Genomic DNA, 72,089 nt, shown 5'->3' on the forward strand with positions numbered 1-72,089 from the left:
CAAACTCCTCCAACAGATAAGGTTATGCCATAATTTTGCAGCTGAAATGTTCAGAATCTTAATCTATTTTTGCGAAATAAAAGTGAAGTTGAGGGCTTCCCTGGTGGCGCAGTGGTTGAGAGTCCGCCTGCCGACGCAGGGCACACGGGTTCGTGCCCCGGTCCGGGAAGATCCCACATGCCGGGGAGCGGCTGGGCCCGTGAGCCATGGCCACTGAGCCTGCGCGTCTGGAGCCTGTGCTCCGCAACGGGAGAGGCCACAACAGTGAGAGGCCCGCGTACCGCAAAAAAAAAAAGTGAAGTTGAGGAAACAAAGTTTATTACTTTACAAAAGTAAAATCTTTACAAAAGTAAATCTTTCTATAAATTATGTTTAAAAGGCAAGAATACTTAAAAAATTTTTTTAATATTGGGAACAGATCCAGATGTCAATTTCCTAGATGATCTACAAACTTAAAATATTTGCGGACTTCCCTGGTGGTGCGGTGATTAAGAATCCGCCTGCGAATGCAGGGGATACGGGTTCAAGCCCTGGTCCGGGAAGATCCCACATTCCTCAGAGCAACTAAGCCAGTGCACCACAACTACCGATCCTGCACTCTAGAGCCTGCGAGCCACAACAACTGAAGCCCGTGTGCCTAGAACCCGTGCTCTGCAACAAGAGAAGCCACTGCAATAACAAGTTTGCACAAAACAGAGAGTAGTCCCCTGCTTGCTGCAACTAAAGAAAGCCCGCGCAGCAATGAAGACCCAACACAGACATAAATAAATAAATAAAAATCAAGTTCCCTTTTTTTTAAAAAAAAAGTTTGCAATACACTAAAATGCCACAGCTTCTATGTACAGGGAATGAGACTTATGGAGAGAATTTGGTAAATTTAGGAAAAATCAGACTGTCAGGCTAGAAAACTCACTCCTGGCCCCTAGCAGATGTGTGTCCCTTAACTGGGCCAAACACAAGCACATGTGTCTGCATATTCAAGCCCTCTTCCTTCAGGGTGCTGGAAAGCAAGGTATCTTTTTGTGTAGCTACAATTTTTATGGTTAGACAAGTGTTTTTTGATGGGGCATTTCTGAATGACTTGAAAACTTGAATTTAGAGCTATGATTCTCCTAAGAGATGAAGGAATATCAGAAATAGAATCTTCGAGCGGCTTTGTCAAAAGAAACACACTTTCACATGCCCCCTCCTCTTCCCAGTCGACAGTCCCGGTGTTGGGGGGAGGGGATCCTGATACTGAAGGGAGTGTGTAGCAGTCCCTCAGGGCTGCAAGAATCAGTGACACAGAAGAACAAATACGGAAAAATATTTTGTGGCAATAAGAAAGCAGTGTAAAAAAAATGCGAATTCTCATCTTGCTTTTTATTTCTTCTACTTTTACAAAACCATTGTTTCAAAACTTTCTTACAAAATTAAAAAAAAAAGACACATACATGTGACATGCAGGAGATGAGAATAATGTTCCTCTAATACAAAAGCATTAAACAATATTTCAGGTGCTACACAGCACGTCTGGCACATTTATTTATTAAGACCGGAATCCTCAGAGTTAACCACTGCGATATTTTCTAACGCAGTATTATCGGTTGTGGAAAGTAATTTGCCTGAAGTGCTCTCTTTTTCAGTCTCCTCCCAAGTAGTTGTCAGAGGCTTCCCGAGGGTTTCTGGAAGCATGAACGTTAGCACTCCACTCACGAAGGCCGAAGTCCCAACAAGCAACTAGAAGGAATTAAAAAAAGAATAAGTGACACATCGAGAAAGAAGGGTATCCTTCAGAGAATAGTCATTTCTGAACCTTTTTCAGAGGGCAACAGAATTGAATTTGACCTAACAGTTGTCGTTTATTCCTCAGTGAGACCTTTTGGTTACTTATGCTGGTCCAGGGGTTCTTTAATTTGTTGACTAGGCTTAATCTGATCACTCATTAACCACCTACTAAATAAATCCCAGTTATTACCTGCATTATTACTCATGTAGGCACTGTCCTAGGAGCTACACAGGGGGAAAAAAGTCCCTGCCCTGTCTTCCCAGACTCCAGAGTCTCATGGGGAAACCCAGAGTCTTGGATTTGGACTTGACGGCCAGGGACTGTCTTAGTTAACCCTGCCCCGGCCCCAAAAATTTACATGCTATCAGCATCCAATAAATGGTGGGGAATGAATGAATGCATGTATGCACAAATGAATGTTTCAATGAACCAAAACCTACAGAATTTAGGGGGAAACAAAACAGAGGCAATGGAAACTAGCTGCTACTGTGGGGGAGGGGTGGGTCCAAGTGATTTCCTGTAAAAATTCAGTATTCTTAACTTTCCAGGTTTTGACACATAAAAGGCAAACTTTTAGACTAGCACCAAGGTGTTTGCTTTTAAAAATGCAAATCGCATTAAAAACTAAAGTCTGCACATCTATTCTCTGTTGATCACTATGTAGATTTTGGGTGGATTTTAGAACTAAATCTCTTTATGGTCTGTAAAAACTTTGTCCTTATATAATTTAATCCCCTTTAGCAAAAAATACTGCCTGGGAAGACCCCATAAAAATAAATTAAGGCACGGTTTTTCTGATAAATCTGCATACTTGGTGCTTTTACAGCCTCTGAGACACAGTGCAACTGTGACGCGCTGTGAGGCCACATCACTAACAGACGTGACCCGGGAAGACGGTTCCTTACTTTGTTTGCAGAACGCTGACAACCTAAATCTAGAAATACATGAGTAAGCCTAGAAGCAGTAACAGAATCTAAAGTGACATTGCAAAGGACGTAGAAACCCCAGAAGAGCCCTTTGCCAGGGTCTGAAAAACACTGAATAAGTCTAAACAAGAAATAGAATCAAATGGAATACCCAAGACAAGACTGGATTTTCCTTTTTAACTTGGTGGTAAGAATAGTCAGGCACTAAACAAACTCAGAGCCCTCCATCTCCTCTCTCACTCACAGCAGAAGACCTGGTCCCCCACGGCCCTTGGCCAGCTCCCCCAACCCCACTACAAGCATCCCAAAAACCTCCCCCTCCCCCCACCCCCCGCCCCCCCCCCCCGCCCCCCCCACCCCCCCCCCCCCCCCCCCCCGCCCCCGCCTCCGGCAAGGAGGAGCCTTTGTCGCCTCTCACCTCCTCCTGCGGGTGGGAGGTGGAAGGGTGCCGGTGGGGTGGGGTCTTCCTCCATCAGTAGACCTCCCTTCTTACCCGCTGATTTGTTTTTTTGGAACGCATCAATTGGATCTAACTTTTTTAAAGATCTGTATTGGAGTATAGTTGCTTTACGATGTTGTGTTGGTTTCTGCTGCACAGCAAAGTGGATCAGTTATACCTATACATATATCCCCTCTTTTTTAGATTCTTTTCGCATATGGGTCATTACAGAGTATTGAGAAGAGTTCCCTGTGCTATACAATAGGTCCTTGTTGATTATCTACTTTATATATAGTAGTCTCTATATGTCAATCCCAATTCTCACTGATGTTTGATCCTTTCCTTTCCACTGGCTAGCTTCCCTCGGTAAAAATAGAAGTTCTTGAGCCTCTTATAATTTCTGTACCCACTCTGCCCAGGAACTTGTATTTGCGACCTGTATGACCCTGGGCAAGTGACTTAACTTTCCTGCTCCTCAGTTTCCTTATCTGTAAAATGGAAATAATACTACTACCTGCCCCCAAAGGACTGTTGGAAGGATAAAATTAAGTAACACATTTAGGGCACTCAAAACAGGGACTGGCTTATGTTAAGGAGTCAATAAATGGTAGCTATCATTACTACTCTCGAGTCTTTTGAAACAAGCAAAAGAGGCCCTCTGCCTCAGCCCACACCCACTGCAGCCCCCAGCCCATCCTCTCCACAGCGCTCACTGCTTCTCCTTCCATCCTGCTTTTCACAGCATGGCCCACTCCCACCACCCACAGAAGCTGCTCTTCCCAGGCCACAGATTCCTAGCTGCCAAACCTGATGCACGTTTTCCTGTTCTGCTCTTTCTTAGCCGCTATCCTGTCCTACCTTCCTCACCTGTCCTCCTCCTTTGGGGTTCTGGTCACCTCCCTGGCTCCCCAGCTGCTGCATCTCAGTCTCTGCCCTGGACCCCTCTTCCCATCAGGCTTTAAACGCCACCGTTCCCAGGGTTCTGCTCTTCAGTCTCCCTCACCTCTTCATAAGCTGACTCCCAAATCTGTACCTCCCATGGGGGTGTCCCCTGAGCTCCAGACCTGCCTCCTGGATGCCTCCCCCAGCCTCCGCCGTCAAGCAGGTACCTCACATTCATCACCCACAATTCAAGTGCACTGTCCTTCCCAACCTCAACCTTGTTCCCCCTCCGGGTTCCCTCCAGCCCCGAGAACAACCTTCCCATCCTTCCAGCTGCCCCCCTCCACCATATGCAAACTCATCATGGGTCCTGTGGATACAACTTTTCCATCCTGTCCTCTCCAACCCACCTTTAGGTCTGAATGTTCTTCTGTTCTGCTCTCCTTTGAGATCCTGCCCATCTTTTCACCCATATCTCCTGGCTCCCTCAACCCACCCTGGGTATTAGCAGTAATGCTTGCATCCAAACTCAAACTGGTCAAGTTCCTTTTCCCTCTAAGTTTTTGCCTTCCTGTTTCCTCGGCGTGGAACTCCCTTCTCTCCCCCTCCACCTTGCTGACTCTCACTGGCTCCTCCAGACACAGATTAAAGCCCCCTCCTCTGGGAAACCTCCCCTCTGGCCCTAGGCTCGGTTGGTAGCCCTCGCCTACCACCCCATAACCCCAGCATTTCCCTACCACAGCCCTCTTCTCTGGGGCTTCTGCCTTCTGCACCAGACTGGACATCTCTCAGGACAAATGCTGTTTCTTTCATCTCTGCTGCTTATCACCTAGCAGGGAGGCTAATTCAAAATCAACACTCAACCTTTGCCAAATGAGTTCATGAATACAAACAGGATATGAATTAGGTGTCCACTTTTTTTCCTTAGATTACTAAAAAAATGATGGTTGATAATAAAAGCAACAGAAGGAGTGATTTTCATGTGCTTCTTTTTGAAAGAGAAAATATAAGCTTATCTTCTAGATTACCATTCCTATTCCTCAAAATGAAAATACTGGCTCCCTAGGCAGTTTGACACCCATAAATAAGCTTAATGAGAAATTTAATAATTTATTTTTTACTCATTAAAAATAACAAGTAACATCTACTACATCCAAAGGAAGTACCTTCACAGAATACTTTTGCAAATATACACAAGACCCTGCTGACAGAGGTTGTCCTGGGGAAGGGGGGACCAGGGTCAGGGTGGAGGAAAAACTTATTTCTCTGCATCCCTTTTAGGACTGTTTATTTGTTTGACCTATGCAAAAGGCATGGTATTTGGGTTTGAACTCAAGTTCTGTCACTTAAATAGGGATAACAAAAACAGTACCTGCATTCTGTGAAGACTACTTCTTGTAAAGCACTTAAAATAGAGCTTGTGGGCTTCCCTGGTGGCACAGTGGTTGAGAGTCCGCCTGCCGATGCAGGGGACGCGGGTTCGTGCCCCGGTCCGGAAAGATCCCACATGACGCGGAGTGGCTGGGCCCGTGAGCCATGGCCGCTGGGCCTGCGCGTCTGGAGCCTGTGCTCCACAACGGGAGAGGCCACAACAGTGAGAGGCCCGCGTACCGCAAAAAAAAAAACAACAAAAAAAATAGAGCTTGTTACATAACAAGCATTATTTAAGTACCTGTTAAATAAAATTAAAAAACCCCTTTTAACTCTGTAGTCCATAATGGACCGTTATGGATGTTCTTTAAAAAAAATCTTTTTTTGGTTTTAGTGATTTTATAGCAGTTTGCTTTTATAGATTTGTCTATCTTCTTCTGTGTGTCTTAGCTTATTTTTAAAAACATCTTTTCCATTTTTATCTTTTATTTATTTAACAAAGAACATAAAGTGCTAGCACAAAGGAGATGCTTCTGGAAAAGTCCGTGACCTAAAAAGAGTGGTGGATTCTCCAAAACTCCTTCCTGTGTAGGCCAGACCCAACGCCCCCAATTAAGCAAACTTGACTGAGTGCCTGTTACTGGGACACAAGAGAGAACCCTGCTGAGCCAATGATTCCCAAAGAGCAGACGCATACCACCTGTGTATGCCAGGTGATTTTTTTTTTTTTTTTTTTTTTTTTTTTTTTAAGGACGTCTCAAACAATTTGTTTTACTACTTATGAGATTGTTAGTGAATTTTAGAAAAACATGTAACTAGTATAACACCCATGATTTCACTGTTATTGTTGTTTAGGGCAAAGCTAAATTTTAAAAGCCATTCTATTTGATTTAAAATATTAAGTAAATTATAGCATGAATGGCACGCAAGGTGAGAGAAATGCTCCGGTGGACTCAGTTGTGGGTACACAAAATGCCCTATCCTGCAAGAGTTCAACAATTTAACTGGGGGACAAAGACATACATGTGAATAATACAGCCAGACTGTGACAGCGGGCTGCAGAAGGGGTACACACGAAGTGCTATGCAGACCTGGGAAAGGGAGAGGTTGCATCACTGGATCTGGGTGGGCTTCTTAAAGAAGTGGGGTTTGCTCTGGTCTTAAAAGAGGTTTAGCTGCCTCATCTAAACCCCTAGAGCTTTGGGCTTTCCACTAGTTGTCCGGCAGAGGCAGTGCAGGAGGACGAACTAGGAATGAGGCAAGTGGGTCCAGCTCTGGTCTCATTTCCCCAGCCATGCAAGTCACAGCCACTAAAGCTCCAGGACACCCTCATCCAGAAGAACCTGGTGAGGCCGTTGCTCTCCACGAAGTCCAGGAAGACCCTGTGAAAGGGACTTCATAGACATACTGGGAAGAAATCACTGCCTTAACGCATCTTACAGTCCTGGGAGCCCTCAGGGCTCTGACCCAGATAGAGTGCAAGCTTCTGAGGCAGCCTGGATCCTAAAAGTTCTTGGATTTACCTCTCAAAAAGGAAAAAAAAAAAAAAAAAAGGTCTATATCTATCTACCTATCTACCGTAAAATATGATATAATTTTTTAAATGCATAAAATAAATGCACAGTTTAAGAAATACTTATAAAGCAAACACATCATGGTCTTGATCACCCACAAGAAAACACTGCTTGCACCCCAGAAGCCTCCCCTTCTCTCCTCCACAGGTGGTCCTGGTTTAGTCAATTAGCCTTATCTGCTTTTCTGGTTTTAACATTACTTTCATGGCTACAGAATGTATAAAACTGGTCCCATTCTCTTAAAAAAAAAAAAAAGATACATGAAGTTTGTGGGGGGAGGAGCATTCTCCGCAGAGGGGATGTTGGGGCAGAGGACGCCGGTGGGGAAGAATGAGAACAGGGTGTGGAGAGGAGGGGGAAGTGTGTGAGGAAACAAAATAGGGAACATGGGCAGGGGGGTCAGTCTGGAAAGGCCATGAGTATCAGGCAGAGTTTGGGTTTTGCTCTGAAGGTGAGGGGCAGTTGGACCAGAGCTCCGGTTCAGCAAACTACTCTGATGGGGCCGGGGGCGTGTGCAGGGAAGGAACCAGAGAGGCAGGCGGTGATGAGGGGCTGGACTGGAGTAGGTAAGTAGGCTGGTTGTGAGAGAGAAGGAGAGGACTCGGTGTCGTGGGTTGGAGGGGGTGGGAGAATAAAAAGTTGGTGCTCGAGTGTCACGCTGCAGGCCACGGACTCCTACCGCAGAGCGGAGACGGGTGGAGGAAGTGCAAGTCACCGGCCGGCTGGGTTTGGGAAGCGGTGAAGCTGTTTAGTCACCCAGGGAGACTATCCATGGGGCTAGTGGGTCTGCTGCTTGGAAGAGAAGTCAGAATGAGGAGAGGTCACCCGCGCGCAGGGACTGACAAAGACAGCCAGAATGGCTCTTGGAGAATGAAGCAATCAGAAGACAGGAGCACAGGAGGAGCCCCAGAGGGAACAGCCTAGAGAGAATGAGGACAAAGAAGTCCCGGAGAGGGAGCCTGGAGGGGGAGGGAGGGCCGGCCCACCCAGGGCTCTCCCCTTGGTGGTGCAGCCCCTCAGGCCACCCCCCACATTCCGCACTGTCCGCATCTCCCTGCCCCCTCCCCGCCCCTACCCCCATCCTCTTCCTGACCCGGGTGTGTAACAGTGGTCCGCGTGGTTTCCCAGACTCTCAGCCCGGCCACGAGGACACGTGCAAACTGCACAGAACCCCTCGCACACTTCATAACCGGGAGGACGGCTCACACTGCCGGAGCCAGGAGGAAGCACGCAGGCAGCCTTGCCTGTGAAGAGCCCCTCAAGTTTCGGGGAAGCTGGAAACCACAGATCCCTACACCTCTCCGCCAGACACCACTGGGTCCTTCCGGGAGCAGCAGCCTCCAGAACTGGCCTTGACCAGCCGTCACACGGTGGGAACACAGAGGCAAGGGCTGGGGGTGGGAGGCAGCCTGCGGATCCAGACAGAGGGGCGCCGGCTGAGAGACCAGAGACCAGAGCTCTCCCTGCGCAGTCCCGGCTTCACGATGTGCTGAGCAGAGGCCCTGCTCTGGCTGGCAGAGCTGCGATTAACAGCTCACAGCTGGAGGCGGGGCGGGATGGGGAAGAGGGGGAGAAGGCAATCAACGAACAAGAAAAACAGCAACCCACCACCCTACTTACCAGCTGGTGAGCTGTTAATTAGGTTTCTATAAACCCCCATAACCGAATTATAAATTGGCTTCCAATAAATAAAAATATAGAAGGCAGTCAGCTCTTCTGCCTCACTGCTATCTCAGTAAAGTTCTATCAACTGATGAACACCTGTGGCATGAAGATCCAAACGCTGGAGAGGTAAATGCAGAATGGGGCCGCGATGCTCCCCACACGGCCCACCGTGCTGCCACTCCCCACAGCCAGCGACCTGGAAACGTGGAGAGGATTAATACAGCAGCAAGAACAGAAGACAAGAAAGGCACAGGTTGCAGAGAGTGAGGGAACAGCTGCCCAGAGCCCCTGTCCACCCTTCCAGCAGAGAATAAATAGTAAAACTTAGCTTAATATACTTGGAAATAATTTTACTTTAATTTTTTAAGAATCGTTCATGATTTATATTCTCATTCTGTGAAACAGCAGTGTAAACAAACATGCAGATAATTCAAGACAATTCAAGACCAAAAAAGCAGGGAAACCAATCAGCATCAGCTATGCAGATGAGGCCCTTACATACACGCTCATTGAGTCTAATATTGCGGATAACATCAGTCTTGTAGAGCAGGAGTTTATTTGGGGTATGGAGTGGGGATTTGGGAAACCGAAAGATTTATATCTATGGAACATCCTATTTCAATTTTTTAAAGTCAAGCAATATCTTAACGTGCTTTCCTTTAAAAGTTATTTAAACCTTATAGAATGTCTAGTAGGAAGCAAAGAATGTGCCTTCAACATGAATAAGTATCTCTTATTAAGCTGAGGAGAAAGGCCCCAGGAGAAACCACACCTGCCACACAGCTTGATCTCAGCCTTCTAGCCTCCACAACTGTGAGAAAATTCACTTCTGTTGTTTGAGCCCCTCAGTCTGTGGTACTTTGTTATGGCAGCCCTGACAAACTAACACAACTGACATCAGGACATCAAGAGATACAACCTAAGAAAATTAGCCTTAAGTCGATGTAAGTCGACTGTGTTTGAGACTTAAAATGGTTTTAGGATAATAAGAGTGTTATTTCAAAACAAGTTCTCTAATATCCTTGCTAATGACGTATAGACAAAGCCTCAGATTCAGAATTAGCGTCATCATGTAACCCCCCCATAGCTCGGAGCTCCAGTAACTTCTACGGAAAGAAAGCATTTATACTCAAAGGCCAGATGTAATCAAATGACACATAAGTGAAAGATAACAAGAAAACAACAGAAAAATAAGTAACTCTTACCTTACAATGGTTGGATACATCTCTGCTGTATAAAGGTATATAAGGCCAAACGCTGCCCCTATGGAAAATTTTCCAGCCATAGTTGCCACCACACACCAAACATGGTAATCCTGAAAAAATATATATTAGCAAAATAGACCATCATTTTGTCATCAAGTAATATTTTTAAAAGAAAAATAGAAAATCCTTAAAATTATTACTTAAAACTTTCTAATTCTCCAGTATTTTTCAGAACAATGAAGAGTTTTATTTTGTAAACTCGACACATGGTCTGCAAAAGCTTTCCATCTTTATGAAATTTAGAGGAAAGTTTTATTGTGCCTCCCTGCAGCCTTGGAGATTTCAAATTACTAAATAAGAAAAGCTATTTGGGGAGAGACACTTTGGAATGAGACCCTCCCAGATGGTTTCTGCTGTTGTCCCTGACATGTTCTATTTCCTGCAGTGGTTCTCAGAGACCTCCCACAGTCGATCTTTTCTCTCCTCCTCTGTCTGCCAGCTGGGTGTTGAGACCCAGGTGACCTTGGAGCTCATGTGTGAGGAGTGGCAGCACCTCTGTCAACCCGAGTCCCTGAATGATTCCATGGAGCCAAACACCCCCTTCACCACTCCCACAGCCACCAACGAGGTACACCCACATCGAACTTTCTATGAGCAAGAAATAAATGTCTATGATGTGAAGTTACTGAGATTTGGTGGTGCCTCTACTAAGGCAACCAGTGTCACCTTGTCACCTTAATTACTATTGTAGACGATATTTGTTGAATGAATTAATGGGACTTAAAAATTTTGTATTGTGTTGACATTACCATTTGGAGAGAAGTTTTATTAGAGGGGAAAAATTTGTGGCTAAGGGTTAGTACTCTATTTCTAGAAATCCCCATCAGCCACTTTCCTGTCTTCCACATTGCCGCTGGGGCTTAACCACCGTAGAACCTGAAGGTTCTAGGGTTTCCCTAAATCTTCACCGCTCAAAGACAGCTGCCATTAACTCAACAAATATAACTGCAAGCTACTTAAAAACACAAACAAAAAGGGTGTGGATGAAGCTCCCTCAAATTGGCAGAGACCTCCTTGTCTTAAGCACTTTTAACTGATGTGTATCAGTTGTATATATCAATCACCTGGAAACGTCAATACATAAAACATTTGATTCACCAAACCTGATAATTAAGTGAAGCGTTACTATAAAAGGAAGTCACTGGTTAGCTTAAGTTAAATTTCAAACAGTATGCAAAACTTAAAATGCCTTGATCTAAATGTTGAGATACTATTGCTTAATAATTATTAAATCGATTTAAAACAAAGTATTTTAAAGTATTGTTATAGTGACCATATTTTCCATATTGAGAATGAAAATACAGGTTTTCCATTTTGGGGGGAAAGAGAAGAGCACTTCTGGGTGCAAGAGGTATGCTAGGGGATGGAGTTTGCCAAAATACAGGAATGTGAAAGTCGTTTCAGCAGTTTATGGCACTGTTTCTCACTAAGAAATTGAATTTTAAAAACAAGCCCCTCGGGGGATTTATGCACACTAGAAATTGGAAACTACTAACCTACCACAGTGGAGAAAAAGAAAACACAAGCCTACTTCAACTGGAACAATCCTGAACATAAGACATATCATATCTTTCAGCTGTCTCCATGGCTCCCTCCCTCCTTCAGGTTTCTGATCAAACATCACCTTCTCTGAGAGGCACACCATCCTCAATCACCTTAGATAAAATAAAATAGTTCACATGTACCTTCCCCCTCCATACACAGTCATTCTCCATCCCTCGTCCTATTTTGTTTTTCTTTATTATACTCAGAGAAACTTGGCTTACTGCACATCCTCAGCACCTAGAAAAGAACCTGGCACATACTAGATGCTGGATAGATCTCTCGTGAACGAATAAAAGTTTAAGATGACGATAATTACTGGAAGGTGCAATCTACTCTTCTCACTCAGGATGATCACGTTGGCAAAACACAACCGTGGCCATCTCTCGGAAGTGGGATTATAGGCTTTTCCCCCTACCCCGGCCCCACATTTCTTTTTTTCCTTAAATTTTCAACTATCTGTGTAACAGAGAAAGAATCACTTTTAAAGAAAACATTTAAAATACTATGTACAGCATATACTCTATCCATATGTCTTAATTCATCTTCATATTCATAAGCTGAAAATGCTCCCATCACACTGTCATAGTATAACTAACCATTCCCTAAATAAAATATAAAGTAACTCACCTTGGGGATCACCAGAATCACACCATTGGTCACTGCACTTGAGAGAAGGGAGAAAACCAGAATGCTTCTTCTCCCCACGTGGTCCATCCCGAAGCACACAAAGATGTAGGCAGGAATTTCCACTGCACCTGTCATGGAGCAGAATGATACATCTCAATAGCCACGGTGTCCAACTGAACAAGGGGACCCTGCCTTCTAAAGAGCTTCCCTATGCCACCCAAAAGGAATGGTCAGCCCTCTCTCTGCTGCCAGGGGCTTCTAAGAACTATCTAACAACTGCCTGAGAGGCAGCAAGCCCCACGACTTTTAAACTCACTGGAGTGGGCAGGATGTTTGCTGTGACGTGCACTAATGCTCACATAATCTGCCTAGCACTTATCACCTGTCTTCGGAATCTTATCCTGGACTAGGCAGGAAGCTCCCCAGGACACAACACAGTGACTGGAGCATGGGCTGGTTGAATGAATAAATATGTAAATTAATAGGCAACATTGATCTTTTTTGACCTTTGGCTTCTTCTGCTTGGCAGAACTATGGGGAAATGTTTGTACTGTAACTTCGAACATAGCAATTAAAGTAGAAAATTCAGTGCCAGCTTTTCATCTATCAGCCAGAATGCATCAGGGAGCAAGCAAGAAGTTCTCTCAGCAAAACTGACCAAACCCAATAATAGCCTTTGAGAAACTGTCACTGTTTACTAGCCTAGCTTGTCCACGTAATTCGAAGGTCTGTTCTTTCGACCCTCCGGAGCTTGCCTAACCCCAGGACACTACCCACCACTGCCTTTTAGGACTGATGTGCATTTTCCCATTCAACTACAGAATGCTGCAAGCACCTGGACCGGCAGGTCTGGGTCTACATGTCTCTTACAATTTTGGGAACATATCTCTGCAGATGGACACATATTTTCTGAGTTAATATTCTTAGCAGTACATCAGAAATTAAACTCAGTTGCAGCTGCTCAGAAAAAAAAAAAAAAAAATGGCTGGGCAAAGACAAAAAAATAACATTCTGAGCCCCATTGGAGAGACAGCCTCCCTCCTTTTCATTAACATGGAAAATAAACAACTCCAGAGAAAAGGCCTCCCTTTCACAGACCCTGCTGTAGGGTCCATGCCTCCAGGCCCGAACAGTAGGTACATCTATTACTCTACTCTTTATTTTGCTTGTTTGTTTATCAAACACTTTTCAAGGTCAAATAAATCAATGATTCCCATGAGAACCTCATGGGAATAGGCCTGGATTATTACCCCCACTTTCCAACTCAGATTAAATGACTTGAGCCCAGTGAGTAAGTGACAGCTCAGGGACTGGTCTTTGGGAGCCAAGGCCCCTTTCCTGCAACCTCCCTCCCTCATGTCTGGTTCCCTCCACGTCTGACTCAGGGCTCCCCTCTCTACAGCACTGTGTGCAAGGCCAGCAACCGACTTCCTGGAGTCTAGCAAAGCTGCACAGCAACTGGGAAACAGCTGAAGAGACCTTTTAAAGTATATTCCACCTTGATGTTTCTTGAGTTGTTGTATAGATGCTGCATCTAAATTTTGACTTGACTATGTCTGGGATAGAAATGGTGCAACCAATGAGGCCCAATCTGTCTGGGATTAGGACCATGTGCCCTTATCTTCTTTACTTTATAATGTATAACCCCATTCTGCTCCTGTCTCCACATAACCTCAAAGATATGTCTTCAGGCTACTGTAGCGCTTATCACCTGCAAGTAGCACAAAACCTAAGCTGAAATTCCCACCAGCACCAAACCATCTCAGGAGATGAAAACTTGTGCAAAAATTTCACAGCACGGAAGTGTTGACTAGAATCACCTCTCAGGCAGAGGGCTGCTGGCAAGGATAATGACATGAAAAATCAAAGGCAGTGGAGACTATAAAACCATGGTATTTTTCTTGGAAAGATTTTTATATTTACGAGATTGCCCGGTTTCTTGAGAATTTACATCTCCATCAAAATTAAGACTATAGCATAGAGATCTAAAACTCCAGCACTCCTAAGCTTCCCCATGCCACACCCCACCCTACTTCATTCTCCTATCATTTGCTGCTCTGTTCTACGAATACTGCATCCTTTCTCCAATTGACACATAGAACGTGTTTGAAGTCAAGATAGGCTCTTTTTACAAACTTGTTGGTCTGCCCAAAGAAAGAGTAAAGTTTTTTTCTTAAAATTACTTCTCTCATAATTTCTGCTGAGCTATAATAAACAAAAACAGTGTCTCATTAGAGCACTTTAATGAGAAGGGATGTTAGCTATGTATAAAAATTTTAAAGCAAACTTCTCTGGGGATAATATCAAATACAAGCAGCCTACACGGAAGTAACCAGCTGGACAAATGCATTTCTGATAATTCTCTCGTGTCTGGTGTGAATTTGGTTTACCCTAGGAGTCACGCCTCAAGCTATCACAGCAGTATCTGAAGCTATTTTAACCTGCTACTGAATTAAAAGAAGCATGACAACATAAATTACAGTTGCATGTATTTAGGTTATTTTACTGACTAAAATTCCTAAATTAAGGACATTTGAAGGTAGAAAGATACCAGAAGATCTCCAAGACATGTTAAATATTAAAAGGAATGCAACTTGCAAAGAACAGTATATAGTGAATAATCTCATTTATGTTAAAATATAAAACGTTTATCTGCACAAATGTATGGAGATGCATAAAAAGAGATCTGAAAGTACAAGCCAAAGGTTATAGAAGTTACCTCTGAAAGATAGTTCTGAGATGGCAATGGGCTTAAAGAAAGGAAGCAAACAAGGAGAAGAGGCAGAAGAGGAAGGAGGGACTCAAGTCTTCTAACTGTTTGCATTTTTTTAAAGAGAATATATACATGTGTAACACTAAAAGAGACCATAATCATGTAGTTGGCAGTATTGTTCCTGGTAGAAAAAAAGACAATAGAAACACTCTCAAAACTTGGTAGAAATTTCACTTCATGGCTACAACTTAAATGTAATTTAACCACTTACCCATGAGGAAGAGATTTAAATATTCATTGCCTCCCAAATTAACAGAATTCAAGGAGAAGGTGTAGAACCCAAAACACCCCGTGAACCAAATCAGCCAAACAATAAGTGTCCTTGTTCCAATACTCCAGTCATAAAACAGATCTGATAGGGTGTGCTTCTCAACTTGAGAGGGCTTATTACCAGCAGAACCATTGTGATCCGGTGATAAAAGTTCTGACAGTTTACAGGATCTCGTCCTATTCCACTTGGCCATCGTATCAATTACTTTTTGTGCTTCTTCATATTTTCCCTCTGAGAGAAGCCAAAAAGGTGTCTCTGGGAGCATCCAACAGCACAGGACAAAGGGGACAGTCACTGTGGAGAGGACTATCTGATAGATCCACCAGGTCCTGACCAAGTAGCCCGTCAAAGCCACCACCATGGTTCCAAAAGCAAAAAAGGAATGCAAGTGGATGGATGCCCACGTCCGAGACTTCATGCCGACAAATTCTGTCACATAGACAAACACCACCACGAGATAGCCACTTCCAGACTGCAAAACAAAGCAGAAAGGGTGGTCCAGATTTAAGGTCACACACATAACTACTAAGGAGTCCAATCTCTCTGCAAATCACACATAGGCAAGAAAGAAAATGACAAAGCATTGTTTTCTGAAACCCGTATCATATTTATACAGTGGCGTTTAATCCGATCCATCCTTCTTCTTTAAATGGGTCCTTTCATCTTCCCACACCCTGTCCACCCCAAATGGCAAAACTTGAGTGGTTATGCATGATATAAATGTTAGACACTGCCTTTTGCTTCATTTAAATATTCCTTTACAGTGTGAATTTATGTCTCAGCTCCTTGCAAATGTGTGTATCAATTCATCTATATAGAGAAGAGCCTTATTATCAAATCCTAAATTTTAAATGGGGACAATTTATAGTAACTAGTGAGAAGAAAAAAGATTTGATAAAAACTTCATTTTGACAGGCAATAGCAATAACAACAAAAAAACCAGACAAACTGCACTTCAGGGAAATTCAAAATTTCTGTGCATCAAAGGGCACTATCACCAGAGTGAAAAGCCAACTTACGGAATGAGATATATGCAAATCATGTATCTGATAGGAGACTAACATCCAGAATATGTAGAGAACTCCTAAAACTCAACAATAAAACAAACCCTTACAGGATATTTGGTTCTGTCAGAAACATCCACAAAACATTTGGTCCACACCAAAAGGTCCTTGAAATCTGCTCCTATCCAAAACATCCATGAGCATATTTGATCTATGCCAAATGGTTTTGGACAGGACTAAATATCAAGTACCTTTTGGCCTGGACCAAATGTTTTATGGATGCTTTGGACAGGACCAAACGTCTGCTAACCAAACAAACAATCAAATTCAAAAATGGATTTTTTCAAAGAAAATACAGGAATGGCAAATAGCACACAAAAAGATGCTCAGCATTACTAATCATTAGGGAAATGCAAATCAAAATCACAGTGAGATGCCACCTCATGGCCATTAGGATGGATAGCATCAAAAAAACAAACAAACAAAAAATAACAAGTGTTGGTGAGTATGTGGAGAAATCAGAACCCATATGCACTATTGGTAGGAATGTAAAATGGTACAGCTGCTATGGAAAACAGTATGGGAATTCCTCAAAAAATTAAGAATATTATTACCATATGATCCAACAATCCTATTTTGGGAATATACCCAAAAGAACTGAAAGTGAGATCTCAAAGAAATATTTTTATACCCATGTTCATAACAGCATTATTCACAGTAGCTAAAATGTGGAAGCAAGCCAAGCATCCATCAACAGATGAATGGATAAGCAAAATGTGGTATATACATACAATGGAGTATTACTTAGCTTTAAAAAAGGAATATTCTGACATATGCTCCAACATGAATGAACTTTGAGGACATTATACCAAGTGAAATAAGCTAACTCCAAAAAGACAAATACTATGTGATTCCATTTTTATGAGGTACCTAGAGCAGTCAAATTCATAAGACAGAAAGCAGGATGGTGGTTGCTAGGGGTCGGGGGGGAAGAGGGAATGGGGAGTTATTGTTTAATGAATATAGAGTTTCAGATTTGCAAGATGAAAAGAGTTCTGGAGATGGATAGTGGTGATGCTTGCACAACAATATAAATGTACTTAATATGTACTGAACTATATGCACTTAAAAATAGTTAAGATTGGGGCTTCCCTGGTGGCGCAGTGGTTGAGAGTCCGCCTGCCGATGCTAGGGGACGCGGGTTTGTGCCCCAGTCCGGGAGGATCCCACATGCCACGGAGCGGCTGGGCCCGTGAGCCGTGGCCGCTGAGCCTGCACATCCGGAGCCTGTGCTCCCCAACGGGAGAGGCCACAACAGTGAGAGGCCCGCGTACCGCAAGAAAGAAAAAAGAAAAAAAAATAGTTAAGATGGTAAATATTGTTATGTGTATTTTACCACAATAAAAAAAATGGGGGAAAAAACTTTATTTTGAAAATAAGCCTATCTTTTTTTTTAATAAATAAATAAATTTATTTATTTATGGCTGCATTGAGTCTTTGTTGCTGCGTGTGGGCTTTCTCTAGTTGCGGTGAGCGGGGGGGCTACTCTCTGTTGCGGTGCACGGGCTTCTCATTGTGGTGGCTCCTCTTGTTGCAGAGCACTGGCTCTAGCCACCTGGTTCAGTAGTTGTTGTTCGCGGGCTCTAGAGTTCAGGCTTCAGTAGTTGTGGCACATGGGCTTAGTTGCTCCGCGGCATGTGGGATCTTCCTGGACCAGGGATCAAACCCGTGTCCCCTGCGTTGGCAGGCAGATTCTTAACCACTGCACCACCAGGGAAGCCCCCCAAAATAGGCCTATCTTTAATTTAACAAAATTTAGATTATAATAACAATGTGACCCCTCATGGAATAAACAAAGAATGAAACAAATGATGGATTTTTGTGTGTGTGTGTGGAGGGGGGTGGTGGTGAAAGGATTAGAATTTTTCCTGCAAAATTATTTCACATTTGACTTTTATAAAACAAATCGTAAAATTAATTTTTGCAAAATTATTCTAGAGTGCCACTGATTTCTCCAAAGGCCTCTCTTAATCCTTTGATATTTGAATCATACTCTTTTGAAGGCTCATCTTGTCATTATCCTTGTGGATGTTAATTTCTTCAAAAGTTAACTGGTTTCTATATGGGAAAAGAATCTAAAAAAGAGTAGATATATGTGTATGTATAATTGATTCACTTTGCTGTACGACAGAAACTAACACAGCATTGTAAATCAACTATACTCCAATAAAAATTAATTAAAAAAAAAAAGTTAACTGGTTTATCTCTGCCAGATCCCAATTGGTCAAGGGATCTGTGTAGGATTCAGGCAGATTTCCCCCACTGCTTTCAAAGACTTTCTGTAATCTAGAATCTTTTGTGAGATCTGCAATTTCACTTTGCGTCAGAGTCGCAAAGAGTCTAGCCTACTAGCAGTAAGCAGAGAGGTGCTTGATGGGGACTATTGTACTAATGGTCAGTTTCATATTTTGTGGCAACAGCTTTTATTTCCCCACGAAACCTTGTAGTTGCAAGACTCAGATAACGAACCCTGATAATGAGGACTCCCATACTGAAGAATCCAGTTGTTTGGTAAATTTAAACCTTCAAATACTACAAATTTCCCCATTAAAGTAAGTTATAACATCAGTCCCCAAAATGTTTTTTTCATGCCAGTTCTTTTTGTGTTCACTCCCACTTCCTACTGGTTACTTCTGTCACTGGGTTCAAACAATCCATTGCACAACTGCCTAAATAATTCCAGAAGCCTCCTTGACACCATTCATACCTGTCACCTCTACTGATAACACTCTATTCTTCACATCTACCCTGACCCCACCCCGAACATAGCAGCCAAAATGACCACTTCACCCCTGAATTCACTGAACTCCTTCAGGGAATTCCCATTGCCTTTATGAAACCAGGCAAACTCTTTGTCATCCTACAAGGCCCTGCCTCGTCCTCTCTCTCTCCTTCAGCCTTATCATGTATTTCACCTCCTCTCTATTCTCCAGGCATCGGGACCTTCAGTTTCTTCACGTCTCAGGGCCTTCTCACTTGCTGCTGCCTCTGCCTGGAAGGTTCTTCTCTCACCCACCCCTCAGACTAAAAAGCCCCTGACTCTCCAGACTCCCCATCCCATCCCCCGCTGCGGGACCCCCTCCACTGTTAGTCCTCCATCGTCAACATTGTATGGGTTTTTAAAATGGCCCGTCAGTGTCTTGACTTGCCCTACGATGTAGGGATATTGAAACAGCCTGGTCAGGTTTACTTAGCATTACACTCTGTAGGCAGATCCATAAATGTGCTGAGTGAATGGATCTGCCTGCATCTTCCCTACTCAAAATTGTATCACAAATACATTTCCCATAAAAACCAAAGGAAGGAGCCACAGAAAATTAAGGCCACATTTTACAGATGTATTCTATGGGTGGCCTGTCTCATTTTCTTGGCTCTGGAAATCAACTCATGGTATTTTGCAAGACTGAAACAGATATTTTTAGAATTATCCTCTTAAATCTTCCAAAAGAGGGCTCCACACCCTCTCAAGTCCTGTCTGTGCCTCTGTTGTACCATCATTCTCACCAGAAGGTCTCTTATCAAATCTCACTCTGTAGCTACAGAGCCATTTCCTCTTATTCCATCCTCAGTGGAGACAGAACTGCTGGTTGTTATCTTTTGTATTAAAAACTCTCTACATACCTAGATATATATACATTTTTTTAAGATGCAACACCTTCAATTCTCCTAAATTTTTTTTAATGCATCCTCCTATCCTTGGCCATCTGTGTGGCTTTCTAGGAACCCTTCCCAGCCATCGATGAAGACTCCAAAAGAGAATACACCACCTTGCCCTCTGAGGGGGTGCAGTGACCTCTTCTTCTGAGACTGAAGTCCTTGGCTTCTCTCCAGACCCTTGGATCATCCATTCTGGTGAGAGGGGATGTATGCCCTGCTCTGTGTTCAGCAAGATCACAAGCTCTCCCTGAAGATAAAACTTCACCTGGTTATCCTTGACCAGTGACCACCAAACAGAACCACTGCTGCTGTTGTTTGGTAGTTTGGAAGCTGTCTGGAAGCCTCACCAAGTGTGCAAACAGCTCCCAGTAATAGCACCCTTGTAGGGAGTGCCAAGTCCGTGCCAGGTACTGAACTGTGGATGCTTACATGAATCCTGGTAACAGCCCAGTGAAGCAGGTATTATTTTCTACAGTTTATAGATCAGAAATTAAGGTTTGAAGAGGATAAGGTGTTTGCCCAAGGTCATACAGTTGAGAAGCCAATACATGACAAAGCTGGGATTCAAACTCATGCCCTTTCCACCCTACTCCCCTGTTCCCCATAACAGAAATGCCCGATGCCTTCTTGTTCTCATTCTTCCTGCACATTATACAAATGACTTTCTTAACAATACAACTGAACCTTCTGTTTGGCTCATGCATACAAAGCCTGACTAGACCCATACAATTGCTCAGAAGTAAAACAATTTGTAGCGATTATTTGTAATGGCTACAAATGATGACTTTTTTTTTCTTTCTTTCCCCTTATGCCTTCCTCTCTCCCTCTTGTTCTCCCTGTCTCCTCTCTCTCTTTTGCTTTATAGTATCGGCTAGAATCCCCAGTACAATGCCAAGTGGAAGTGATGTTCCACAAATCCTTGCTGTTAGTAATCATGGAATGTGGATTACCTGTCAGGCATTGAGTCAAATGTAAAGTTTCTGCCTACTAAGCAACAATTTTTCATTTTAATGAGTTTCATTCTAAGCATAGGACACTAATATTCTACAGAAAGACTTCTGCAGTGGAGTGAACAAAGATTAGTCCTTGATCTCTCTCACTAGATTCTAAATGAACAAGACTAAGAGAGTTAAGGTTTAATATAAAAGTCCTGCAGTGGAATTAAAGAGGCAAAACAAAACAAAACAAAACAAAACAAAAAACAACAACAACAACCCAACTCACGATAGCAAGAAGGAAGCGTGCGACTATGAAGCTGTAATAATCAAACGTGAATGCTGCTGCTATGCCAAACAAAAATACACCGGTGCTTGTGGCCCACAAGACAAGTCGTCTTCCTGCCCTGAAAAATAAGAATTACACAGAGGAAGGAGCAAGGTGTGGCTGCAACAGTTTAAAACATCCACTCTAATTCATGAAAGATAAGTGCTACCTATATTTTAGTAGCTTATGTATCAATATTTGATTGTTGTTACTCATTCATTTATTTTGAGCAAATCGTGAGTTAACACATGATTTCTTCAAGAGGCCAGTTTTTCAGTGGACTGGTCTCCACCTGATCTGCTCATATACACACTCGATCACTCTGGGTGGTCCCCAAAGGACCACCTAACCTGAGATTGGGAGCAAGGAGAGGGAAGATTTGTCCTTTCCCTGTCAGGACCTGCTCTGTGACCTGTTGGATCATCTTCTCTGTTGGGCTGGCTCAGCCCACCAAGGGGAGACAACTCTTACTAAGGCCCTCTAAAAACAGAAGTCTTGCTACATTCTGCTACTAGAATAAGCTGCTTACTTGTCCTATATTTTCATAATTGGGAAGTGCATTTCTTTGCCTAAAAAGCAAACAAATAACAATTATATGCCTGCAGACCTAAAAAAACATGAGATGTAATTCACATGCCATAAAGTTCAACCTTTTAAAGTACACAATTCAGTGGCTTTTAGTGTATTCACAGAGTTGCGCAACTCTTACTACTATCTAGTTCCAAGGCATTTTCGTCACTCCAAAAAGAAACCGCACCCAGGAGTCATCATTCCCCATGCTCTGCTCCCTCTAGCCCGCCCCTGGCAGCCCCTAATCTGCTTTCTGTTTTTACAGAGTTGCCTATTCTGGACTCTATACATAAATGGAGTTGCCCAATATATAACCTGGCTTATTTCACTAAGCATTATGTTTTCAATCTTCATCCATGTTAGAGTCCTTCATTCCTTTTTATGACTAAATAACATTCCATTGCATGGCTAATACCACCTTTTGTTCATCCATTCATCAGTTGATGGACACCTGGATTGTTTCCACTTTTTGGGCTATTATGAATAATGCTGCCATTAATATTTGCGAACAAGATTTTGTGTAAAGTTATGTTGCAATTCTCTTGGATATATACCTAGGGGTGGAATTGCTGGGTCATAAGCTACTTTATGTTTAATGTTTTGAGGGACTGCCAAATTGTTTTCTAGGATGGCTGCCCCCAGTTTTACAATCCCACCAATTTCTCCACATCCTTGGCAACACTTGTGGTTGCCTGTCTTTTTGATTATAGCCATTCTAGTGAGCAGAGGTTATCCCACTGTGGCATTGATTTACGTTTTCCTAATGATTAATGATGTTGAGCATTTTTATATGTGTTTTTTGGCCATCTGTATATATTCTTTGGCAAAATATCTCTCCAGATCATCTGTCCATTTTTAAATTGGGTTATTTGTCTTCTTATTGTTGAGTTATAAGTGTTCTTTATATATTCTAGATACTAGACTATCATTAGACATGTGATTTGCAGATATTTTCTCCCTGTGAGATGTCCCTGACAGATAATTGTAAGGCAAAAAAAATACAGTCCTGAGATTCCAACCAACAGGCTTGCCCAGTGCAGCAGAGGGTATGCAAGCAAACTGGAAACTGTCACTTTTATGGCCTCAGCCTTCTCTGCTCCCACATGCATTAGTCGGGATTGCTGGCCCTGCACATAAATGTTCCCAATCTCATCTGAGCCCTGAATGCCATTTAAAACTATTCTTCATCCATCCCTAATCAACCCCCTGCACCACCCACAAAGTCTTCACTCTCAGCAGATGAGCAGCCCTCTCCTGCAGAGAACAGAGACCATCAAGGAGAAAGCCCCGCAAGTTCCTGGTCTGCCCACCCGCCAGCATGACCTGCATCTGCCTTCAGGCTTCTCTTCTTTCCTCCTCTCCAGAGACACACACCCTTTTCTCTCCAAATACCATTTTGCAGTCTTTGTATAGGATCATGTCCCTTCCCACCTCCTCTGAGGTCTTATTCTACCAATTACTTCTTCTTCCTCTGTCTTTCGCTCTCCTCTGACTTCTCCCTTTCGGTTTAAGTCTCTTCCAGTCAAAGACAAGAACCTTCTCTGGACCCCATCACGCTGGTAGCCACCTTGCATCTTGCAGTTCCTCCACTGACAGACTTACCAAAAGGGAATATCTACCTCTTCATCTCCCATTTTGTTCTTCTCCCCACTGACACCCTAACTTCCACACTTCCCAGGAAGACAGTTATGAAGCAGAAGATTCTTAAACACTGAAACATAACTTCAATCACCAAATAATAACTAGACTCCACTTCTGCTCCAGTTTTATTATTCAAATGCCACCTCCTGGAGGGGATGTGTGTGTTGGCGGGGAAAGACCTGGGTACTCCTCCCTTTAGGCTTCCACAGTCTTTGCCTCCATTGCTTTTACTTCTAGTATGGCCCTGGACAAAACAAAGCCCTATAATTTTTATTTGGACGTGTTTGTTGGCCCCATTTGACTAGCACACCCTGAGGGCAGGGATTTCTGACCTAAGCAGTTGTTTTTAGGTTCCCAGTGCCCAGCACATACCTGTAAAACTCACAACTATGGGGATGAACTTAAATAAATAAGTTCATCTCTGTACTTTAGGACAGATATAAAAAGTGTGGTCCATGTCCATATAGAGATGAACTTTGCTTTATTTTAAGAGCTACATATTCATTTTAATGTGTATTTCTTAAAAATATGGCTGGTATATCACACAATTTCATAGATATTATTGCTTAGGACCAGACTATCCTCCTAAAAAGCAAATCTATTGAAAGAAAAAAAAATTCACTACCGAGTGGTTATGTGTCCAAGGTACTTTTTCTGTATTAATTTTGCAATAACCCTCTGAGGTGAGCGCTATTATTTTCATTGCCAGCTTACACATGAGATTCTAAAACACATGTTAGGCAATTCACCCAGGTCCCACAGCTAATAAATGGCAGAACACAGGCAGACTGTCTTCAGAACCCATCCCCTAAACGCTACGTTATTTTGTGTCTCTAAATAACAGATCAGCAAGGAATTTAGATAGGAGGTATGAAAATGGCTACAGTTTTGAACATAATTCCCTGTCCCCTAAGAAAATCAGATAGGAAAATGAACCCTATGCTGATGTAACAATACTAAACATTTCATTTTACCTGTCAGAAAGGTAGCCGAAGATCACTGCTCCCAGCAGGACTCCAAGCATAAATGTAGGCTGGATCAGCCTTCCAAACCATTCTCGGTTACACACCAGATCCCACTCAGTCACCACGGTGCTGCGCCACTTGCTCTTGTCATAGATGTAGCCATCCAAGCAAGGGAAACTACTCTTATGGCCGTTATAATCATAGTTCAAACTCGACTTGTCATCCCTCCGGAACCTGTGACAGCTTGTGAGCTCCCAAATCTCACCGTCCTGTAGCTGCACTATGATGTGGTCTTCACGGCCGATGGAAAACTGGGTCCAGATGTCCTCCAACCTCCAACTAGAGATATCTTGGAAAAGAACCCGACTCACATTGCCTGGGGGCTTGCAAGTATGCTGTGGGGACACTGACAAGAACACAGAAGCCAAGTAATGGATACCACAAGAGATGTTCTGGAAGGCACATATAAAATAGAGGAATATCTGGTATCTGCAAAGAGAAAAAAAAATCAAGTTATTATATCTGGCCTATGGGCTAAAAAAAGACATATGCAAATATGAAAGATCTCCATTATGCCTTAGCTTGGATAAAGGGATAAACACAGAAATAATTATAGATATGTGTGTATACATATGTGTATATATCTGTCAACAGGGCCTAAAAGCGATGATATCCCAATAGCAGAAGCACATCGGTGCCCAGATCTTGGGCTCTAAATATCATTCTCCAATAAAAGGAACCAGGAAAAATGTCTGATTCTAAGACCAGGACAGGGAGAACACAAAATAAGCCTGGAGCATCTTACAGTATCAGAAAGTAAGGAAGTACTCAAAATACAAAAAACGTGGTGGCATGTCAAGGGGACAGAGGAACCAGTATGAAAGAGCTCCCAAAGGGCAAAGCTGAGACAATCTGAGCAACAAAATAAATAGCACAGTATAATCCAAAGTATAAAATAAAATAAAACATTTTTTAAGAATACCATGAAGTAGTTTTTATTTCCATTTTACAGAGAGGGAAACTGAGGCTCAGGGAAGGCCAGTGACTTGCTCAGAGCACAGAATTAAGAGCTGGGAGATAAATTCAGTCTATCTTAAGCCAAAGCAAGCTCTTTCCAAATGTCAAGCTAAAACCTGAGGTAGCACCGTAATGTGAAAGTGCCATTCACCCACTAGCTACATCAATAGAATTAGTTTCACAACATTTAAAATTATTTGAACTCCAGCAGTACACATGCTGATAGCTTTTGAATAAAATGTATTCACAACTATGTCATTTAGAAGGCAAATCAGATCTAGTGAGCATTCATGTCATTTTTTTTTTTAACCTGTTGAAAAATAGCCTGCACTGACAATCCTTTAAATACTTTGGGATATACGATATATGATATGATATGATGTCATATGATATGATGTCCTATACTATGATGTTTAATTTTACATGTCAACTTGACTGGGCTAAGGGATCCCCAGACATCTGATAAAACACTATTTCTGGTGTGTCTGTGAGGGTGACTCTGGAGGAAATTAGCATGTGACTGAGTAAAGAAGATCGCCCTCACCAATGGGGGTGGGCATCATCCAATCTGTTGAGTGCCTGAATAGAACAAAAGGTGGAGGAAGGGCGAATTTGATCTCTCTGCTTGGGCTGAGACATCCATCTTCTCCTGCTCTCCAAAGACACTGGCATTCCTGGTTCTTGGGCTTTTGGACTGAGACCAGGACTTACACCATCAGCTTCTTGTTCTCAGGCCTTTGGACTTGGACTGAATTATAGCACTGGGTCTCAAGCTTGCATACATCACATTGTGGGACTTCTCTCCTCCAGGACCACATGAACTAATTCCTATAATAAATCTCCTCTTACCTTTCAGTATATCTATCTATCTCTTACTGATTCTGTTTCTCTGGAGAACCCTGACAAATACACCATACTTATATAAGAAAATGACTGAACAAATAAAGAAAAAAGAAAGAAGAAACAAATCTTTCTTACAGTAGAATTCCAACTAATACCTGTAGATATTCCCTCTCTACAGAAGATGGACCTTAATTCCCACTCTTTCCCCTTTGGCTAGACATAGTGACTCATTTCCAAAGAACACAGTAGGATAAAAGGAGACTTCACAGTGGGGAAATCTGGCAAACACTACCTTAACCGGATGTTGAAGGTTAACATCCTCAGTGATGTTGTATGGATTATCACATTCCCCCTCATATGATGTGATGAACAGGCACTTCACCTCTGTGGCCTTCTTTCCAAAAACCATAACCCCAGTTTAATCATAAGAAAAACAACAGATAATCCCAGATTGGGGGACATTCTATAGGTTGCCTGGTCAATACGCCTAAAGAGTGTCAAGGTCATAAAAAACAAGGAAAGACTGAGAAATTGCCATAGACCAGAGAAGAGTGGGATAACATGACAACTAAATGCAGTGTGGTACCCGGGATTGGATCCTAGAACAGGAAGAGGACATTCCTGGAAAAACTGATGAAATCTATATAAAGTCTAGAGTTTAGCTAATAGTAATGTACTAATGTCTGTTTCTCAGTTTTGACAAATATCCCATGGTAATATAAAGTGTTAACAATGGGGGAAACTTGATGAGGGACACTCCTTACTCTCTTTGCACCTATTTTGTAACTCTAAAATTATCCAAAAATTAAAAGTTTATTCAAAATTTTAAAAGTAAATGTAGGGTCTCCAAATTTACAAACTGAAACCGACAGTGACCTGAAATTTGGTCAATCTTTGCTTAGCAAATTACTTTATTAATTCTTTTTTTAAAATCAAGCACCTAAGCATCTCTACTACACTAGAAGATATTAGACTAATGGGTATTGCCATCTGCCCTTGAGAGTAAGTTTTATTCTTTACTTCCCTGGAGTAACAAGTACTCAACATCATAAAGATATCAACTCTCCCAAAGTTAATGTACAAGTTTAGTCTGTAACTGGAAAACACTGGAAATTTAAATGTCTTCCAGCAGGAGATTAGTTATATAAATTATGGTAAAAGTTATAAATGCTGCCTGGGAGATGCCAGAGGAAAAGGGCAGCATGGAGTCTTTCACTAAAGGCAAGCTCCTGGTGTCTAGAACAGAGGGAGAATCACCCTGTCCAGATCATTACAGAGTGGAGTCTGTGGTGGGCCAGTGTCTAACTGCCAGACACCGAGGCAATGAAAGACTTGGGTACCAGATCCTCTTGCAACCAAATCCTGTTTGGGACCTAAGAGGCATCCTATATGAATATGACTGAGAATGTAACATACATCATGGTTATAAGTCTTCCACTCCTCCCCACCCCACAAATTCCAACACTGCAAAGTACGACGCAGCCCCCGCAAGCAGCAGACAGATTTTGTTTGTCTGAAGTTTACCTGCCCCTGAAGGCGTTTGGGTTTGGTTCCTAAGTAGTCTCATCACCTGGAGCAGCTCCACTGCTGAAAAGTTCACATTTTGCTCTCTGACCACGGCCTCCCATCCTCCCAGCTCCCCCTGTCCCTCCCGCTCATCCCACCTCCTGCACCGTCCAGGTCTCCAGTCTTTGAATCCCACCAGCTTCTCTAGTTTGTCACCACCTTCCTGGCCTCAGGTCCTTCCCCAGCCAACCTGAACCGCACAGTTGTCACTAGAGTTCTCTACAGAGTCACACAAGTGTTCTATTCTCATTCTCCATTCACACACAGTGTCCGCAACAGAGCACCTTCCCTGGCAGGCCTCTGAAGCTAGGATTTGTCTTCTCTCCCCCACCCTCAGGAGGCCTGAGGTGGGATCCAGGACTCTATACAAGCTTAAAAAGCTTCCCAGGAGAGGGGCTTCCCTTGTGGCGCAGTGGTTAAGAATCTGCCTGCCAACGCAGGGGACACGGGTTCAAGCCCTGGTCCGGGAAGATCCCACATGCCGCAGATCAACTAAGCCCATGTGCCACAACTACTGAGTCTGTGCTCTAGAGCCCACAAGCCACAACTACTGAGCCCACATGTCACAACTACTGAAGCCCGTGCGCCCTAGAGCCCGTGCTCCGCAAGAAGAGAAGCCTGCGCAATGAGAAGTCCACACACCGCAAGGAAGAGTAGCCCCCACTCGCCACAGCTAGAGAAAGCCCATGCGCAGCAAAGAAGACCCAACACAGCCGTAAATAAATAAATAAATAAATAAGCAAGCAAGTAAGCTTCCTGCTCCGAAAAATTGAATTCCCTGGTTTAACCATATGCTGACACAACGTTTGACATTCAAAATACTTAACAATTGTTGTGGAGCCACTGGAAGTCTCATAAACAACTTGCGAGGGTGTAATTTATTACAACCACTTTGCAAAACTGTTTGGCAGCTGACCACATGCACATTCAGGTAACAGAGCAATTCCTTTCCTAGGAAAATACCCAATGAAATGTGTACATGAGCTCCCGAAAGTCATATACAAGAAAGACTATTCATAATAAACCCAACCTGGAGACAATCCAAATGTCTGTTGACAGTAAATGAATAAACTGTGGAATATTCATGCCATGACATACTACACAGCAATGAAAACCCACAAACTACTGTGACATACAATATGGGTGAATCTCACAAACACAGTGTTGAGCAAAAGAAGCCAGACAGAGAGTACGTGATTTTTTACTCCAATTATACAAAGTTTAGAATCAGGCAAAACTAACCTATGGTGTTAGATGTGAGGATCGTAGTGAGTCTGGGGGAGAGAAAGGGGGCATGAGAAGGGGTGATCTGGGGTGGTAACACGTATGTGTTCATTTTATGATGATTCATCAAGTTGTAGATTAAGGTACACACTTTTCTGTATATACATAATACATTAATTTAGAAGTCTTATATTTGCAAGACCCAGGGAGAGGAAAAAGTATTCAGCAATGCCCCTGCTGAGGTGTGATTGGAATGGCTGCCAAGGCACACCCCATCTGTCCACATGGTGCGTATTGTCTAGACTGCAGCCCTGGTTGGCCACCCAATCCATGCTGACAAGAAGGTGTCTTCTAGAGGGGTGGGAGGGAGATGCAACAGGGAGGGGATATGGGGATATAAGTGTACGTATAGCTGATTCACTTTGTTATACAGCAGAAACTAACACAACAGTGTAAAGCAATTATACTCCGATAACGATGTTTAAAAAAAAAAAAGACTGGCACTTCTAAATTTAAAAAATTTATGTATATCTATTACGACAACAAAGGGGTATAATTTGTGCCATGGAGAACTTTAGTGGTGCAAGATTCTAACAGCAGCATACACCCACCACCTCCATGTTAGCTGTTTTTTCTTCTCAATGTGACTTGCAGGAATAAACTATGGTCCAACATTCAAAAAAAAAGAAATATATAGGAATGTGTAGACATATACATTATGAGCATTTCTAGCTATTCAAAAACAATGATTACAATGATAAAAGTGTCAAATTGGGTCCATCAAGCCTCTATCATTAATGTACCAATGTAATACCACTTCTTGGCTTCTTCTGAAATAAAACTAGTAAAGAAAATTAAAAACAAAAACAAAAACAAGAAGGTGTCTTACCTGAACAATACATATTTACCCAAATGCCTATTGGATGTCTCGACCTGGAATTCCCACAATGAATTTGCGTTAAGAGTCTCCAATGGATCTCAATACCTAAGTCCCAAGCCTGCCCCACCTGGAGTGTAACTGCTTCTGAGTTTAGGGCACCACCATCCACACAAACCAGAAATATGGGGTAGGGGCAGGGCATGGGGGGCCCTCATGGTCCTTCCCACTTCTCCTTCATGCCTTAGGGCCTGGAGGACCCATCATTTCCACTGGTTAAAACTATCCCATCCTACCTGTTCACACTGCCCCTGCTCCAGTCCAGACCCTCATTATCTCCCACCAGGGCTCTTACCTGGGTCTTCTCCGGTCTCTTTGCCCCAACTCCTGCCCCTCCAATGCACCTTTCATTCTTCATAGTGATCCTAATACCCAAACTGCTTAGCATGACATCAAAAATATTCTTGTGGATGACTGTAAGTGTACCCCTCACTGGCCTTCTCTCACCCTCATACTTTATACTCCATAAATAATAAACCACTTAGCAGTCCCTAAACAAACCATGCTAGTTCATATAATTATACTTTCTACGTGCTGGGAAGGTCTTGAGCGCTCTTTCAATTTGAATTTCCCTTTCCCTGTTACAAGGATAACTTCCTGAAAAAAACAAAACCCTACTTCCTTAGGTGTCTAGCATTCTAACATATCACTTTGTCCCTTACAAAGATTGTTGTCCATCAGGTGTCCCCCCCAGCCTAAGGCCCCTTCAGAAAAACAGACTTAGAGACTCCACGCTTCCACTACAGGCGGCTCAGGTTCCATCCCTGGTCAGGGAACTAAGATCCTACAATGCCACGTGGTGTGGGCAAAATAAATTTTTTTAATTAAAAAAAAAAAAAGAACAACAGAGACACAACATATCACTGTGCCCACAGCTGGAGAGAAACACTAATGGAAAAAGAATCATACAGACACAATAGACAGGAAACCCAGAGGCAAGGAAAAGCAAAGATGATCAGAACCCCCAGGAAACAGACTCATGCTATCTGGGTGACAGGTGAAGAAGATTACTTTTGGTCCTAGATTTATATAATTCTGTATAATGAAGCATAACTAGTGTCATCCCATTGTGGTTAAGAGCATGGATCCAGAGCCAGACTGCCATGGTTTGAATCTTGTCTCTGGTTACTTACCATCTGGGTCTTTGGGCAAGATCCTTACCCTTTCTGAGCCTCAGTTTCCTCACGTGAAAAATGGGTTGTTGGGGGAATGTAAAGAGTTAATACATGGAAAGCACTATGGCATACTGTAGGTGCATAAAAGTGCTAGTTATTATGATGTTCATAAGGTGAAGTCAAAAAAGAACCTAAGGGACTTCCCTGGTGGTGCAGTGGTTAAGAATCCACCTGCCAATGCAGGAGACAAGGGTTCAATCCCTGGTCCGGGAAGATCCCATATGCCGCAGAGCAACTAAGCACATGTGCCACAACTACTGCATCTGTGCTCTAGAGCCCGCGAGCCCCAACTACTGAGCCCGCGAGCCCCAACTACTGAGCCCATGTACCACAACTACTGAGCTTGCGCTCTAGAGCCCACAAGCCACACTACTGAGCTTGTGAGCCCCAACTACTGAGCCCACGTGCCACAACTACTGAGCCCACGCCGCAACTACTGAAGCCCACGCACCTAGGGCCCACGCTCTGCAACAAGAGAAGCCACTGCAATGAAAAGCCCGCGCACCCCAACGAAGAGTAGCCCCTGCTCACCACAACTAGAGAAAGCCCGTGTGCAGCAACGAAGACCCAACGCAGCCAAAATTAAAAAAAAAAACCTAAAAGTTCATATATTGGGGGGGAAAATCCCCAGTACCTATATCCATAGATTAAGTCAGTCACAAGGCTTAACATTCCAACTCTGAAATTTTATACCATCTCTCCCTTTATCCCAAGATAACTCAAAGATCCAGGTTCTTAGATCCCCCAACACAGATGCCTGAATCTTGGTTTCCTCAACTCCCTCTAACATGGGACTTAAGCCATGAAGTTTTTGTAACTTCGATATGGCTTCAGGACGAGTCCTGGAAACCTAATTCTTCTTAGGTGTCCCGCTTTCCTCTCTTAAATGTGATTAGGATAGTGCTTCCTCACCTTAGAAATGACTAATGAGAAATGAGAGATCATTAGGGTTTTCTACTTAACACTTTCACTAGGTTTCCTTAAGACTAAATAATGGAGTCCGCCTGCGGATGCAGGGGACGCGGGTTCGTGCCCTGGTCCGGGAAGATCCCACATGCCGCGGAGCGGCTGGGCCTGTGAGCCATGGCCGCTGAGCCTGTGCGTCCGGAGCCTGTGCTCCGCAGCGGGAGAGGCCACAGCAGTGAGAGGTCCGTGTACCGCAAAAAAAAAAAAAAAAAGACTAAATAATAATAATACACAATAAACTAGGTTTCCTTAAGACTAAATAATAATAATACACAATAAACTCTCTACTTACAAACAATAAAAAGACCAGTTAGAGCAAATGCCAGAGAAAATATGGGTACTGTGATATTTTACACTATTCTCACCTTTTGCTGTAAGCATTGACTTGTTACCCTTTTCCTTCCTATAAGCAGCTTTCACAATCTACCCTTCCCACTAGGATGGGGACTCAGGTAATAATAGCCATGATTTATTGAGAACTTACTGAATAATAAGACTTTTGCATACATTATTGTGGCTGGCTAAGAGCTGTCTCTCAAAATCCATTCTCCCCTCTCCCACCATGGTGAGCCACATTTGACCATGTGGGTAAGGACATGGAGCAGCTGCCCCCGGTGCTGCGGATGGTGGAGCTGCCTCGCCCACTTGGGTCCCTGGACAGCCCCATGGAGCACAACCTGCCCTGCACAGTTACCAGAGAGGAACAAACTCCAACTGGGGGATCTTTTTGTTATAGCACCTAAGTATCTTAGTTAATCCCTAAAATACATGGGGAAAGAATGGCATTAGTAACTACTACCTCATAGGGTTACTGTGAGGATGAAATGAGAGGCTGAAGGTGGATTGCTTACAATAAACATTTGTAGTACTATTATTACCCCCATTTTACAGATGAGGAAGTGGTAAGTCAAATGTCCAAGACCATACGGTTAATAATTGGTAAGTCAGGATCGGAACTCAGACATCCATCCCCGGAGCTGATTTTGTAATCCTCGTGCTATTCTTCTTCAAGGAGTCTAAGATGAGAGAATATTGGGCGAGGGGTCATACAGCGTGCAGATCAGAGGTTTGGAGCTCAGTCTGAATCCTGGCCTGCCACTCACTGCTAACGTGATCCTGGGAATACATGAAGGACCTGGCTGAGTCCCAGGGTCGTGCTCAGGAGAGCACCATGGTTGACAGCATGGACTGTGAAGGCCAATGGACGTCCAATTCTGCTCTGCTACTAACAGATTTGTGATTTAGGCGCAAGGCCTGGTTTTCTCATGTGTGAAATGAGTGATGCCACCCATATCATGGGACTGTAGTGAAGGTTAAAGAAGGTAACATATACAAAGAACTTATGACAGAGCCAGGCACAGCTCAGCATTCAATAACGCAGGTATCAGGAGGAAGCAGGGGAGAGCTGGGACCTCCTGCCCCTCCTCTACCTGCTCCACCACTTCTTTTTTGTGGACACTGAGAATCATAACCAACTTTTTGTGCAACTTTCCACCCTGGAGAACAGCACATCATCATCTCTTCACCACAAGCCTGGGAGGGAGCTAAAGGCAGGAATGATTATAATTCTCACTTGGCAGATAGGAAACTGAGGCACAGTATTCCCATGGTCACGTTCGCGGTGAGTGGCAGGCCAGGATTCAGACTGAGCTCCCAACCTCTGATCCGCACGCTGTATGGCCCCTCACCCAGCTACCTCTCCTCCCAAAACGTTCCAGGTCAGACAGAGAAGTGTTTTCTCCATGAATGAATGAATGACTACACTTTAAATTTTTTTAATTAACTTGACAAATGAAAAGAGGGTGACAATCGTACAAAGGTTAAACCTAGGTCCCACCTTGCCGTAGCTTTGGGTCCTTGACCCACAGACTGAGGGACCTGTGGGTCCCTCAGTCTCCCAATCATTAAGATAAGGATTCACCCCCTTTGCAAGATTCCGTGGGCATCAAATAAAGCACTGTGTAGCTGGCACATATTAGGTTTCTATAAACAGAAAAAAACAAAACAAAACAACAACCGCTAACGGTTGTTTCTGGAGCAATTCAATACCTGCCAGGCACTGAGGAAGACTCTACCGCGGGGCAGGGCGGGGCAGCAGTCGTCTGGGGAAGTGAAAGAGGAGCCCGTTTGGCCGATTAGAGAAATGAGCCGCCAAGAACCGGCATTCCTCTACTCCTGTGAGCTGGCTTTCCAGCCGGGGCTCCGGACGCCGGCACCCGCAGACGGCGCGCCCCAGGTTCCACCTGCCAAGCGGTAGGCGCGCCAGACGAGCCCTGCACCCACCACTCCCGAAGCGAGCCCCAGAGCCCACTGCTTGCTCTGGGGAGGTGCCGCCGCCAGAGTTCGAGAGGATGAGCCCAGCCAGGGCCAGGAGTCAGGACGCAGGCCTCCCGACTTCTCTGGGAAAGGAGGGATGGAAATGCTTTCGGATCGCGAGCTCAGCGCGAGAACCCCGTCGCAACTGGAAGAAACAGACCCCACCGGCGCCTCCCCCGACTCGGCTCCCCCTCCGCCCCCAGGCACCGACCTCCCTCCTCACCCCCACTCCAACTCCCTACCTGCCAAAGTGCCCCACGCTGTCAAAAATCAGCTCCAAGTTGCCGGACCCCACGCTGCCGCACCCCATGCTGCCGCCGTGCCCCGCGCTCCTAAGCAGGACGCGCGAGGCTCGCCTAGAGCCGGGGGCTGCGGGCACAGCGCCCAGCCCAGCCCAGCCTAGCCCAACCCAGCCCGGCCCCCACCCGCCGCGCCTCGGCCCGCCCCGGCTTCTGCGTCCCCCGCGCGTCAAAGTGCTCGAGCCGCGCGCGGGGCCAGGCTTTGTTCCTCTCTCTTCCCATCGAGCGAGTCCCCGCCGCCGCGGCCTCTTTCACAGTGCGCTGTGCTCCCGGAGCCCGCAGTAGCACGGTGCGCCCAGCCCCGCCACTTCCCGCGGCCTCCCCGCCGCCCCATCAGACTCTGGACACTTACCACGTCCGTTTGGGTCGCCGCTCGAGGGAAGCGCCGGTGCCTGGGTAAAGGTTGTCGCCCGACAGCCCAAGGCGGGAATGCGGAGGCCGGGGTTCGGTCTGGAGCCGCGCGCCTTACCTCCGTGGCTCTCAAACTTGTGCTTGAGTCTACCCCAGCACTTGGTTTTATATGCACATTTCTGGACGCCACTCTTGGGCACAAATATCGCTTTCTCAGAGAAGTCCACCCTTTTGAGGGCCAGGACAGGGATGTACAAGAGCAGGGCATAGAGAATGGATTCTGATGACCCTGAGAAGTGGCAGGATCTTGCAGAGCTGTGTGAAATATCTTATGTTAACCAAAGGGCAAAGGGAACTCCCTGGGTAGAAACTTAAGCAGAATAGTGAAAATAGCAAACTTGTACTTGAAGAGGATTTGAAAAAGAGGAAAGCGCATCTCCCAAAGTACTTCCCTTACCTACTTGTCACAAAGCCTGAAATAACACCATTAACGATTTATTTATTTTTGCTATGAATAATTCTATTTTCTTTTGAAATGCAAATGATCCTGGAATGATTAATCCATTAAGTAATAAACAATTTGGAATGTATTTTTTTTTAATTAGGTAGATTCTTACTAACTAGAAAGTCTTAAGGTTGGAAATGCTGGGGAGGTACACGTGGTGGGGGAAGCGGGGGGGGGGGAGATATGGGGAAAGTTGAACTTTTATCTACTGTTCTAATTACACCAAATAGAAATGGCACAACATAGATAAAATGGACAAATTCCCTGAAAGACACAAACTACCAACACCCACTCAAGAAAAAACCAGATAACCAGAATAGCCCTATATCTATTAAAGAAATTGAATGTGTAGTTAAAAACCTTCCCGCAAAGAAAAGCCGAGGCCCAAACATTTAAGGAAGAAATAATACTGATTCTGCTCATAACATTTCAAGAAAACTGAAGAGTAGGGAATACCTCCCAGCTCATTCTATGGACCAGTATTATCCTGATACTAGAACCAGGCAAAGACATAAGAAAACCACAGACCAGTATACTCCATGAAGATAGACATAAAAAATTCTTAACAAAAGTTGAATAAATTGAATGCATCTTTCTATAAAAAGGACAATACATCATGACCAAGTAAGGTTTATGCCAAGAAAGCAAGAGTGGTTTAACATCTGAAAATCAATCAATAAAATTCACCATGCTAACAAACTAAAAAAGAAAAACCATATGATTATCTCAATAGATGCAAAAAAAAGCATTTGACAAAAAACCTAACATCCTTTCATAATAAAGGCACTCAACAAACTAGGAATAGATGGTATTATTATCTGTTTCTGCCCATAGAACACTTATGACATGAAATGTGTGGGTTTTTGCTCATACCAACAACCAATTCTCCAACTCTCCAAATACCAATTGAGTTACCTAAATGTAATTCAAATCTGACACTAACTATTGGAGTTAGCATCAGATCCCACAAGTTGAGGGCTCAGTCCCACAATACTGTCCCCTATTTCAGATGCCAATCGCAAGTCCGAGGCTTCCCGTAATTCTGATAAACCGACAAAAATCAGGGTTCCCACTACCCCCTCCTCAGGTTCAATAATTTTCTAGAACAGCTCATAGAATTCAGGAAAACACTTTACTTACATTTACCTGTTTATTATAAAAGGCTACAGATGAACAGCCAGATGAAGAGATACATAGGGCGAGGTACGGAGGAAGGAGCACGGAAGGCACGCCACCTTTCCAGCACCCCATATGTTCACCAACCCAGAAGCTCTTTCAGTCTCAATAGAGGTTACATTACACAGGCATGGTTGATTAAATCATTGGCCATTGGTGATTAACTCACACTCCAGACCCCTGCCTTCCTGGGAGGTCAGAAAGTAAGACTGAAAGTTCTATCTCTCTAATGCCTGCTTTGGTCTTTCTGGAAACCAGCCCCCATTTTTAAGTTATCTAGGGGCCTCCAGCCACCTGTCATCTTACTACCATACCAGAAAGACACCTTTATCACTCTAGAGATTCTAAGGGTCTTAGAAGCTCTTGTGTCAGGAACTGGGAATTAAGACCAAATATGATAACAATAGATCCTCCTATCACCCCTATCACTCAGGAACTTACAAAGGCTTTAGGAGCTCTGTATCAGGAACTGAGAATTAAGACGGCATATGTATTTCTTATTATATTACAATATCACAGAAGGGAATTTCCTCAATCTGATAAAAGTCATCAACAAAAAACTCATAGCTAATAGCATACTTAATGTCTGAAAGACTGAACGCTTTCTCCCTAAGATCAGGAATAAAATAAAGATGTCCATTCTCACTGCCACTATATTGTACTGGGGGTTCAGGCAAGAAAAGAGAAAAAGAAAAAGTTCTCCAGATTGGAAAGGAAGAAGTAAAACTGTCTGTATTCACAGATGATATGATAATCTATGTAGACAATCTGATGGAGTTTACAAAAAAAAAAAAACACAAAACAACCTATTAGAATAAGTGACTTTGGCAAAGTTGCATGATAACAAGATTAATATACAACAAATTAATTGTATGACTATATGCTAGCAATGAACAACTGGAAATTAAAAAAACATTTTAATAGCACTGAAAATATAAATATTTAGGGATAAATCTAACAAAAAAATGTGCAAGATATATCACTAAAATCTAGGTATGTGCATGTACTCTGCAACTTGATTTTTCCTCTGAATGTTTGTGAAATTCATACATATTAATATGTGTAGCTCTAGTTCATTTCTTTTTCATTGTTATTTAGTACTCCATTGTTCCAACAAACCACAATTTACTTAACCATTTTCTAATTGACGGACATGCAGATTGTATTCAGATTTTTACTACAGCAATACTGCTATAAAGAGTCCCTATGTACATATATTAGAGTTTTTCTGAAGTATACACCTAGGAATGGAGTTGTTGTGTTGTAAGGCACATACATCAACTATTAAATATTGCTGAATTGCTCTCCAAGGTGGTCATACCAATTTGCCTTCCAACTGGGAGGCTATAAAATTCCCCACACCTTTGTCACAATACTTGTTTCATCAGACCCTTAAACATTAGTCAGTTTCAGAGATATGAAATGGTATTATGTTGGAGTTTAAATCTGCATTTCCCTAATTAGCACTGAGGTTGTACATCTTTTCATATCTTCATTGATCACTTGGTTTCCCTTTCCTGAGAATTGCCTATTCATATTCTTGCACATTTTTCTACTAGGTTATTTTTATTTATTTTGATTTGTAAGGGCTTTTTGCATATTCCAGACACCTTTGTCAGTTAAGCATTAGGAATAATTGTATTTTCAATCTCTTTATGGTGTCTTTGATGATCAGAAGTGGTATTTTTTATTTTAATTAAGTCAAATCCATAAATATTTTCCTTTATAGTTTGTGATTTTGTATTTTGTTTTAAATTTTTGTTTTTCCATGAGGTCACAAAAATATTCTATTTTCTTCTAAAAGTTTTAGCCTTTGGCTTTTCTTATTTAGGTCTTAAAGCCACTGGAACAGATTATTTGATTTGAGGTAAAGATCCAATTTTGTTTTTTTTCATACATGTAAAAATTGTCCCAGCACCATTTATGGAATATATTCCATCCTTTTCTCTGCATTTTCACTTCTGTCATCTATAAAGTTTCTATTTACATGTGGGTTTGTTCTGGACTCTTTAAATCTGTTCCATTGGTCTATTTACTTTTTCCTGTGCCCATGTGTCTTTATCATTTAGTTTTATGCATCTGCTCCAATCTTTTACTGCTACTTCTCCAAAATAGCTCTTACCAAAGTCACCATGATCTCCATATTGCCAAATTCCATGGTCAGTTTTCAACCCTTATTTTACTCAATGTCCACCTTTTAAAAATAATTTTAAAAGGTAAAATCATGACTCGCATACAAATATACAATGAACACGTCAATGATTTTATTTTATTTTTAAAATTTATTTATTTTTGGCTGCATTGGGTCTTTGTTGCTGTGTGCCGGCTTTCTCTAGTTGCGGCGAGTGGGGGGCTACTATTTTTTTTTTTGCGGTACGCGGGCCTCTCACTGTTGTGGCCTCTCCCGTTGCGGAGCACAGGCTCCGGATGCGCAGGCTCAGCGGCCATGGCTCACGGGCCTAGCCGCTCCGCGGCATGTGGGATCTTCCCGGACCAGGGCACGAATCCGTGTCCCCTGCATCAGCAGGCGGACTCTCAACCACTGCGCCACCAGGGAAGCCCGAGGGCTACTCTTTTGTTGCAGTGTGTGGGCTTCTCATTGCAGTGGCTTCCCTTGTTGCGGAGCATGGGCTCTAGGCGCGCGGGCTTCAGTAGTTGTGGCTCGTGGGCTCTAGAGCGCAGGCTCAGCAGTTGTGGTGCACGGGCTTAGTTGCTCCGCAGCATGTGGGATCTTCCCAGACCAGGGCCCGAACCCATGTCCCCTGCATTGGCAGGTGGATTCTTAACCACTGAGCCACCAGAGAAGCCCCTCTTTTAATCATTAATTAATGAGGGAACTAATAAGATGTTACAATCAGTTCAAAGAAGAATTCAATGAAGCCCAAGTATTAAAGCAATAAGTAAGGCTAGAACAGATTTACAAATAGATGCAGAACTGGCCTATCCACAGGGTAATTGCATTCCACCAGCGCAATCAGTTGCATTCCACAGGATGCAATTCATTTCTGTGGACAAGAATCATTGGTTATGATCAGACATTCTATTTGGCAGGTGGGGGCGGGGGGGGGCGCTCATTTCAAAATCTTTCACAGTGTTTACTGGCACCACAATATCATATTGTCCTTCTTGAAACATCTTCCTTTGCTTCTGTGCCAGCCCAGACTCTTGATTTTCCTCTTACTTTGCCACTTTCTGTATCTCAGTTTCTTCGATCCTCCTCTTCTTCCCATTTTCTCTATATGTTGGAGTGCCCCAGGGCTCTGAGCTCTCTCTTCTCTTTTTACACTCTCCCTAGTAGCATCATGTAGTCCAAGAGTTAGTAAACTACAGTCCATGGGCCAAATCTGGCCTGCCACTTGCTTCTACAAATAAATTTTTATTGGGACATAGTCATGCTCATTCATTCATAGATTACCTACAGCTGCTTTCATACTACAGTGGCAGACTTAAGTAGCTATGACCGACTGTATGACCCACAAAGCCTAAAATATTTACTATCTGGACCTTCTGTTTGCCCTTCTGCTGGCAAACAGAAAAAAGCATACCAACCCGTGATCTAGTCCTATGGCTTTCAAAACTTACATTAATGACTCCCAAATTTATATGTCCAAGCTGACCTCACCCCAGCACTCCAGACTTGTTAATACCACTACCTTCTCCATGTCTCCATCACCTATCTAAAAGCCACCTCAAACTTACCATGGCCACCCTCAATCCTGCTTCTCTCCAGAACTTCCCACCTCAGTAAATGGCACCACTTTCACCCAGTTGCTTAGGCCAAAACCCTGGGTATCTTCTTTTACTCCTCTCCCGTTTTCACACTCCACATCCTTTTTCATCAGAAAATTCTAGTTGCTCTGCCTTTATAATAGAGCTTGATTCTGAACACTTCTCTCCACCTCCACTGCTAACCTCTTTATCCAAACCATCATCCCTTGCTAGATTATGCAACATCCTCCTAACTGGTCCCCTTGCTTCCTCCCTTGCCCCACACAGCAGGCAAGCATTCCTGAAAAATATAATTCAAGTTGACACTTCCAGGTGGGACCAAAGTGAGGTGGCAGGGCAGGGACTGACACCTCCCGCAGCAACCATGGCGTATACTGGCTTCACAGTGCCTCTCGTCGTGATGAATGTGTTCTAGGGCTTCCTTGGCTTTTTGGTGCCCTGGGTTCATCCCTAAGGGTCCCAACTGGGGAGTTATCATCATTATCATCACCATCTTGGTGACCTGTTCAGTTTGCTGCTATCTCTTTTGGCTGATTGCAGTTCTGGCCCAACTTAACCCTCTCTTTGGACCACAGTTGAAAAATGAAACCATCTGGTAGGTACCTCAAACATCATTGGTCTTGAGGAAGAAGACCTGCTCGCCAGGGCTCAGTCATTGAGGTCACGAAGAGAACTCCTCTAGATGCAAAAGCTCCTCCATACCCAGACCACCTTCCCTGACTTGCCCACTTTGGTCGTCAGCTGCCTTAAACATTCACACCACATTTGAATATCTTATTCTAGAATGCAGTATTTTTTCCTGTCTCCTTCTTTACATTTTGATGAATGATGTGTCTATTTAATCTAAACTGTGCTGCCTCCACAAAATGTTTATGTACTCTTCTGAGATAGAAAGTGCCATTCTTCTGAGAAATAATGTTACTATCTCCTTGGATCCTGTGGATTTGAAGGTGGCTCCTGCCTGCTCACAACATGAGAATGAGGGAAGTGTTTGAAAACTGTTATACACAGTAAGACTGCAGTGGGGCAGTCAGTAGGAGAACATGTTCAGAGGGAAAATCTGTCTCACCAGAATTATACCAAAAATATATACCAAAGTATATTTTCAGGATGAATTTCTTATTTCTGCCATCTTTTGGAATAAATAATTTTTCTGCTTTCTATGGGAAAAAAAAAAAAATATATATATATATAAAATTCAGATCATGACACTCCCTTGCTCAGCAGCTTCCTAGCACACTTAGAATAAAATCAAAGTCCTTCCATAACCCTGGCTGCTTCTCTGACTCATCTCCTACCTCTCTTTCTCAACCACTCTTCACTCCAGCCACACTGGCTTCCTAGCTCATTCCTCTAACACAGCAAACACACCCCGGTCCCTGCACTTTACACTTGCTATTCCCTCTACTTCAGAACTTCTTTTTTTTTTTTTTTTCACTTTGACTTTCTGTTTATTTTTCAATTTAAGATTATGTCCCAAATAAAACAGCCACAACAATAAAATCAAACAGGGAATTCCCTGGTGGTCCAGTGGTTAGAACTCCACGCTCTCACCGCCAAAGGCCTGGGTTTGATTCCTGGCTGGGGAACTAAAATCCCACAAGCCGCAAAGCACGGCCAAAACCAAAAACAAAACAACAACAGAAAAAAAAAAAAAAAAATCACGCCCCGCCTGCCACAGTCTGGAAACTTTCCTGTAACTTTTATTTTCCCTGCTTTACTGAGATATAATTGACATATAACATTGTGTAATTTTAAGGTGTACAATGTGATGACTTGATATATGTATAAATGGCAAAATTATTACTGTAGTAAGGTTAGGAAACACATCCATCACCTCACATAGTTTTTTGGTGAAAACTTTTAAGATCTACTCTCTTAGCAACTTTCAAGTATACAATACAGTATTGTTAACTGTATTCATCATGCTGTACATTAGATCCCCATAATTTATTCATCTTATAACTGGTAATTTTACCCTTTGACCAGCTTCACCCATTTTCTCTACCCCTACCCCCACCCCCTGCCCCTGGTAACCACAAATCTAGTCTCTGTTTCTGAGTTCAATTTCCTCTACCTGAGACCTCTTTCCCCAAGAGCCATATGGCCACTTCCTTACTTCAGTCAGGTCACTGTTCAAATGTTGTCTTTTGTGAGAAGATTCCTTTGCTCCTCCTCAAGTATCAGTCTTCATCACTCTCTAGCCCCTTACCATGCCACCTTGTTTTATTTTTCTTCAACCTAATATATATATATATATATATAACTACTATATCATATATATATATTATCACTACTATAGAATATAATCTCCATGAGGGCAGGAACTTTGACATATAGCAGGTGTGTTGAATGACTGAATACAGTCAGTATGTGTTGAATGACTGAATGGACATAATCCAAACATAGGGAATAATGAAACAAAATTTAAGCAGTTTCCTAAGGGCACCAGTTTCTCCACAAATGAATGGAAGAAAACTAAAAGGGCCTGGCTCAAACACTACCCACCACTCAGACAAGTCTTGGGTTTTCCTAAAGAGGAGCCCACTAACAGCACACTTTCCATCTTAGAAATACAATGAGGTCATTTTAACACAAATACAGTGCAGATGTATTTCTGCCAGTGGGTGGAAGGGACATGGGCAGATAGGGAGGGGATAAAGGAAGGGGCCTAAGAGAAAACAGTGTTCGTGCATCCTTCTAAATCTAAGAGTAGTTGTTAGATTGGGTGACTTAGGGTCCCTGGCATGTGAGAAAATATTCTGATGTCCTGTGGTCCCACAGCCTCCAGATCCCAGCCCTCATCCCAATGTGGACTGTCTTGTTCAATGTGGACCATCAACCATGCAAAGATAGATGGTTTCTGGGCTTCCCTGGTGGTGCAGTGGTTGAGAGTCCGCCTGCCGATGCAGGGGACACGGGTTCGTGCCCCTGTCCGGGAAGATCCCACATGCCGCGGAGTGGCTGGGCCCGTGAGCCGTGGCTGCTGAGCCTGTGCGTCCGGAGCCTGTGCTCCGCAACAGTGAGAGGCCTGCGTACCGCAAAAAAAGAAGAAAAAAAAAAAAAAGGTAGATAGTTTCTGTTCTCATCACCTACCTATAGACTCCCCCAGCCCACTGCTCTCCCATAGCTCTAGCCCCTTATCCCAGCTCTCTACTGGACAACTCCACCCATCACGCCTCAGATTACCAGAATGACCTCTCTAAAATTCCCATGTAAATAGACCATGCCATCAGTAAAATCCTTCCATGGCCCCCTAGCTTTTAGAATTGTTTCATCTCCTCAGCATGGCCTCCAAGGCCTCCCAGGACTGGATCCCTGCTTACCTCTCAAGCATCACTTCCAGTCATGTCCCTCTTCTCCAGAATTGTAAGGTTCCATTGGATCCTGTGATGAGGGATGTTCATTCACACCACCATCCCTTTGCTCATGCTGTTCGTTCAGCCTAGAAATCCCCCCCCCAACCTCCCCAACTTACTGGCTAAGTCAATTAATTCTTCAGGACACAGCTCAGGTGCTGCTTGATGTCTGATCCTTGATGACAATCAAATGAAGTTCCAAGTCCTTTCTCCAGTTTAAAAACGGTGGAGTCAGAACAATCACTTAGTACCTGTGTGATCCTGGGCAAGTCATTTAACCTCTCAAAATTTTCTCTTGTAGGTAATAATAGTGCCAACTTGGTTATGAGTGTTAAACGAGATCAGTGTCTCCTCAACTTTAGTATCCAGCCATTGGTGATCATCTTCATGATAATTTCCATATCTATATATCATGTTTATAAATATATTTTAAAATAAACTTTAAATTGACTAACTTTTTAAAACTAATTTTAATATGCTGTTTTAAATATGTTATATGTATTAAGCAGAAGTTAGTGCTGGAAACAGAAACCTCTCTAGGTATTTCAAGAAGAGAGGGATACAATAAAAGGGATTATACGCTTTCAATATTGTTGGAAGGGCTGGAGGAGGAGTCAGGGGCCACAGCTTGAATATTTGTTTCAAGGTCACACCACCATAGTTGCAGCCCAGAGGTCAGCAAGCCGCTGCAACGGCAGGTGCCGCTGCTGCCACCACTGCAGCACGGCTGCCTTGTGCCCGCTTATAGGAGGAGGACTGAACTGGTAATGCTGCACAATTCCAGAAGATAATGGAGCCTATGTCATTGGCTACCTCACCTGATGTCCACTGAGAGAAGACAAATAAGGGATGAAGGAAGGGTTGGTCTAAGGAACAAAAATAATTCTGGTGTTTGATTACCTTCGCTGCTCTTATAATACTCTTTTTTTTTTAAGATCTTTTTTTTTTGATGTGGACCATTTTTAAAGTCTTTATTGAATTTGTTACAATATTGCTTCAGTTTTATGTTTTGCTTTTTTGGCCACAAGGCACGTGGGATCTTAGCTCCCTGACCAGGGATTAACCACTGGACAACCATGGAAGTCCCAATACTCTTCCTTGAAAGGGGCTTTTATTTCCTGACCCCCATCTTCCCTCTTCCTTCCCCCCCCCCACCTCTGTCCTGCTGCTTCCAACTCTCTTTCATTTCCTCAAGCAGCTGTAATTGGTCATTTGCTGTAGAAGCCCGGGAGAAGGTTTAAGGGAGTGGATATTTGTAAGACTGGTCCTTCACTTAATAAATACATGTTTTACTTGTGTCTGCTCTGTATGAGGAGGCAACATGAGTAGAAGCTATGATCCCTTACATAAAAACTTTAGATAGATAGACAGATAGATAGATAGAGATATATGCTATATGCCAGATAGTATGCTAAGGCCTTAACGTTGGTTATCTCATTTACTTCTCACAGCTCTCTAAATCAATGCTGTTCTCATCTCCGTACTCAGATAAGAAAAATGAAACACCCAGAGAACAAGCAATCTGTTTAAGGTTGCCCAAGCTTGAGAGTTACAGAGCCAGGTTCCAGCCCAGCCCTGTACACTCTAAAGATAACACTCATGACCACAACACTGGCACTGCTTGTTACAAAATGGGTGGGTTTTGCAGAGTTACCGTTGAAATGACTGGAGTGGAAATCTGGTGACTTCAAACCACCAGTCCCCTCAACCTCCATAAGAAATGCCCACAAGTTACTGTGCAGTAAGCCCCGGAAGACACCCATTTGGCCCTGTGTTCAAGTCAAAGTCTTTAAAACTCAAAGGAGGAAGTAATTTCTTCTGGGTGAGGCCTTCGAGGACAGGCCTTCAGATGGATTTGACATTTGATTTCAGATTTGAAGGATAAGTATATATTGCCAGGCAGAGGTGGGGTAGGGAGCATGCTCAGGTGGAGAAAATACCCTGAGTAAAGATCCAGATGTAAAAATTCAGGACCTGTGTGAGGCCATAGTGTGCAGCACACGAGCAGATGGGATGGGAGCAGGTGTGTGTTGCACTCAGCCTCCTACCTGGCACACAGGAAATACTGGGCATGTCTTGCTGAAGGGCCTTAGAACACACCGTAAGAGCTCTGTAGTCAGACGCCTGGTCGTAAATATCTCCGCATTAAAAGCTGCGAGACCCCGGGAAAGTCACATCTCTCTGATGTCACTGCCTCATCAAAATGATTGAAAGTGGACAGTCCTACTTCACCGGGCCGCGGTAAGGGTCTAATGAGCTAAGTCCTGTAAAGTGCTCTAGTCATTGTTTCAGTTGCAAATAACAGCAAACCTAACTCAAGCTTAAGTAAGGAACGGACTTTTTGACTCATTATGGTAAAAGGCCGGACGTAGAACTAGCTGCCTGCGTGGTGGGATCCAGAGGGACAATGTCATCAGGTTTCCCCCTCTCTCTCATTCTCCATCTCTTCTCTGCTTTTCTGTGTAGCTTTCAACCCCAGAAGAAGAGAGAAACCCACTCTCTCCCGTACCTTTAAGTCAAATTTCCTAAAGCTGGGCTTGGAGATGGGGGAGAGTAGAATGCTCTGATTGGTTGGCCTGTGGCTTGGGGTGGAAGAATGCTCTGATTGGCTGGTCTGTGTCACATGCTCAGCTCTCGTTAATGGCCACCCGACGGGATCTCGCTAACGGGGGGACAAACACCTTTCCTGGAAAGAGATTCCAACTAGACAAACAACATTTAGAAGCTTTTAACAGCGTGCCTGGCCCTTGGTAAGTGTTTACTAATAGCTAATGCTATGAAGATAGGCCAAAAAGAATAAGTTAGGGCCACATGCATGGGACCTTGAATTTTAGGCTAAAACTAGCAAGCTTTAGTTAAAGGTCTGTGGGGAGCCGCCAAGGCTTTGTCCAATGTGGTGGACAAAGTATGTTTTAGGAAGATTGGTCTGATAATGGGAGTGTGACAGAGGGTAGAGAAGTTGGTGGCAGGAAGGTCAGCCGGGAAGCTGATAAACTGGTCCACTGGGAGGTTGATATATTCTGAGCTCAGTGTTCAGGATCCCGGTTAAAGATGTGATAGTAAGAACAGAATGAAGGGAATTCCCACTTAAAAGGCAGAGAAGGAAGAATGGCAGGCTTTGGCAACTGGCTGCCTGGGGAGGGCACATAAATGTGAGGAGGTGAGAAGTCCCTGAGGTTACAAACCTGGCTGACTGGGAAGATGGTGGCCTGGCCACTCGGGCACCTCTCTTTCCTCCTTCCTCTTTTCACCTTCACCCTCCCTCCCACTCTCTTTCGGGAACTATGCAATTTTCTCTTATCCTAGACAGCTCAATCTTTCTCTGGTGCATTTCACTTGCACACCCACCAAGGGATCTACCTGGAGCAGCTTTAAAAGGATTGATTTATAAACAAATGCAATGTGTTAAGAAAGACTCAGGTGAATGCAGTGTTCCCCCATTACCGTAAAAGAAAAGCAAACAAGAGGGAGTTTGTAAAATGGACAAAAGATTTGGAATAACTTAGGTCTCTTTTAAGAACATGAAATGAATTAGAGTTTTGGCTAGGAGCCCTGAGTATTGTATCTGTGTCAGAAATGTAAAGAGTGTAGCAGAAGATAGATTTCACCCACTTCAGGAGAGAGGTACAAGAGGTCTGTATGTGTGTGTGTGTGTGTGTCTGTCTGTCTGTGTTTACAGGTCTGTAAGTGAGCTAAATGAGAACCACCGACACGTCAGAGACAGATGTATGTCAGAGTGATACTGACCCAAGTGGTCAAAAATTGAGGAGCAAACGTGAGGAAGGGAAGAGAGAGACTTCCTAGTTCTACTTCCGAAGTGCGTTTCTGGGATGTTAAGGGGAGGCTTGCACAATGTGGTGTCCCCAAGCCATCTGGTAGCAACCTGCCCCTGTTCCAGGAGCCCTCACCCATGACTCCAGCTGGCCCAGGCAGTAGCCTTGATGGATTTCTTCTTTTAATCAATGATGAAAATTTTGTCTTTGTCCTTCACTTGTAACCTGGGTGTGTTACTGAGTCTTGTGAAAACTTCAAGGGCGATTCCAATCCCCTACTCCATAATCTGGGAAGTAAAACTAAGTATAAAACAACTGAAGAAGTTATGGCATGGTCGGTTATTTGTCTGTCACTTTTCATCTTCTTTCATAATATAGCCCCTTTAATAAAGGACCACATAGGGATGGCAGAGGAGCCAGTTAGAAGGAGCCTATGACCCCAACAATCTGTCACAGACATGAACAAGGGAATGACAAATGATGTTATCCAAAAGAGGTTGAAAGGCCCCTCTGCCCCAAAGTTTCTCTCTGACAATCTGCTGCAGGCAACTCACTGCACCTTGCGTCCCACTTTAATGTGAAGTCTCTTCTCCTGAGAGCACTGGCCCTCCCTTTCTTTATACCAAACACCTGCTCATCCTTCCTAGTTCAACTTCAGCGATGTGCCTCTCCTGTGAAGCTTTAGCTGATCCCCACTCCCAACTCTCCATCCTCCCATCTATCTCTCTTTCCAGCATGGAGCTGACAATGTGGCTAGGTACTTATCTTCTCCAATGGCTGCCAGACCCCAAGAGGGCAGGAGCCTCATCTTTTCAATTTTGTATCCCAGCACCGTACACTGTAGTAGGGGCTCAAAAGATGAAGAAACGAATATGATGCAGTGGAAAGGTCCCTGAACCTGGACTTAATGATCATGTCAAACAGGCTCCTTGGCTGATGATCTTGGACAAGAGACCCAACTCTTTCGAGCCTCAGTTTCCTCATCTGACAAGTAAGAAAAACAATCCCCTTTCCCCTTTTCACACGTCCCAGTTTTTCCATGTAACAAACGAAATAAGGTATTTAGCAGAGCAGGTATTTAGGAAGAAAATCTGAGGAGACACTGGTCCAGCCCACTCATTTTACAGGTGATAAAACTGGGCCTTAAAACTTTGTTTTTTACCGAAATTTACTATCCTTAGTCCCATTCCTCTAGGAGCTTGCTCTTGGAATCTGACCTGGAGGTAGGAACCTAATAAATTCATTTTTTCAGGAGGAGTTAATAATTGTTCAGAGTGTGAGAGTACCTCTCTTAGAAATATTTGCATTTCTCTTAAGAGGTTTACAGTAGTAGGATTTCTTTCAGGCCTTTGAACAGACTAGTAGAGAGGTATTTTGTATGGGATGGTTTCCAAGTCTTTCCCAATTTGCATGATATAAATAACTGTCTCTGTATACTATGTCTTGCACTGATCATTGGAGAAAAACTACATTAATGTTGATCTCCCACAAGTGTCCCATGCCCCAAAGTCTGGAGGACTCACCTTTTTAAAATGTGACAACTAGAAATCTCAGACCCCTGAAGTCACAAAAGCAGTAAACATCTTCAAAGAGATGAAAAAATAATCATGACACATTGTAAAGAATCTTTCAATAGAAGTAAGGAAATCTGAGGCCCAGGTCTCACCTTAGCAAGTTATGTGAACTTGGTTAACTCAGGCTTTTTGAGCATTCCCCCCTCTTCACTATTTTAATACTATTTAGTGTGTGTGTGTGTACATAGGTTAAAATTCAAAAGGTATTGTGGGGGACTTCCCTGGCAGTCCAGTGGTTAAGACTTTGCCTTCCAATTCAGGGGGTGCAGGTTCGATCCCTGGTCGGGGAGCTAAGATCCCATATGCCTCATGGCCAATAAAACCCCAAACATAAAAAACAGAAGCAGTGCTCGCTTCAGCAGCACATATACCCAAATTGGAACAATACAGAGAAGATTAGCATGGCCCCTGCACAAGGATGACACGCAAATTCATGAAGCGTTCCATATTTTTTTTTCCTTCCCCAGGTGATGGTGTAATTCAGTAATGGGTGCAAAGGCAAAACTGCTGCGGTCCTTGTAGACCATTCAGGGCCTAGACTGGCCCTTTGTGCTGCCCTTTGGACCTTGTGAGGATTGGGGCAGGGGCCCTTTCCTTACCCCCTAGAAGTGACGAATTTCAATTCTGTCTCAGTCATCAGCCTCAGGTGTGACCTTTCTGTACAATCATTTCCTCTGAGGTTTGAGGATAAAAATAAGTTAAGGGGGTTTTAATCTTCAGGAAATTAAGAGTTAAATACAGCAGAAGCTGGAAGGAAAATATTAGGGAAGTGGAGATAAAACCGTACATTTTTTGAAAAGCACCAGGTAATTCAGCATATTCCTAGTCCTTTATTATTAGTGTATGTAAGATCGTTTATGTGCATAATTAATATATAATCAATTTGACATATTTTTCAAAATAGAGGGTTTGAGATGTATAGTAATGGGCAAGAATCATCCATAAACTATTGGGACCTGAATGGGGTTTGTCACGTGCATGAAATGTTGTTAAATGCTTATGAGAAGTGTTGCTATTTTATTCACCAATTCAATCAGTGAGTGACTTGATCAGCCATTTCTAAAACCCATGTGAGCTGGGTGCTGGCGAGATGTGGAGAATTCAGATGTTACTCTTCGGTTCTTTACCTTTGTTTAAGGGGTTTAGTTCCTTCCCCATGGGCTGAAAATCTTCAAGGGGGCATCTTGGCAGACTTCTCTGTTTCCTCCTTTTTGCAGTCTCTGTTTTTTCAGCAGGCAAACTACTTTAAGCCATTTCAAGATAATGAACATTAAATATGTCAGTTTTTCTGCTTTGTCTCATTTGGATCTCACTGTTTTGTTAAAATGTAATGTTTTACCAGGGTAGTTTATTTCTTCTCTTTACACTTTCTGGTGGAAAGTGCCTTGAAATAAATAAAATGTGAGAATATTCTGGTAAAAAAATAAAAGAAGAAGAAGCAATATTGTAACAAATTCAACAGAGACTTTAAAAATGGCCCACATCAAAAAAAATTTAAAAAGAAAAGGTATTGTGATATTATAGGAAATATATATTTGGTCTTTGTGTCCCCCTCCATGCCCTTCTTGATACAGAACTCCTAAAACCCTTGGAATTTTCTGAGTGACAGAGTGTCTTTTGTTATTCATAACAAGCCCCTTTCAACCGTGTCTGAGTTCGTGCTAATGAGGTGATTCTTGGTGGACCTCTAGATAGCTTCAGGACCAGGAGTGGTCTCCAAAAGACCAAGCCTTGATTAGAGGGTTGGAACTTTCAGTCCCACCCCCCCAACCACTGGGGAGGGATGAGGAGAGGGGATAGAGATGGAGTTCAATCACCAATGGCCAGTGATTTGATCAGTCATACCCTTGCAATGAGGTCTCCATAAACATCCCTAAACAGGGTTTGGAGAGCTTCCAGGTTGGTGAACACATCCACATGCTGGAAGGATGAAGCGCCCCAGCTCCACAGGGACAGATGCTTTTGCACTCAGGACCCTTCTGGACCTCACCTATGTGCCTCTTCATTTGGCTGTTCATTTGCCTCTTTTATACTTAACCAGTAAATGTTTTCCTGAGTTCTGCGGGCCATTTTAGCAAATTATCATACCTGAGGAAGGGGTCATGGGAACCCCCAATTTATAGCTGGTTGGTCAGAATTACTGGTGGCCTAGGAGTTGTGATTGGCATCTGAAGTGGGGGCAGCCTTGTGGGACTGAGCCCTTTCACTTGTGGGATCTGACACTAACTCCAGATAGATAGTATCAGAATTGAATCAAATTGTTGGACATCCAGCTGGTGTTGGGGAATTACAGAGGTATAAAGAGCAAACAGTGAAAAATCACCTTTACTGTCCTATCCCCTAGCTCCTGTTTCCCTCCTTGGGCCAAGAGACAGCTGCTATTATCAGTTACTTAGTGCTATGGACTGAATTGTATCCCCCCCCTCCCAAATTCATATGTTGAAGGCTTAAGTCCCCCCACCCCAATGGGATGGTATCTTGAGATGGAGCCCTTGGGAGGTAGTTGGGTTTTGATGAGGTCATAAGAGTAGAGCCCCCATAATGGGATTAGATTAGTGCCCTTATAAGAAGAGATACCAGAGAGCTTACTCCCTCTCCACCATGTGAACACACAGGGAGAAGAGAGCCATCTTCAGCCAGGAAGAGAGTCCTCGCCAGGACGTGAGCATGCTAACACCCTGATCCCAGACTTCCAGCCTCCAGAACAGTGAGAAAATTCATTTTTCTTTAAGCTATCTAGTCTGTGGCATCTAGTCTAGTTGCAGACTGACCTAAGATACTGGGGATCCACTCAGAAATACTTTATGAATAAACAAGCAAAACTAAATATATTTCTATTAGTTTCCTTTTTTCACACAAATGGTTCTGCACCTTGCCGTACTCTATCTTGAAGAATAATCCACGTCACTACATCTCTTTTTTCAATAGTTGCATGACATTTTTTCCATTGTATGAATATACAGTAGTTCATTTAACCAAACTTCTGTTGCTGAACATTTAGATTGTTTCCAGTATTTTGTAATTACAAATTATACTACAATGAATAACTTTGCACGTATACCATTTGAACATATGAGAGGTATTTGTTGGCTAATTTCCTACAAATGATTGCTGGGTGGAAGTATATTCATATCTATAATCTTGATAGATATTGCCAAATTGCCCTTCAGAGTCATTGTGCCAATTTACACTCCATTCAGTATGTGTAATAATGTTTATTTTTCCCTCACTTTCACTTGCATAGTATGTTAGCAAACTTATGAGATTTGCCAAATTGATATATAAAATGTTCTTTTTAGTTTTTCTTCTTTTTTTGCATTTCCTTATTATATGTGAGACTATCTTTCTATATATTTAAGAGCCTTCTGTGTTTTCTTCAACAGTACATCCTTTTTTATTTATTTATTTATTTATTTATTTTTAACATCTTTATTGGAGTATAATTGCTTTACAATGGTGTGTTAGTTTCTGCTTTATAACAAAGTGAATCAGTTATACATATACATATGTACCCATATGTCTTCCCTCTTGCGTCTCCCTCCCTCCCACCCTCCCTATCCCACCCCTCTAGGTGGTCACAAAGCACTGAGCTGATCTCCCTGTACCATGCGGCTGCTTCCCATTGGCTATCTATTTTACGTTTGGTAGTGTATATATGTCCATGCCACTCTCTTACTTTGTCACAGCTTACCCTTCCCCCTCCCCATATCCTCAAGTCCATTCTCTAATAGGTCTGTGTCTTTATTCCCGTCTTACCCCCAGGTTCTTAATGACATTTTTTTTTCTGTTTTCCTTAGATTCCATATATATGTGTTAGCATACGGTATTTGTTTTTCTCTTTCTGACTGACTTCACTCTGTATGACAGACTCTAGGTCCATCCACCTCACTACAAATAACTCAATTTCGTTTCTTTTTATGGCTGAGTAATATTCCATTGTATATACGTGCCACAACTTCTTTATCCATTCATCAGATGATGGACACTTAGGTTGCTTCCATGACCTGGCTATTGTAAATAGAGCTGCAATGAATATTTTGGTACATGACTCTTTTTGAATTATGGTTTTCTCAGGGTATATGCCCAGTAGTGGGATTGCTGGGTCATATGGTAGTTCTATTTGTAGTTTTCTAAGGAACCTCCATACTGTTCTCCACAGTGGCTGTATCAATTTACATTCCCACCAACAGTGTAAGAGGGTTCCCTTTTCTCCACACCCTCTCCAGCATTTATTGTTTCTAGATTTTTTGATGATGGCCATTCTGACTGGTGTGAGATGATATCTCATTGTAGTTTTGATTTGCATTTCTCTAATGATTAGTGATGTTGAGCATTCTTTCATGTGTTTGTTGGCAGTCTGTATATCTTCTTTGGAGAAATGTCTATTTAGGTCTTCTGCCCATTTTTGGATTGGGTTGTTTGTTTTTTTGTTATTAAGCTGCATGAGCTGCTTATAAATTTTGGAGATTAATCCTTTGTCAGTTGTTTCATTTGCAAATATTTTCTTCCATTCTGAGGGTTGTCTTTTGGTCTTGTTTATGGTTTCCTTTGCTGTGCAAAAGCTTTTAAGTTTCATTAGGTTCCATTTGTTTATTTTTGTTTTTATTTCCATTTCTCTAGGAGGTGGGTCAGAAAGGATCTTGCTGTGATTTATGTCATAGAGTGTTCTGCCTATGTTTTCCTCTAAGAGTTTGATAGTTCCTGGCCTTACATTTAGACCTCTAATCCATTTTGAGCTTATTTTTGTGTATGGTGTTAGGGAGTGTTCTAATCTCATACTTTTACATGTACCTGTCCAGTTTTCCCAGCACCACTTATTGAAGAGGCTGTCCTTTCTCCACTGTACATTCCTGCCTCCTTTATCAAAGATAAGGTGACCATATGTGCGTGGGTTTATCTCTGGGCTTTCTATCCTGTTCCACTGATCTATATTTCTGTTTTTGTGCCAGTACCATACTGTCTTGATTACTGCAGCTTTGTAGTATTGTCTGAAGTCAGGGAGCCTGATTCCTCCAGCTCCAGTTTTCATTGTCAAGATTGCTTTGGCTATTCGGGGTCTTTTGTGTTTCCATACAAATTGTGAAATATTTTGTTCTAGTTCTGTGAAAAATGCCAGTGGTAGTTTGATAGGGATTGTATTGAATCTGTAGATTGCTTTGGGTGGAAGAGTCATTTTCACAATGTTGATTCTTCCAATCCAAGAACATGGTATATCTCTCCACCTGTTTGTATCATCTTTAATTTCTTTCATCAGTGTTTTGTAATTTTCTGCATATAGGTCTTTTGTCTCCTTAGGTAGGTTTATTCCTAGTTATTTTATTCTTTTTGTTGCAGTGGTAAATGGGAGTGTTTTCTTGATTTCATTTTCAGATTTTTCATCATTAGTGTATAGGAATACCAGAGATTTCTGTGCATTAATTTTTTATCCTGCTACTTTACCAGATTCATTGATTAGCTCTAATAGTTTTCTGGTAGCATCTTTGGGATTCTCTATGTATAGTACCATGTCATCTGCAAACAGTGACAGCTTTACTTCTTCTTTTCCGATTTGGATTCCTTTTATTTATTTTTCTTCTCTGATTGCTGTGGCTAAAACTTGCAAAACTACGTTGAATAATAGTGGTGAGAGTGGGCAACCTTGTCTTATTCCTGATCTAAGTGGAAATGGTTTCAGTTTTTCACCATTGAGGACAGTGTTGGCTGTGGGTTTGTCATATATGGCCTTTATTATGTTGAGGAAAGTTCCCTCTATGCCTACTTTCTGCAGGGTTTTTAAAATAAATGGGTGTTGAATTTTGTCGTAAGCTTTCTCTGCATCTATTGAGATGATCATATGGTTTTTCTCCTTCAGTTTGTTAACATGGTGTATCACATTGATTGATGTGCGTATATTGAAGAATCCTTGCATTCCTGGAATAAACCCCACTTGATCATGGTGTATGATCCTTTTAATGTGCTGTTGGATTCTGTTTGCTAGTATTTTGTTTAGGATTTTTGCATCTGTGTTCATCAGTGTTTTCTTTCTTTGTGACATCTTTGTCTGGTTTTGGTATCAGGGTGATGGTGGCCTCGTAGAATGAGTTTGGGAGTGTTCCTCCTTCTGCTATATTTTGGAAGAGTTTGAGAAGCGTTGGTGTTAGCTCTCCTCTAAATGTTTGATAGAATTCGCCTGTGAAGCCATCTGGTCCTGGGCTTTTGTTTGTTGGAAGATTTTTAATCACAGTCTCAATTTCAGTGCTTGTGATTGGTCTGTTCATATTTTCTCTTTCTTCCTGGTTCAGTCTTGGCAGGTTGTGCATTTCTAAGTATTTGTCCATTTCTTCCAGGTTGTCCATTTTATTGGCATATAGTTGCTTGTAGTAATCTCTCATGATCTTTTTTATTTCTGCAGTGTCAGTTGTTGCTTCTCCTTTTTCATTTCTAATTCTATTGATTTGAGTCTTCTCCCTATTTTTCTTGATGAGTCTGGCTAATGGTTTATCAATTTTGTTTATCTTCTCAAAGAACCAGCTTTTAGTTTTATTGATCTTTGCTGTCGTTTCCTTCATTTCTTTTTCATTTATTTCTCATCTGATCTTTATGATTTCTTTCCTTCTGCTAACTTTGGGGGTTTTTTGTTCTTTCTCTAATTGCTTTAGGTGCAAGATTAGGTTGTTTATTTGAGATGTTTCTTGTTTCTTAAGGTAGGATTGTATTGCTATAAACTTCCCTCTTAGAACTGCTTTTGCTGCATCCCATAGGTTTTGGGTCATCGTGTCTCCACTGTCATTTGTTTCTAGGTATTTTTTGATTTCATCTTCGATTTCTTCAGTGGTCACTTCATTATTAAGTAGTGTATTGTTTAGCCTCCATGTGTTTGTATTTTTTACAGGTCTTTTCCTGTAATTGATATCTAGTCACATAGCATTGTAGTCAGAAAAGATACTTGATACAATTTTAATTTTCTTAAATTGACCAAGGCTTGATTTGTGACCCAAGATATGATCTATCCTTGAGAATGTTCCATGAGCACTTGAGAAGAAAGTATATTCTGTTGTTTTTGGATGGAATGTCCTATAAATATCAATTAAGTGCATCTTGTTTAATGTATCATTTAAAGCTTGTGTTTCCTTATTTATTTTCATTTTGGATGATCTGTCCATGGGTGAAAGTGGGGTGTTAAAGTCCCCTACTATGAATGTGTTACTGTTGTTTTCCCCTTTTATGGCTGTTAGTATTTGCCTTATGTATTGAGGTGCTCCTATGTTGGGTGCATAAATATTTACAATTGTTATATCCTCTTCTTGGATCAATCCTTTGATCATTATGTGGTGTCCTTCCTTGTCTATTGTAACATTCTTTATTTTAAAGTCTATCTTGTCTGATATGAAAATTTCTACTACAGCTTTCTTTTGATTTCCATTTGCATGGAATATCTTTTTCCATCCCCTCACTTTCAGTCTGTATGTGTCCCTAGGTCTGAAGTGGGTCTCTTGTAGACAGCATATATATGGGTCTTGTTTTTGTATCTATTCAGCCAGTCTGTGTCTTTTGGTGGGAGCATTTAATCCATTTACATTTAAGGTAATTATCGATATGTATGTTCCTGTTACCATTTTCTTAATTGTTTTGGGTTTGTTATTGTAGGTCCTTTCCTTCTCTTGTGTTTCTTGCCTAGAGAAGGTTCTTTAGCATTTGTTGTAAAGCTGGTTTGGTGGTGCTGAACTCTCAGCTTTTGTCTGTAAAGGTTATCATTTCTCCATCAAATCTGAATGAGATCCTTGCTGGGTAGAGTAATCTTGGTTGTAGGTTTTTCTCCTTCATCACTTTAAATACGTCCTGCCACTCCCTTCTGGCTTGCAGATTTTCTGCTGAAAGATCAGCTGTTAACCTTATGGGGATTCCCTTGTGTGTTATTTGTTGTTTTTCCCTTGCTGCTTTTAATATGTTTTCTTTGTCTTTAATTTTTGCCAGTTTGATTACTATGTGTCTTGGCGTGTTTCTCCTTGGATTTATCCTGTATGGGGCTCTCTGTGCTTCCTGGACTTGATTAGCTATTTCCTTTCCCATATTAGGGAAGTTTTCAACTGTACTCTCTTCAGATATTTTCTCAGTCCCTTTATTTTTCTCTTCTTCTTCTGGGACCCCTATAATTCGAATGTTGGTGCGTTTAACGTTGTCCCAGAGGTCTCTGAGACTGTCCTCAATTCTTTTCATTCTTTTTTCTTTATTCTGCTCTTCAGTAGTTATTTCCACTATTTTATCTTCCAGGTCAGTGATCCGTTCTTCTGCCTCAGTTATTCTGCTATTGATCCCTTCTAGAGTATTTTTAATTTCAGTTATTGTGTTGTTCATCGTTGCTTGTTTCCTCTTTAGTTCTTCTAGGTCCTTGTTAAATGTTTCTTGCATTTCCTCTATTCTATCTCCAAGGTTTTGGATCATCTTTACTATCACTATTCTGAATTGTTTTTCAGGTAGACTGCCTATTTCCTCTTCATTTGTTAGGTCTGGTGCGTTTTTATCTTGCTCCTTCATTTGCTGTTTTTCTGTCTTCTCATTTTGCTTATCTTACTGTGTTTTGGTCTCCTTTTTGCAGGCTGCAGGTTCGTAGTTCCCATTGTTTTTGGTGTCTGTCCCTAGTGGCTAAAGTTGGTTCAGTGAGTTGTGTAGGCTTCCTGATGGAGGGGACTAGTGCCTGTGTTCTGGTGGATGAGGCTGGATCTTGTCTTTCTGGTGGGCAGGTCCACGTCTGGTGGTGTGTTTTGGGGTGTCTGTGGCCTTATTATGATTTTAGGCAGCCTCTCTGCTAATGGGTGAGGTTGTGTTCCTGTCTTGCTAGTTGTTTGGCATAGGGTGTCCAGCACTGTAGCTTGCTGGTCGTTGAGTGAAGCTGGGTGTTGGTGTTGAGACGGAGATCTCTGGGAGATTTTTGCCATTTGATATTACATGGAGCTGGGAGGTCTCTTGTGGACCAGTGTCCTGAAGGTGGCTCTCCCACCTCAGAGGCACAGCACTGACTCCTGGCTGCAGCACCAAAGGCCTTTCATCCACATGGCTCAGAATAAAAGAGAGAAAAAGTAGAAAGAAGGAAAGAAAGAAAGAAAGAAAGAAAAGAAAATAAGATAAAATAAAGTTATTAAAATAAAAAATAATTATTAAGAAAAAAAATTTTTTAAGTAAAAACAAACAAACAAAAAAAAAAACGAACGGACAGAACCCTAGGACAAATGGTGAAAGCAAAGCTATACAGGCAAAATCTCACACAGAAGCATATACATACACACTTACAAAAAGAGGAAAAGGGGAAAAAATAATATATGTTGCTCTCAAAGTCCACCACCTCAATTTGGGATGATTCGTTGTCTATTCAGGTATTCCACAGATGCAGGGTATATCAAGTTGATTGTGGAGATTTAATCTGCTGCTCCTGAGGCTGCTGGGAAAAATTTCCCTTTCTCTTCTTTGTTCGCACAGCTCCCGGGGTTCAGCTTTGGATTTGGCCCCGCCTCTGCATGTAGGTCGCCGGAGGGCGTCTGTTCTTCGCTCAGACAGGACGGGGTTAAAGGAGCCGCTGATTCGGGGGCTCTGGCTCACTCAGGCCTGGGGGAGGGAGGGGCACGGAGTGCGTGACGAGCCTGCGGCGGCAGAGGCCGGCGTGACGATGCACCAGCCTGAGGCGCACCGTGCGTTCTCCCGGGGAAATTGTCCCTGAATTACAGGACCCTGGCAGTGGCGGGCTGCACAGGCTCCTGGGAGGGGAGGTGTAGATAGTGACCTGTGCTCACACACAGGCTTCTTGGTGGCGGCAGCAGCAGGCTTAGCGTCTCATGCCCGTCTGTGGGGTCTGCGCTGTTAGCCGCGGCTCGCGCCTGTCTCTGGAGCTCCTTTAAGCAGCGCTCTTAATCCCCTCTCCTCGCGCACCAGGAAACAAAGAGGGAAGAAAAAGTCTCTTGCCTCTTCGGCAGGTCCAGACTTTTTCCCGGACTCCCTCCCGGCCAGCCGTGGTGCACTAACCCCTTCAGGCTGTGTTCACGCCACCAGTCCTCTCCCTGCGATCCGACCGAAGCCCGAGCCTCAGCTCCCAGCCCCCACTCCCACCCCAGCGGGTGAGCAGACAAGCCTCTCGGGCTGGTGAGTGCCGGTCGGCACCGATCCTCTGTGCGGGAATCTCTCCGCGTTGCCCCCCGCACCGCTGTGGCTGCACTCTCCTCAGCAGCTCCGAAGCTTTCCCCCTCCGCCACCCGTAGTCTCCGTCCGCGAAGGGGTGTCCTCGTGTGCGGAGACCTTTCCTCCTTAAACGCTCCCTCCCATTGGTGCAGGTCCCGTCTCTATTCTTTTGTCTCTGTTTATTTTTCTTTTGCCCTACCCAGGTACGTGGGGAGTTTCTTGCCTTTGGGGAGGTCTGAGGTCTTCTGCCAGCATTCAGTGGGTTTTCTGTAGGAGCTGTTCCACGTGTAGATGTATTTCTGCTGTATCTGTGGAGAGGAAGTTGATCTCTGCTTCTTACTCTTCCTCCATCTTCCCCCTCTCCCGTTCACATCCTGTTTTAGTTGTAGGTATTTTTCTTATTGTTTTGTAGGAGCTCTTTATTATAACAGGAAAATAAAACTTATGCGTGATAAGAATTGCAAATTCCCTCCAGTTTATTTGTATTTTGACTTTCCTTATGGTAATATTTTTCATACTGAACTTTTTCATTTTTATATAGTTCAATTTATCAAACTTCTTTTCAAGCCTTCCAGGTTTCATATCATACTTAGAAAATTCTCCTACTCCAAGATGAAAATATCTCCATACTCCTTTCTACTTCTCTTTACTTCTTATAGTTAAGTCTTTGACCCACCTGAAATTTATTTGGTGTAAGGTATGAAGTATGGGTCCAACGTAGTTTATTTCCGAGAGTTACCCAGTTTGTCCCAATGCCATTGACTGATAAATTTATTTTTCCTCCTCTTATTTGAAATGCACCTTTATCATATACCAGAACGACAGTAAATGTCATATACTATGTCATATATAAGTTTTGGGGTCGAGTCCAGGACTTTATACTCTGTTCCACTGAGCTGCTTATCATATGCCAACACTGCACTGTGTAAATTGTTTTGACTTTAAATGTTTTAATAACTGGGTTGGTTTTCCCCTGTTATTTTTTATAATTATCCTGGCTCTTCTTGCCCATTTATTTTTCATATTAACTTGAGAGGTATCTTAATTGGTCTCAAAAAAGTTCCTTACAGTATTTTTACTGAGATTGCCTTAAAGTAAGGAATGGTTTTTGTTTGTTTGTTTTTTAAACCTTTTGTGTTTTTTTTTTGTCTTTTTAAAAAATAAATTTATTTATTTTAGGCTGCATTGGGTCTTCGTTGATACACGAGGGCTTTCTCTAGTTGTGGCGAGCGGGGGCTACTCTTTATTGTGGTGCGCGGGCTTCTTATTGCGGTGGCTTCTCTTGTTGTGGAGCATGGGCTCTAGGAGTGCGGGCTTCAGTAGTTGTGGCTTGCGGGCTCTGAAGCGCAGGCTTAGTAGTTGTGGCGCACGGGCTTAGTTGATCTGCAGCATGTGGGATCTTCCTGGACCAGGGCTCGAACCCATGTCCCCTGCATTGGCAGGTGGATTCTTAACCACTGCGCCACCAGGGAAGGCCAAGTAAGGAAAGTTTACATGACTCCAATGTTGAGTCTTTTTACTCAAAAGCAGAATATGCCTTTCCATTTGTCCACATTCTCTTTTGTATCCCTCAGTGGTGTTTTAAGTTTTTCTTTAAATAGAACTTCCGTATTTCTTTTCAGCTTATTTTTTCAGTTACAATGCAAGTAAGGTCTTCCATTACATCCTGTAATTGATTATTGTTTTTTATTTAAAAGATTGGTTTTTCAAAATAAATTTATTTACTTATTTATTGATTTTTAGCTGTGTTGGGTCTTTGTTGCTGTGCATGGGCTTTCTCTAGTGGCAAGCGGGGACTACTCTTCTTTGCAGTGCATGGGCTGCATTTCTCATTGCGGTAGCTTCTCTTTGTCGCAGAGCATGGGCCCTAGGCACGCAGGCTTCAGTAGTTGTGGCCAGCAGGCTCAGTAGTTGTGGCGCACGGGCTTAGTTGCTCCGTGGCATGTGGGATCTTCTCGGACCAGGGATCGAATCCTTGTCCCCTGCATTGGCAGGTGGATTCTTAACCACTGCATCACCAGGAAAGTCCCAAAGGACTGTTTCATTCTGTTGGGTTTTTTGTTTTTGTTTTTTACCAAGCCAAATTACTTCCCATATTGTTTGACATCATTTTTCATGTGACTCAGACTTTCTAGGTATAGCATTACCTCATCTGCAGATAGTCATGGTTAGCTCTTCTCTTAAAATATATATATATACCTCTAGTTTCTCTTATCTAACTGAATTAGTAAGTACCTGCAGAATAATGTTAAATAATTGCAGTGTTACTAGACATCCTTGCCTTGTTTCCGATTTTAATGGAAATGTGTATTGTTTCTTCATTAAGCTCAATTCTGGCTCTTAGACTGTGATAGATATATTTAACCATTTTAAGAAAGTATCCACCTATTGCTAGTTTACTGCATCTTTACCAAGAATGGATATTGAATTTTATCAAATGCCTTCTTAGTTCCTGTTGGAAAGATAATATTAATTTTCTCCTATCATAATAATAGATTCCCAAATATTGAATGGTCCTTGCATTCCTGGAATTCCTAATTGTTAATGTTGTTCTTTTAATGTGCTACTGAAATCTGTTTGCTAATATTTATGTTGGATTGCTGTATTGATATTCATAAGTGAGACTGCTCTATAGTTTTCTAGTACAATAATTGTATATTTTTATCAGTGTTATCTTAGCTTCATTTAAATAATTTGGATACTTTATTTCTCTTTCTTTATTCTGGAACAGTTTAAATAGCATTAGAGTCATCTGAATCTTTCATAAAATTCCTCTTTTTTTTTTCGATTCCTTGCTTTACCAACTTTTTCAGTTAATCAACCATCTGTTGGTCACAGCTGCCTCAGAAAAAAATGTTTTTAGGGCTTCCCTGGTGGCACAGTGGTTGAGAGTCCGCCTGCCCATGCAGGGACGCGGGTTCGTGCCCCGGTCCGGGAGGATCCCACATGCCACGGAGCGGCTGGGCCCGTGAGCCATGGCCGCTGAGCCTGTGCATCCGGAACCCGTGCTCCACAGCGGGAGAGGCCACAACAGTGAGAGGCCCACGTACTGAAAAAAAAAAAAAAAAAGTTTCTATTATTTCTAAGTTTTATAAACACACATTACCCTCATAAACATAAGGATATAAAAATATCATTAAAATAAGGAAATAACCATAGAAATGTGAAAATGTCTATATGCAAAATTTTTCAATACAGTGTTACTTATAATACAGGCAAAAGATGAAGCAACTTAAAGGCTAAATGTTCACAGGGGACTGGTTAAATTATGGTGTTTTCTACATAGTAAAATACACTGCAGCTATTAAAAATGATGTTTTGGTATGGGAAAATAAGACTTTCTTTTTTTATTGATGTATAGTTGATTTACAATATTTTATTAGTTTCAGATGTGTAACATAGTGATTCAGTTATATTTTTTTTTGCAGATTATGTTTCATTATGGGTTATTACAAGATATTGAATATAATTCCCTGTGCTATACAGTAAATTCTTGTTGCTTATCTATTTTACGTGTAGTAGTTTTTATCTGTTAACACCATGCCCGTAATTTGTCCCTCCCCCACCCTTTGGCAACCATAAGTTTGTTTTCTATGTCTGTGAGTCTGTTTCTGTTTTGTATATAGATTCATTTCTATTACTTGTTAGATTCTACATATAAGTGATATCATATGATATTTGTCTTTCTCTGTCTGACTTCACTTAGCATGATAATCTTTAGGTCCATCCATGTTGCTGCAAATGGCAATATTCCATTCTTTTTATGGCTGAGTAATATTCCATTGTATATAAATACCACATCTTATTAAGCCTGTTGTCTCTTGATAAGCACTTGGGTTGCTTCTATGTCTTCGCTTTTCTCAGTAGTGCTGCTGTGAACATCCGGGCACATGTATCTTTTTGAATTAGCGTTTTTGTTCTTCCTGGATATATACCCAAGAGTGTATTGCTGGATCATATGGTAGCTCTAATTTTATTTTAAGGAACCTCCATATTGTTTTCCATAGTGACTGTACGAATTTACATTCCCAGTATAAGAGGGCTCCCTTTTCTCCACACCCTGTCCAGCATTTATTATTTGTAGACTTTTTGATGATGGCTATTCTGACAGGTGTGAGGTGATAACTCGTAGTATTGATTTGCATTTCTCTAATAATTACTGATGTTGAACATCTTTTCATATGCCTATTGGCCATCTGTATGACTTCTTTGGAGAAATGTCTTTTTAGCTCTTCTGCCCATTTTTTGATTGGGTTGTTTGTTTTTTCAATATTGATTTGTATGAGCTGTTTGTATATTTTGTATATTAATCCCATGTCAGTCACATTGCTTGCAAATATTTTCTCCCAGTTTGTAGGTTGTCTTTTCATTTTGCTCATGGTTTCCTTTGCTATGCAAAAGCTTTTAAGTTTGATTAGGTCCCATTTATTTATTTTTCCTTTTATTTCTTTTGCCTTGGGAGACTGATCTAAGAAAATCTTGCTACAATTTATGTCACAGAATGTTTTGCCTATGTTCTCTTCCAGGATTTTTATGGTATCATGTCTTATAGTTAAGTCTTTAAGCCATTTTGAGTTTATTTTTGTATATGGTGTGAGGAAGTGTTCTAATTTCATTGATTTACATGAAGTTGTCCAGCTTTCCCACTTGTTGAAGAGACTGCCTCTTCTCCATTGTATATTCTTGCATCCTTTGTTCTAGATTAATTGATCATAGATGTGTGGGTTTATTTCTGGGCTCTCTATTCTGTTCCATTGATCTATATGTCTGTTTTTGTGCCAATACCATGCTGTTTTGATTATTGTAGCTTTGTAGAGTAGTCTGAAGTCTAGAAGGGTCATGCCTCCAGCTTCATTCTTTTTCCTCAGGATAAGACTTTCTTTTTTATATGTTCCTGATTGTCTGAAGCTTTTACAGTAAGAAATTGTTACTTTTATAATCAATAATATATCATTTTAAAATTAAAATTAAAATGATGGCATAATTGTGTATTTATTAACATGGAAAAATGTTCACAATAGATGGTGATGCATGTTTCAGAGCAATATGATCTCATTTTTGTAATCTGTGTTTCTATAGTTGTCAAAAAAACATTTGGAAGTGGTTTTCTTGGGCTAATTGAATTTTGGATGTTTTTCATTTTTGTTTATATCTGTTTTCCAGTTTTTCTAGGGTACTTATGAATTATAGCTGAATGGCTGGGCAAATAGATAAATAGATGGATGAAAAGCCATATTTCAGGATTAAACAAGAATCTTTTTATAATTAACTGGATGGAAGGTCAGGAATGCTACCTGGCTCCAGTCCACCCAAATAAGAAGTCTCCCAGTACAAACCACTGGTGAAAAGAAGAAAGTATTGTCTAGTTCCCCTCCATACTTCAGGCCAGAGATTAAAAATTGTGCACCCACCATCTGGCTGGGCTGCCTAGTATCACAGACTTGAGCTTCCTGGCCTGCGTCAGTACGAGGTGGTGCAGGGAGAGAAGAGATGTCTTTAGGGACAAGAATATGTAAACCACATCCTACATAATGGCCACAAACCTTAAATGTCCTCCACCCTTCAAGGGAAGGGTCAACTAAGTGGGTGAATGCTGTAAACCATTGGTTCTCTAAGTTTGGTCCCAGACCAGCAGCACCAGCATCACCTGGAAACTTGTGGGAAATGCACATTCTCAGGCCCCACCCTAGACTAGCTGAACTATAAGCTCTGAGAGTGCATACCAGCAATCTGTGTTTAATAGACCCCCAGGTGATTCTGAGGCCTTCCAACCACTTCTGTAAATATTCCCAATCCAAGATGATTTCTGAGGCAGGGTGATGTAACTGCTGAGGGGAAAGAAAAGTCTCCTCCTTTCTAAAATATCTTGGAGAACATTACTTGTTCCTAGAAAATTTCCAGAAAAGTTTAAAGTCAATACATTCACAATACGTTGAAGAAGATTCCTGAGTTTCATGGAACTATTTCCCGTGTTAATCAAGTCTTTAACATTTGTCTGAGTATATATAGAGTAGGATCCTAGAATAACAGAATGTCACAACTGCTTAGACCTCAGAGATCTTTCTGAAACAGCCCCCTTGTTTTCACAATTGAAGATGCTGTGCTGAGAGAGGTGACTTGGCAAACGGCAAAGTACAAAAGATAAATGCAGGCTTGTTTGGATTTGTTCCCAATAGACCCTAAGAAACCCAAAACCATGGTTACTTAATAATGTACCAAAGTGTCACTCATAACTGACAAATGAAGAAGTTCTGGAAGAAGCCACAGATGCTGCAGGAATAAGATATTCCCCTCTCCAGAGCAGTGACAACAATCTCTAGACAAAACTGACAAAATTCATTCTCACAAACTTTCTCACTGAGGATGAATTTCAGTTAACGACAAAACAACATGAATCCCAAATCTCTCCTGGAAATGCTAGGGTGAACAGTATAACTCAAATATTTCCTTCCTGAGTAATTTCACATTAACTCTTTCCTAAAATGCATTTTTCTAGAGCAACCTCTAAAGTAAACATATGCTGGGGAATTCCCTGGTGGTCCAGTGGTTAAGACCACATTTCCAGTACAGGGGGTGAGGGTTCAATTCCTGGTCAGGGAACTAAGATCCCACATGCCGCGAAGCACAGACAAAAATTTTAATAAATAAAAAATAAAAATAAATAAAATAAACATATGCTCTTCAAGGATGCTAGAAAGCACTGGGTTACATTTAATACTTCTTGAATTTATAAGAATCTTATCTCAGGCAAGGTTTCTTACTTTATTTAAAGCTGTATTTCAACAAATACCAGAGACATAGCCGGTAGATAATTATTCAAAACAAGTAAGTCCATGGACAAGGCTTAGGTCATTGTGTTGTTCTATAAAAATGTTTTGCTATTGTTATAATAGTACTTCTATATAGGGTTTTTTGAGTTTATGGTTTAACTCCTCCGTGGAGCTTGGACTTTTGTGTATGTTCAAATAAAAAGAAAGTATAATCATTTTGGAATCAGAGTACTGGAAATAAGCATTAGTAAGTCAGTATGTTTTTACATACAAATTACTTTGCTGATCACTGGAAGTACAGCCAGACAAGGTTTTAACACATAGTCCCTGCTTTTAAATAGCTTCATTACCAACAAAACATTCATCAGACTCATATAGGCAGAATTGAAAGCTAAGAAAGTTGAAATTAGGGACTTCCCTGGTGGTCCAGTGGTTAAGAGTCCACGATTCCACTGCAGGGGGTGTGGGTTCGATCCCTGGTCGGGGAACTGAGATCCTGCATGCTGCGTGGTGCACCCCCAAAATTTTTTTTTTTTTAAAAAAGGAAGTTGGAAACAGATTTAAAACTTTAGTGGTCATGTTTTTGTCATTAGATGTCCTTTCACCCTCATTTTAATAACATATTTTCTTCTGAGAGCAATCTTCTATCCTCTCCAGCAGGGACAGATCCAGGTTTTGTGAAGCTTGAAGTTTATGCAATTTGCAGAAACCACTTTAGAGGATAAAAATTATGAATACAAAATTACTTAGAGTAAGAAAAGATATCACAATACCTTACGATTTTCAAAAAGCTGACTAATACAGGACTTCCCCGGTGGTCCAGTGGTTAAGAATCCACCTGCCAACGCAGGGGACATGGGTTCTATCCCTGGTCCAGGAAGATCCCACATGCCACGGAGCAACTAAGCCCGTGTGCCGCAACCATTGAGCCCACACTCTAGAGCCCACAAGCCACAACTACTGAGCCCGCGCGCCGCAACTACTGAAGCCCATGCACTCTGGGGACTATGTGCCGCAACTACTGAGCCCACGTGCTGCAACTGCTGAAGCCCGTGCGCCTAGAGCCTGTGCTCCGCAACAAGAGAAGCCACCGCAATGAGAGACCTGTGCACCGCGACGAAGAGTAGCCCCCACTTGCTGCAACTAGAGAAAGCCCGTGCACAGCAAAGAAGACCCAGCACAGCCAAAAAATTAAAAATATAAAAATTTTTTTAAATAAATAAATAAAGCTGACTAAAAAAAACCTCACAAAATCTGGAAACCAACCTAATGTTTTTTCCTGAATGTTCTGACACTCTCTAAAATTCTTTTCTCTTCATGACATTGTTTGCGGGACCAAACCTTACCTGAAGCCAACTATCTCTGGACTTTTCTGTTACATAAACTGACATTTCTCTTTATTGTTTAAGCTACTTTGAGTTATTTGCAACATAGAATCCAGAATCCTAATTCATACAAAGATATATGGAAAGCTCATAATAAGCTTTAAGGATAGATGGACCTCAGCTGAGGAAGAAAAGCACTGGAGGATTTATCCCAGCTTGCAAAATATAGGTTTGTGCAGTCACAAAGAAATTCCCTGTGTCGACTGAAAAAAAATGCACAACCTAAAAGTTGAGAATTATGTTTTATTTGGCAGACTTTCTGAGGACTTCAAGCCCAGGAGGCAGCCTCTGAGAATAGCTCTGAGGGAACTGCTCTGAAGAGGTAAAGGAGGAGCCAGGATATATAGGGGGTTTTGCCAGAAAGACCAGGTAGTTGGTACATCAAAATATTACCATTAATTAAAGAAAACTAGAAATCTCAAGTTAATGAATTTAGTATTTTTCTATATATGGGAAGATGTAAGAGTCTGGGCTCACTGAAATCATTCCTTTGATATGCATTTACCTGTCTAGGCCAGTATCCTGTTCTTTCCCATCCTGAGTCCCCTCAAGGTGCACCGTTGGGGGCGGCTGCAGTGGCTGAGGCAATAGGCAGCCCATTTGTCTTCTTCTTGAGTTCCCTCATGGCTCACTGTCAGGGTGGCTGTAGTGGCTTGATGGCTGCAACATCCTTTGTTTACTGATATGGCTGGTAACATCTTTCACTCACACCTCCAATTGCAGAAGGAACTTAGAATCGCTTAATTTTTAGCACTGTGTGATAAATATAATTGAGTCACAGAAGAATATGGGAAAATAAAAACATTTGTTAGGTCAGAATAAAACAAAAAGATTATTACTGCCTTTACTAAGTGTTCAGCAATTAGCCCTTAATGGGAAATGGTTACATGGCTCCTTTGATGTGATTGCCTAAAATTAATCATTACCTAGAACTTCTTTGTTTCCAGTAGAATAAAGAAATAATTAACCTGTATAAAGATGAAAAAAGGTGGAGAAAAGTTTAATTAGCTAAAAACTGTATTTACTTAAAATCCATTAAGAAAGGGCATTTGAAAGAAGTAAATGGAAATAGTAGCATGCAATAAACATCAAGTGATGTAGCTTTGAGACGTAAACGTGCCATGGGAAAACAACAATAGATCTGAGATAGAAAATTCTGTACAACTTTCTGTAGTGTGGAGAAACAAATGGTCATTTTGAAAGTGTGTGAGCTCAGTGTGGTTCTCTTTGGAATAATGACAGAAAGAAGCCAAAACAATAATTGCATTTGGAAGAGAATTGATTTAGAACAGAATCCTGCTATGATTGATTGTTTTATTTTTGCCAGCTAAGGAGCAGAAAAGGCCAAGCCCACAAGGCCAAGCCCACTACGCTTTAGCGTATCTTTTACAATTGTGGTTTATTCAATGATGACCTCTCAGGATTTATCTGGAACCATAAGAGAGGAAAGAGGCAGGACGACTTTGATCTTGGGGGTGGGCTGCAGTGTGTGGTGGCTTGAAGTGGGCTCTAAGCTCCCTGAGTGGGAATTGAACCTGGACCATGGCGGTGAGAGCACCAAATCCTCACCATTAGACCACCCAGGGACTAGTGGCTAGAAGTAGGGCCCTGGCTCTTGTCTTCTTTGAAAAAAAGAATTTTAGCAAAGAGACGGAGAATAGTGAAACAGGTAAAGTGTTTATTAAGAGACAGGTACATGCAGATAGGCACAAAGGCAGGCTCGGAGAGAGAGTTGCACCTTTCGGGTGGCTTAAATCACATATATGGAGGCAGTTTCCCAGGGTTCCTCTGACCAGTCATCTTGCTTTGTCTGGCTCTGGGTCCATATTTAGTCTGACTCAGGGCCTTTCCCTGTGTGCACGTGCGTCTTTTAGCCAAGATGGATTCCAGCACTAGGGTCTCTGAGAGGTTGGCAGAACATATTATGGGCTAGCGCCCCCTCTCCTGAGGAACTTTGCTGCACATGTACAGTCTGGGAGGTCTTCTTGACCCCAAGAATGAGAACTATGTGGCCTCTTTATCTTTTACCTAAGCAGGGCTTAGCCCATCTCTGTTCCTGCCATTTCCATTATCTTGAATTGTCCGCAGGAGACAAAGTCAAGCTGCTTATCCTATTCCTGTTATTATCTTTGTCTCAAAGCACAAACAGGAGGCTAATTGTAAATGTCTAACCTGAGGCCCATCTATCTCCTTCCTCAAATGGAAAGGCTTACAAAAACAGTTAATATTTTGGATGGATTTTCATTATAGTTTGACAAAACACCTTCCCTAGTTGCTGCTCATAATGGAAAAATAGGTTCCGTGACAGAATCATGGCACTGTTGCTGGGACCTCAGAGAACAACTCATCCAGGATACTCTTTGCCCATAAATTAAGGGACTTGTTGAAGACCACACCATCAAGCTGATGGCAGAGTGGGCAGCAACTAATTCTGCATAACAGGTAAAAAGGAGAGCCGAGTCTAAGGAGGAATGTTTGTGTCTGTTCCAAGTTGTAAAATGTACGCCTCCCATCTCCCTGCCTTTGCATTCGTCAGTTCTCACAACCTTCCTTCCCTGCACCTACTCTCACCAGATACCTGAAACCATCCCTTTGTCCCCCATTTACTTCACTGCTAAAATTGAGACTTATTCTTACAGAAAATTATACTTCCATAGGTTATATGATCCATGAGGGATCTCTTCCACAATCACATCCTGACCTCCTGGTCTGGCGTGGGCTCTCAGTCAGTGTTTGTTGAATGAATTCAGTGCCACAGAAGGTAACAACTGCTCAGTAAAGGCCCACCCCACATCTCCCCACCCCTCCACCTGCTGCTCAGCTGGCCTTAAACTTCTTTGGTTTTCTAAGACGGCTTACCAGCCTGCCTGGTTGGTAGGCATGATGGTCTTGCAAATTCACTTATCTTTAATGGCACAATTTGACCAGCTGTCCTCCATTATAGGCAAAACTTCTCCCTCACCTCTTGTGTGACTGCCTTCAAGCAACCAGCCCTCAGTCCCAGCTCTTACTCTTATTGCACTGAGAACATAGCAGAGAAAAATTAGAGAACTTTCACCCACGGCACCACATCTAACCTCTCTTCCGCTTTTACCCCTGCTTTTCCACCACGTGAAAGATAAACTGTTCTAACTCAGGCAGCCCAGCAATGTGTGTGTTGGGTGCCCATCTCCTCTCACCTACTCAGGAACATCAATCTTGCAGTTACCTCCTCTCTCTTCTGCATTCCCCTCTCTTCTTGGGATCTCCCACTGGCATACAAGAAGGTTGTGATATCTTTTTTTTTTCGTTTTTTTTGCTGTACGCGGGCCTCTCACTGCTGTGGCCTCTCCCGTTGTGGAGCACAGGCTCCGGACGCGCAGGCTCAGCGGCCATGGCTCACGGGCCCAGCCACTCAGCGGCATGTGGGATCTTCCCAGACCGGGGCACGAACCCGTGTCCCCTGCATCGGCAGGCGGACTCTCAACCACTGCGCCACCGGGGAAGCCCAGGTTGTGATATCTTGATCTTAGCATCCTCACTTGATTCCATATCAGGTTAATGTCCCTTTTTTCCTCCTCCCTTTTAAGGCAGAATTCCTCAAACGACTGATTATAAAATCAGTCTTCAATTCTTCTCCTCCAATTCTCTCTTGATACCAGTCCTGTCAGGCTTTTGCCCACATCAGAGAGCTCCACGCTGTCAATTCCTATAGTCGATTGTAAGTCCTTATGTTACTACTGGATCTGTCAGCAGCATTTATCAAACTGGAAACCAGGTCTCCTTCTGTCTTGATGGCTATATCTTCTCGGTATCCTTCTCTGGATCTTATTCCTCTTTCCACTTTCTAACGCTGGAATGCTCTAAGAAGAGCCATGAACCCCTTCTGTCTCTGCACTCACTCCCTCTTGGTCTCATGGTTTTAGATACCATCCTTATGCTGATGACTCCTAAGTCAGTATCTCTGGCACTGAGCTTTTCCCTGATCTCCAATTTCTTGACATCTCCACTGGGAAGTCTGATGGGCACTTAACCTTAATATTTCCAAAACAGATTTCATGATATTGATCTTGTTCCTAAAGCTGCTCATCCCCCAGTGACCCGTATCTTAGTGGATGGTACCTTTAATCTCTTAGTTGTTTAGGCTCCAAACTTTGGAATCTTCTTTGACTCTTCTTTTCCCCTCACATGCTATGTCTAAGCATTGGCAGGTCATGTTACCTTTACCTCCGAAATGTATCTCATTTCAAACACTTGTCACCACTATCCTTGCCACCACTAAGCCACTTAACCCCTCATCTGGACTATTTCAGTGGCCTCCCAACCAGTCTCCCTGCTTTTGTTCTTGGTCCCTAACCCAAGTCTACTCTCAACACAACAGCCAATAAGATCCTTTGAAAATATGAGAACTGCTACCTTCAAGAAACTCTCACAAGAGGACATGGACTAGAAACTTTATTGTTTGTAATAGAGAAAAATTGGAAACAACCTGTCAATGGATAAAGAAATTTTGGTCATGAGTATATGTATGCATGCACACGCAAAGGCACACACATACTTACATATGTATGTTTTCTTCTGGCATTTTAAGGTTTGCTGGTTGGTTTGTGTTTCTCTCTTATATACAAAGCTTCATTGGAAATTTTCATCAGTATAAAGAGTGAGAGAAGGATACTACATTCTTCCAAATGATTGACAATTGTCTCAAACCTATCTACTGACTAATCCACTTT

At 42.4% G+C, this 72,089-nt stretch overlaps 1 protein-coding gene, 1 non-coding gene and 1 pseudogene across 2 annotated transcripts; 2 read left to right on the plus strand and 1 right to left on the minus strand.

Moving 5' to 3' along the window:
* Positions 1–1,347: 1,347 nt before the first annotated feature.
* SLC22A16 (solute carrier family 22 member 16) lies at positions 1,348–34,677 on the minus strand. Its single transcript, XM_029223977.1, has 8 exons — positions 34,553–34,677; positions 24,276–24,755; positions 21,052–21,169; positions 15,047–15,578; positions 12,063–12,190; positions 9,831–9,940; positions 8,722–8,821; positions 1,348–1,719 (listed from the first exon to the last, which is right to left on the minus strand). The coding sequence occupies exons 1-8, from the start codon at positions 34,618–34,620 to the stop codon at positions 1,522–1,524; spliced, it is 1,734 nt and encodes a 577-aa protein (XP_029079810.1). The 5' UTR covers positions 34,621–34,677; the 3' UTR covers positions 1,348–1,521.
* Positions 34,678–40,734: 6,057 nt separating this feature from the next.
* Positions 40,735–40,994, plus strand: LOC114895888 (annotated as a pseudogene).
* An 8,428-nt stretch (positions 40,995–49,422) lies between these two features.
* LOC114896382 lies at positions 49,423–49,529 on the plus strand. Its single transcript, XR_003793763.1, has one exon. It is a non-coding gene; the product is annotated as a U6 spliceosomal RNA (small nuclear RNA).
* Positions 49,530–72,089: the final 22,560 nt, after the last annotated feature.

This window comes from Monodon monoceros, unplaced genomic scaffold (genome assembly GCF_005190385.1).
Source record: "Monodon monoceros isolate NGI ecotype Baffin Bay Population unplaced genomic scaffold, NGI_Narwhal_1 Super_Scaffold_15, whole genome shotgun sequence".
Lineage (NCBI taxonomy): Eukaryota > Metazoa > Chordata > Mammalia > Artiodactyla > Monodontidae > Monodon > Monodon monoceros.

Excerpts from the sequence above, each read along its gene's own strand:
- SLC22A16 (XM_029223977.1), bottom strand. The coding sequence starts at position 34,620 with ATGGGGTGCGGCAGCGTGGGGTCCGGCAACTTGGAGCTGATTTTTGAC. Across the intron at positions 21,170-24,275 it reads TTCGGCTACCTTTCTGACAG|GGCAGGAAGACGACTTGTCT; the intron begins GTAAAATGAAAT and ends CTTATTTTTCAG. Across the intron at positions 15,579-21,051 it reads CACGCTTCCTTCTTGCTATC|TCTGGAAGTGGCTATCTCGT; the intron begins GTGAGTTGGGTT and ends TTTGTTTTGCAG.